Below are 71,376 nucleotides of genomic sequence, written 5' to 3'. Positions count from 1 at the left end.
AATATCATAAAAATAACATCTACGGATACTAGGCACTATGCCCTAACAATCTTATGACTATTACATGACCAATCTCATCCAATCCCTACCATCCCCTTCAGCCTACAGCGGGGGAATTACTCACACATGGATGGTCGATGGAGAGGCGTCGGTGGTGATGATGGCGATGATCTCCTCCAATTCCCCGTCCCGGCGGAGTGCCAGAACGGAGACTTCTGGCTCCTGAGACGGAGTTTCGCGATGTGGCGGCGTTCTGGAGGGTTTCTGGCGACTTCGACTTCTCCCCGTGCGTTTTTAGGTCGAGGCCGATAAGTAGTCCGAAGGAGGGCGTCGGAGGCCGGCCGAGGGGGCCACACGCTAGGGCCGCGCGCCTCCCTCCTGGGCCGCGCCGCCCTAGGGTGTGGGGCCCTCGGGCCTCCACCTGACTTGCCCTTCTGGCTCCGTGAGTTTTCTGGGAAAATAGGGCCTTCTGTCAAAATCCCGAGGTTTTTCCTGAAAGTTAGATTTCTGCACAAAAACGAGACACCAGAACAGTTCTGCTGAAAACAGCGTTAGTCCGTGTTAGTTGCATCCAAAGTACACAAATTAGAGGCAAAACAATAGCAAAAGTGTTCGAGAAAGTAGATACGTTTTGGACGTATCAACGGAAAGAACCCCAAAGTGCCAAGGACGGAACTGAGGCGAGCATGCCAAGCACGAGGAGCCTGTTTTAGCCCATACAAAGAGCGAACAAGGTTGCAGTAGTGACCAGGATGATCAGGATCAGCGAACGAGACTTGGATCAAAACTCACGATTCCTAAGCTAGGAGACACGCTGGTGTACGTTTAGAGCTCACGTATTTATCTCAATAGACTTGCCTGGAACTCGTACTTCCATCGGCTGATCAATCTCAAATTTAGAACACAAAGTCTATTGCTAGACGCCGATCGACGAACATGGCTGCCGGCAACGGCAACAACCACAACCAGACTGCAGAGGAGCAATGGTCCAGCCTCCCCAACGATCTTGTAAGCACGGTGTACGCCAGATTCGCCTCCCCGCGCGACCGCCTCCGCTTCGCCGCCGTGTGCACTTCATGGCGCGCCGTAGCCCTGACGTGCCCACCACGGCCTGTCCTCCCATGGCTGATGCTCGATCCGCGCGGTGGCGACAAGACGAAGCGAGTGTACAGCCCCGAAGATGGCATGGTCCTGCCTCGTATCCCAATCCCCATCGAGGCTGCTGACGGGCGTTTCGTCGGCGGTTATGAGGGCGGCTGGGTTGTCTCGTCCGACTTCCCGCTTGGGATCATCAACTTGTTTTCAGGTACTGAGGTGGTATATTCTTCTGAGCAAAGGAGAATCATCCGTACTCGTGCGCAGGAGAGCACCGGTAGCCTGCTAGTCATGCGGAAGGTCATCTTCTCGATCGGCGGCGCCAACATCAGGTGGTTGCATCATCGCTGCCATCACCGATAGGCATGGTCTTGCGCTCTCTAGGGCTGGCTGCCCGGAAGGCAGGTGGACCACGCGAGGATTTCATGCCGAGGAAAGGCTCACGGATATCGCTTTCTGCAACTGGGAGCTCTATGGCCTCATGCGATATAGAGATTGCCTCGTTAAGTTCGAGATTGGCCTGGATGAACACGGCGCACCGGTGCTCACAGCAGTCCACCGTCTTTTTTTTAGACTGAAGGCTCGAGCAGAGCCCGGCTTTAAATTAATGAAGCCACACCATACAACCGAAGGTTCAAGATACAACTCACACCGGTAATGCGAAAGATAACATGGTTCACGTTCCAGCACATCCATATGCCCCAACATATGGAGAACACACATATACAGACATGAACATAATCCAGATACACGATAAGATAATGACAGCTAAGAATGCTATGTCTGCATCCTGGAGGAAGTGTGGAGCTCGCGCAGTCTGTCAATGGTCAGCTCTACCGCCTCACGGTCCTGTCTCCTAGCCACTTGCTTCCACACCTGTAGATAAAGAGGCATTTTGTATATGCAATCAGCAGGCTGACTAGGGAAACGCCCCTCGATGGAAAATTTGTTTCTAATGTTCCACAGGGTCCAGCACAACGCCGCACAGCTAATCCAGTAGACACGTTTAGTTTGGCCTCTGCACGTTTGGAGCAGCCGATAGACGTCCGCCAAACACGTGGGGTTCCAAGTACAATGCAGTAATTCCCTCACCGCACTCCACAAGAATTTGGCTAGGACGCAAGTGAAGAAGATGTGGTTCGTGTCCTCCATCTCTCCACAAAGGGCACATCTCCCCGAAGATGGCCCCCTCCTCCTACGAATATTGTCGTTGGAGGAAAGGCGTTTACGCACAAGCTGCCAGAGGAAGATCCTGATCTTGAGAGGGACAGCGATCCTCCAAAGCACTCCGTAGTGTTTCCGTGGCGTGCCTTGGCATAACCTGAGGTATAGGGAGCGCACGGAGAACTCTCCCGATGGTTCGAGAGACCACCGGATCGCATCCTGCCCGGCCCTCAGACCCACCGTCTGGAGCTCCCTCCGGATGTCCATGAGCTCCCTGTGCTCAAGCCTGCCAAGTTCCCTCCGCAGGGGTATGTCCCAAAACCCGGTGGCCGCGGCTTGCGCCACCGAGGCCTCTGGGTCTGCCGTAATGGCGAAAAGGGCTGGGAATCTGTCCCGAAATGGTCTCGGTCCTAACCACCAATCGTGCCAGAACCGGGTCGACGTCCCACTCACCATCTGATGCTTTGTCCCCAAACAGAGCACTCGCTTGATTTTCTGTAGCGTGTTCTAGAATTGTGATCCTCTTGGGTGCGAGTCTACCCAGATATCTCTACCGTTCAGGTATTTGCCGCGAATGATATCCACCCACAAGCCCTGGGCGCCACTCAAGATTTTCCAAACCCATTTTGCCATGAGGCAAATGTTCATGAGTTTGGTATCCATAATGCCCAGTCCCCCCATGGACTTGGGCATACACACCGCGTCCCACCTGACCCAATGATATTTCTTCTTTGGGCCATTAGCTTCCCAAAAGAATTTCGCGCGATGTTTGCGAAGGACGTCATGGATGCCGTCCCCAAGCATGCACACCCCCATGGCGTGTAAGGGCAAGCTAGACAGGCAGGCGTTCACCAGAATGAGACGTGCCGCCGAGGACATGAATTTGCCCGTCCACGGGTCTGCCCGTTTAGCAACCTTTGCTGTTAGCGGACCCCAATCCGCGGCCGTAATGGCATGGTCGGAGATAGGAAGGCCAAGGTATGTGAAGGGGAAGGACCCTTGTTTGCAGTTAAGCATGTTGGCAATCCTCTGCTTCTCCAGGTCCGAGGTCCCCATGACCATGACCTCACTCTTATGGAAGTTAATGCGGAGCCCCGACCATTATGCGCAGTCCACCGTCTAGCCATTCCAAACAGCCCTGCAGCCTATTATGACGGTGATCCCGACCATTATGGCAGGTACATTGTTGAGCTACGCGGCAAGCTCGTGATGATCGTGAGGCAACATCACCGGTGGGTGCCCAAACCTTGCTTCACAGTGATAGAGCTAGTCCATGTCGATGATGGTCACAGATCAATGAACACTCACAAGTACATGTGGGCGAACATGGCGAGCTTAGGTAACCATGCCTTGTTCTTGGGGTGGACGTGCTCAAAGGCGGTGCATGTGCCGGAGGGCGGCCACATTGGTGTGAAGAGGAACCACATATACTACGCTCGCCATCGGTGCTTAAGGCGAGATGATCGGATCCCCCACGGCGCCAAGGTTTTCTCAAGGAAAGATGATGGTGGTGACCGTGTGTACTACAAAGAAGACAATAGTGTTTACGACGGTGGGCAGATAATCCCGTCGATAGAGTACTACGTCAAGGGTGGTATTTGTCCTCCCATATGGATTTTCCCTCCCGACATGTAGCTAATTAGGATTAGACTAGTGACTTATTACCTTTTTTGATCGTTTCGAAGTTGTACCTCTGGCCATCAATTAGTTCAAAGAAAATAAAATAGTGGATATTACTGGGGAAATCTAGATATAAAAGGAATATTTAGGGTGCATCGTGTGAAAATTATGCGATTTCTTCTTCTTTTTCTTGTTCTTCTTCTTTTGGACGGAGCTGCTCTCATGTAACAAACACCTTCCAGATGTCAGAAGTTGCATTCCGGGGTCGCCTTGCAGTCAGAGGACGCTGTCATAAGTGAGTCATCCAGTTTTGACATGACTGGGGAAGCCCACCGAGCACACAATGGTTTTACCAGAACCTTGTGCGCGGTTGTACGTGCTATCACAATAGTGATGTCGGGGTGTCGATGCAGTCTTAGATGTCGGACGCGGTCAATGCCGACATCTGTGTCGTGTTGTGGGACGCAGACAATGACGTTATTGTGCCTTGTAGTTGTGTGTCCATCATGTAGACAGTATTGCGACAGAGATATTGATGAAGAATATGGACCATATTAATGTAGACCATAAGAGAGCTCCACCGGCAGCCCCGATAGCGGCTCCGATAGCATTTTGGGAGCCAGCGTGGTTTTTGGGCTCACACCGGCGCGTCCCAAAAGGCACCGACACGGTTTCGAGCCCAATAGAACCGCCGGCAACCCCGTGCCGGCCCCTTCGCGAAGGGCGCGGATCTGGCACGCCGGCGCCTCGCGACACGTTGGTTTTCGCGGGTTCGGCCGCCTTGGCAGCGAGAGGAGGTGACGGTTCGCGTTGGAAATGATGGTGCATCATAAATGTGACGCCTCAGTTGGAGCGCGGCCGGCCGTCGATGAGACCACCGATCCACGAGTAGACGCCACCGTAAATGTGACGCCTCGGCTGCTGTGCGGGTAGTTGGCACCCCTATTTAGCCCTCCACCGCCACGACACTATCCTCTCATCTCCACCGATGCCGCGCTATCCTCTCTCCTCTCCACCACCACCGCCGTGCTATCCTCTCCTCTCCACCACAACAATGCCGTGGCGGCTCCATACGACATACTCGATGCACGCCGCCTGCGGAGCCTCAACCACCACCGCAGCCGCAGACCGACCCCGATGTCAACTACAACTCCGACGACTCTATCGACCCGCGGTTCGAGGAGTGGGACGAGGCGTACGTAGCAGACGCAAAAGCTGAGGCGGTGGAGGAGGAGGCGCAGTGGGGCGAGCAGCCGCAGGTCCCCGCTGACCTGGAGCACGCGACGGTCCTGGCGTCCTTGAACGCGCAGCGCTTCCGGAGGCTGAAGGAGGAACACCGTGAGTTCATCAACGACGCGAATTTCGAGCACGCCGTCGAGATCTCGCGCCAGCGGGCGGCCACGAAGGAGGCGGGACGCCTCCTCATGGCGGCGGACCGACAAAATCTCCTTGAGCTGAACGCTCAGTGCCAGGCCGAGGTGTTCGGTCGCGAGCAAGCGAGGCTCGCTCAGAACGAGGAGTCTCGCCGATGGCTGGCTTCGCTGAGGGGACAGCGCCGCTGGCAAGCTCATGCGCCTCCGGCGGCCATGCTAGCTCCACCGCCAGATGCGCGAAGCAAGGGCAGAGAGGTGGGCACGGATGCAAGCGGCAAAGAGGAAGAACGACGACGAGACATGCCCGTCGCCCGCCCCAACCGACGGCTAGTAGATTAGGGTTCTAAGTTTAATTTTTATTTAAATTTAAATTCGAGTAACTTTTGTATAAATTTCATATGAATTTTGTTTTTTAAATATCATTTACATTTGAATTTCTATTGGTGCTACGTATGGGGGTGCCGGTGTGGGAACAGCATCCCCAAATAAAAGATGTTGTATCAGCGCCCTTCATAGGGTAGTGCCTGCGCCCTGCCGGTAACTGTTTGGGGCGCGGCGGGTGAAGAGGCTGATAGGTAGCCTTGACCTCCAACAATGTGAGGGCAGTAGGTGGGACGATCTCTAGAGCCATGGACCAAGGGTGTGTTCGGTTTGGGGATAGGGTGGAACGGAATGGAACCGTTCCGCACCCAGAGCTCGTTCCTGCGTTCGGTTGCAAACTGAAATGGAATGAAGTGGTTCCTTCAAATAGAATATTCCCTCTAGATCCGGAATGAAGTGGTTCCTCCGATTCGGCCGGACGAGGTGGAACGGGTGACTGTCACACGCTGATTAATTAAGTTTAGCAATAATTAACCAAGTTTAGCAATAATTAATCAAGTTTAGCACTACTTAATCAAGTTTAGCAAATAATTAATCAAGTTTAGAATAATTAATCGGGTGATTATCTCACTCATTCCATTTCGTTCTCATCCCATTCCAAAACCGAACACAAGGATGGAACCGTTCCGTGACAATTTTTTTGTCCAAACCGAACACAGGGATGGAACGGTTCCGTGCCAGTGGAATGTGTAGAAGGCTAGGGTTTTAGGTGCAAGCGGAATACATTGATCGGTGCACCTTGGCACATATATATAGTACATGATGCGGGCCTCTACCTCAACTATACAAGAAAACTAGGAGGTGGGCCGGATACACAACGCACACATATACAATATATTCAACACCCCCCCGCAGTCGAAGCGTCGCCAGAGACACAGAGACTGGAACGAAACTCCTCAAAGGTAGAAGTCGGCAATCCCTTGGTCATCACATCGGCGAACTGTTGCGCAGTCGGAACATGAAGAACCCTAGTCTGTCCGAGAGCAACCTGGTCGCGGACGAAGTGAATGTCAAGCTCAATGTGCTTTGTCCGGCGATGATGAACGGGGTTGGCGGAGAGATATACGGCCGAGACGTTGTCACAATAGACAACCGTAGCGCGGGACACACCGTGATGCAACTCCTGAAGCAGCTGTCGAAGCCATGTGCACTCGGCAACGGCGTTGGCCACAGCTCGGTACTCAGCCTCCGCGCTAGAGCGCGAAGCGATGAGGCTGTCGTTTCGAGGACCAGGAAACTAGTGAGGGACCGAGGTAGACGTAGTAGCCGGATGTAGAGCGCCGAGTGTCGGGGCAGCCGGCCCGATCGGCATCCGAATAGGCGACCATCTCCATAGAGGGGACGGCGTGAGGGTGAGTCCCGGATGCGTCGTGCCACGGATATAGCGGAGAATCCGTTTGACGAGCGTCAATGGGAATCACGAGGAGCGTGCATATGGAGACACACCTGCTGAACAGCATCTTGCAAGTCTGGGCGTGTGAGCGTCGGAGTGCTGGAGAGCTCCAACAATAGAGCGATAGAACGGAGCATCAGACGCTGGAGAACCGTCGAGAGCAGAAACCTTGGCCTTCGTGTCTACAGGGGTGGCGACGGGATGACAATTGAGCATACCAGCGCGCTCAAGTAACTCATAGGCATACTTCTGCTGATGAAGGAAAAAACCATCAGGGCGCCGAGTGACCTCAATGCCAAGGAAGTAATGAAGAGCGCCCAGGTCCTTGATGGCAAACTCATCACGTAGCCGGAGAGTGAGCTGCTGAAGGAGAGCGGCGGAGGAGGCCGTGAGTATGATGTCATCGACGTACAGGAGCAAGTAGGCAGTCATGTCACCGTGGTGATAGACAAACAGCGAGGCATCCGAGCGAGTAACACAGAATCCCATAGTCTGCAGAAAGCTGGCGATCCGCTGGTACCAGGCGCGAGGGGCTTGCTTGAGGCCGTAGAGCGACCTAGAGAGCAAGCACACATGTCCAGGATGAGAAGCATCAACAAAGCCAGTAGGTTGCTCACAATAGACCTGCTCAGTAAGGTGTCCATGAAGAAACGCATTAGAGACATCCATCTGGTGAACTGGCCATCCGCGAGAGACCGCAAGCTGCAGAACAGTGCGAATCGTGCCCGGTTTAACAACCGGTGCAAAGGTCTCGGTGAAGTCGACGCCGGCACGCTGACGGAAACCGCGAACCACCCAACGAGCCTTGTAGCGCTCAAGGGTACCATCGGAGTGAGTCTTGTGCCGAAAGACCCACTTGCCACTGATGACATTGGCGCGAGGTGGCCGAGGAACCAGTGTCCTGGTGCGGTTCCGCTGTAAGGCGGCGTACTCCTCCAGCATCGCAGCGAACCAGTGAGGATCCCGAAGAGCGGCACGTACGGATACGGGGATCGGAGACGGCGCGGATGTAGAGGCCTCAAGGAGATACTCGTCGCTAGAGTATCTCAGGCTCGGGCGGTGGGTACCGGTCCGAGACCGCGTCGTAGGGGCGACGGTGGGAACCGTCGCGGCAGGGCTCCGGCCACACCGGGGGCCGAAGGCGGCGACGCCGAAGGCGGGCAGCGGCCGCGCCGAGGGCCGAGGTGGCGGGCGACGCCGTGGGCGGTGCAGCAGGCGACGGGGCGGACTCCGAGTCGGAGTCGGACGGCGAGCAGCCAGGCGGCGAGGGGGCGCGACCAGGGAGGGTCGCAGCACGTCCCGAGGCGCATGCAGCGCCAAAGCCAGGGGGCGGCCCAAGGCTGGACCGTCCAGGACCGTCCGTGGTGGACGGCGAAGCGAGTACCGGCGGCGAGGAAGAGGCGGCGGGTACCTGCTGAAAAGGAAACTGCATCTCGTCAAAGTAAACGTGTCGCGACGTGAAGACGCGATGGGAGACGGGATCATAGCAGCGATATCCTTTTGTGTTGGGCGGGTAGCCAATGAAGACACAGGCTAACGAGCGGGGTGCAAGCTTATGAGGCGCAGTAGCGGCGATGCTAGGATAGCAGAGACAGCCGAAGATGCGAAGCTCGTCATAAGAAGGCGGTGCACCGAAGAGGAGATGATGAGGAGCGAAGTTACCGCGGGTGCAACATGGGCGGATATTAAGAAGGAGAGTGGCTGTGGAGAGTGCGTCGGGCCAGAAACGCGGAGGCATGTAGGCGTGAAAGAGGAGGGTGCGAACGCAGTCATTGAGAGTGCGGAGGACACGTTCGGCGCGACCATTCTGTTGCGAAGTGTATGGGCATGTGAGGCGAAAGGTGGTGCCATGAGTGGTGAGGAGAGTGCGAACATCGAGGTTGTCAAACTCCTTCCCGTTGTCTGTTTGCAACGCAAGAATGGGACGACCAAACTGCGTGGCGACATAGGAGTAAAACGCGGCAAGAGTGGCGAGAGTATCGGACTTGCGGCGCAACGGAAAGGTCCACACATAATGAGAGAAATCATCAAGGATGACAAGATAATAAGTATAGCCCGTATTACTTGCAACAGGAGAGGTCCAAACATCACTATGAATTAACTCAAAAGGGTAGGAGGCGACATGAGAAGAAGCCTGAAACGAAAGCCTAGTATGTTTGCCGAGACGACACGCATGACAAGAATGATCAGCGATCTTATTACACGTGAAAGAAAAACTCCTAAGAATGTGGCGAAGGGTGGCGGGGTTGGGATGACCCAAGCGAGCATGCCAAAGGTCCACACCGGTGGCGAGGGCGACAGGGGCGGCGGATGTGGAAGGCGAGGAGTGCACGGGGTAGAGGTCGCCGGGACTGTCACATCGGAGGAGCACCATCCGGGTTCGGGAATCCTTGACAGAGAAACCAAACAAGTCAAACTCAACGATCACGGGATTATCACGGGTAAATTGTTTAACAGAGACAAGATTTTTGATGAGGTTAGGAGACACTAAGACATTAGACAGTGAGAGGGGAGTAGATGAAGACGGAAGAGATGCATGGCCTATATGGGTGATAGGAAGAGAGGAACCATTGCCGACGGTAATGCGAGTAGAAGTGGTGACGGGGCGGGAGGTATGAAGAGTACCGGGGTGGGCAGCCATATGAGCAGAGGCGCCCGTGTCCATGTGCCAGTCGCCACCGCCAGCGTAGGCGGTCGGAGTCGGAGCGGCGTGCAGCGCGGCGAGGAGGGCCGGATCCCAAGGCGCAGGCGGCATCGGGGGCAGCGGTGGCAGCCCGCCTGGCTGCGACGGCTGTCCTACCCATCCATAGGGCGGCATGTACGGCTGCGGCGCGACGAAGTACGCCTGGTGGGAGGGTGGCCGCGGGCCAAGGACGCCGGGGGCAGGCGCGCGGGGGACCGGCATGGTGTAGGCATGCACGACGCCGGTCCAGGGGTTCTGCCCGGCGTACCAAGGAGCCGGCTGGAAGACCTGCTGCGGACGGGCAGCGCCGCCCGTGGGCGGTTGCTGCGCTGAGGCTGCTGCTGCTGCTGGCGGCCGCCGCGACGACCCCCACGGCGGCGATTGTTGTTGTTGGCGGGTGGGGCCGGCTGCGGTGGAGGCGGCACCGGCTGGTAGGCCGGCGGGTGAGGAAAGCCGGGCGGCGGAGGGCGAGCAGCGGGGCGCAGGGCCGGCGCGGGTGCTGCCGGTGACGAGGGCGGTGTGCGTCGCACGGGACCGCACCATCCGCAGCCGACGCTCCTCAAGCTTGAGGTACGCCACGACCTTGGGAAAGGTGGGGTCCGGGAGCAGGGTGAGGTTGGAGGCGGCGTTGCCGTAGTCCTCGTGCGAGCCGGCGGTGAAGGTGGTGATGAGGAGCTCGTCGCCGATGGGCTCGCCGAGATCGCGAAGCTCGTCCGCAATCTTCTTGAGGCGCATGCGATAGTCGTCGATGGAGGAGTCGAGCTGGTGGCACCCGTAGAACTCGCCATGGAGGAGGACCTTGCGCTGGAGCTTGTTGTCGGTGAAGAGACCGTTGAGCTTGAGCCAGACGGCGCGGGCGTCGTCCTCGTCGGCCACCACCGTGTGGAAGAGGTCGGTGGAGATGGTGAGGTAGAACCAGCGAATGATGGTGGCGTCGATGATCATCCACTCCTCGTCGTTGACCATGAGCTTGGAGTCCACGGAGCCATCGACATGGCTGTGAAGGAGGAACTCGCGAAAAACGAGAGAGAAGTACCGCTTCCAAGGAGAGTAGGACGCGGAGGTCTGGCTGAGGGTTACCGGGACGCGATCGGCGATGTTGAGGTCGCGGATGAGAGCCATGTCCGGGCCGGCAAAGGGGTTGCCGCCGGAGGAGAGGGAGGAGCCCGGGGACCGCATGGCGGCGTCGGGGGGAGAGGGGCGCGCGGTGGGGCGGGTAGGCAGCGGCGGCGGCTCGGAGAAGAGAGCGGCGGCGGCGGCGGCTGGAGGAGGAAGCGGCGGCGGCGGCGGCGCAGGGGGAGCGCGGTGGCGGCGGCGGCTAGGTTAGGATGCGTGGATGGAATCTGATACCATGTAGAAGGCTAGGGTTTTAGGTGCAAGCGGAATACATTGATCGGTGCACCTTGGCACATATATATAGTACATGATGCGGGCCTCTACCTCAACTATACAAGAAAACTAGGAGGTGGGCCGGATACACAACGCACACATATACAATATATTCAACAGAATGGAATGGAAACCGAACACACCCCAAGTCAGCAGTAGGGATGAGTGCGGACTGCGGACACAACTGAACAAGCATTGCTGATTTCGCGTTCCGTCGTACACCTCGTAGGTATCGGAGCCGCAAGGCTGGGACCATCGATGACGATGACCAGGCTAAGCGTCGGGACTTGGCTGGGACAATCCCTGCGATATGGGCAAGTCAGTAGCGGAAGTTGGGCCCTGCAAAGGCGAGTACGTACCTCGTCCAACAAATCAGACCGTCGTTGATCTCGTTCTGCTTCCGGGAACCGCTGCTCGATGCAAGCCAGACGCTCTTCTGGCTGGTGCTTCATCTCGCATAGACCCTTTTCCAGTCCGGCAACACCCAATGCACGTTGGGCATCATCTCTCTCCGAATGAATTTTAGTAAATTAATGAAAGGCTATATGCATGCATCAATGATCAATCCATGCAGAGGGCTACAGGTGTCCCTATTTTGAAAGAAAAAAATAGTGAAATGCATCCGTCGTCCTCCAACTTGTTGGCCATGTCCAAGACCGTCGTTGAATTCAGAAGATGCACTGATACGGTCACTAATCAAGCTCTCTATGTCCACATACGGTCCAAACCTACAGTGACCACGTATTTCGCTGACGTGTTGATGTATCTGGACCATATGAGGTTCGTCTTCAGCTATGTTGGAGTGTCCCGTGTCTGCTCCTCCCATAGTAGGCACGGCGTCTTCTCTCCGGCTTGGTTTGAAGGCAAGCTGGTCTTGGCGAGTGTGCCATCTGCTTGTATCAGTGGTGGTTTGTGTGGGCTTGGCCCCGTGGTGTCTTGTTGTATGGTTTTCGCCCGGTTTTCTCCTAAAAACTGTGCACTTTCTGCTTAATTAATGGATGAGGCAAAGCTTTTGCCTCCGTTTCAAAAAAAAAAAAAAATGCAGCCCGTCCAAGGCTCTCCCAAGAATAAAAAGAAATCCACGTGTGGTTGGGAACCAGGAACAAGTGCGCCGGAACGTTGAGCCGGCGGAATCAGAGGGCGAGGAGCCACCGCCCTTGCTCATCCCCTCACGCCACCCTTGCACGTAGGTGCTGGGACGGCCACTAACTCCGTGCTCGCGGCCGAGCGGCGCCGCCCTTGCTCATCCACTCACGCCCGTCGTTCTTTACTAGGCGTTGTGTCGAGCACATTGTGTGCGCCGACCAGCTCGCACCAGTCAAGGGGGGTGAAGGCGACAAGCCCGACGTTGTGCGACATGTAGCCGCCATCGTCGGTGTTGTACGTTCCCGTCGGCACGACATCGTCTCTCCGGGCAAAGCATATCAGGGGCAGGGAGACAGAGAGTTGGCCACCGTGTGCTCAGCGACATGAACCAACACTTTATTACCTGGACACTGCGCGACGGCCGCGCAAGGACTGGCGGAAGCGGCGGCGTCCTTGCTCGGCGACGCGGCAGCGCACCGCAACGCACGGGCGTCGTGGTTATCGGGTGGGTACCGCAGCTGTGGGACGCTGAGCTCGTATACAAGTACCTGCCAGGGGCTGGGCTCCTGATGCGGCCGTGGGATAAGCGCGGTGATGTCAAGAGCTGGTGGCTGCCTTCCGTGGGGCATCGACATCACCGATGGCCAGGAGTTTGTCAATGTCGGATCATGTCATGCTGGTGGGCAACACTCGACTTAGGAATTTCTAACAGTGGGGAACGACGCCATCGTTGCCACGTCGTCAAAAGACGGGTGGTGAATCCTACTTTGGACCGTATATGGACATACCAAGCGAGATTAGGGACTGTTTGGGCAAACTTTTTTTTTTTAGTTCGAGGACTGTTTTAGGCTAGAACAACAAGTTCAAGGACGGTAGATGCATTTCACTCAAAAAAATGATGTCACTAGATTGTTGAAAAAGGAACAAGAAAGACGTACTATTCCATGAAAAAACTAATAAGAGCATGTCTAACAGACCCCTTATTTGCTCGTCCCGTATCGAGCGAGTACATGCCCTGTATCAAAAAAATTGTCACGCACGAACCACTCCGTCTAACAGACCCCTTATTTCACCCCGTATTTTTAAAAATTGGAAAACCCGGGAGAATTCATAGATAGTTCTTCGCATTGATCATAGATAGGGATATACAAAATTGCGTGATCCTACTGGATCGCGACTTCTACAATGCCACCTAGTCATCGAGGATGACGATTTTGGCAGTGGCGGTGGCCTCCCGAGCCTTCATCTCCTCGACAGCGGCGATGGCCTGCCGCCTCCGCCCGAGCCTTGTCGGCGGCCTCCTTCTTGGACGCGGCCACCGCCTCCAAGAAGAGGGGGGTCCTCCCCCTCATCCGCCTCCTCTTCCTCGTCGCCGGCTCGCGGCGCTCCGCCACTGGAGCTACCCTCCCATGCGGCCTTCCACGCGCGCTCATGCTCCCACGCACTCCGCCACTTGTCGAAATCGCCACCGCCTCCAAGAAGAGGGGGGTCCTCCCCCTCATCCGCCTCCTCTTCCTCGTCGCCGGCTCGCGGCTCTCCGCCACTGGAGCTACCCTCCCATGCGGCCTTCCACGCGCGCTCATGCTCCCACGCGCTCCGCCACTTGTCGAAATCGCCACCGCTCATCGGTTTCAGTGGCGGGTCGACCTTGTGGTAGCGGCCGCCCTCCGCGAAGTCCCGGAGCGTCGGCGGCACCCAGTCGGAGCCGGCGTACTTGCACGCCGCACGCCGACTCCCGGCGGTGGAGAACTTGTAGTGGCAAGGCCACGCCTCCTCCGTCGTGGTCGGCACGCGGGATCGCTTCGATCCGGCGGCGGGCGAGACGCTACTCCTCCGTTGTGCGCTCATGGCCGGCGACGGTGCAAATGCGGCTGCGTGCGTGTGTGAATTGCTCGCCGGAGTGGGTGCGGGGAGGCGGCGGCGCACGGTGGGGCTAGGGTTGCGAGTGAGGGGTTGGACCCCCACTCGCACCTTCACCCGGTATTTGTAGGGGGCGGCGGGGTGGGTTTGATGAGCCCCGTATTCTGCCGATACGGGCCGGCCCGAATAACCTGCTAGACGGCCCATTTCACCCTCACCCCCTATCCCGCCGGAATTATACGGGTTGCGCGCGTTTTGAGGGGCCTGCTAGACATGCTCTAAGCAATGCCAATGTAATGACTTAATACGTCTATAGCACACATCTTACAAACTCCAGAATATTTCTCCTCAATATGATAATCATGCACTCTAGAAATCCCTACCAATATATTTATTAGACTGCAGCTTTGGAGCTCTTTTACAATATAACTTATACGTTCATAATATGGACAACGGCATATATAATTTCCTACATTTCATCTAAGGGTCAAAATGAAGCCAAGTTGGCACGAAATTTCCTTCTGTTCTATTTCTCTCAAATATGAAGAAACTTAGCTTATCGAGATTTTTTTTCGTGTCTCGCAAAGATAACAACAAAATAATATTGTACTTGTGAAATGTGATTTTAACGTAATGAGTTGTATTCTACATGGTGGAAGTTAGAATTGTATAACCAAATAATGCATCTTAATTTTGCACTGTGCAATAGAATCATGCATTGATTAAGTTTTATGTACCAAATGAGTTCCAAGGAGGTAAAAAAGCTTAGTATAAATAAATAACCGCCTATGATATTGTATCTGGTTAATGATGGGATTGCTCGGTATATATCTAACTACGTGCAAAGGTGCAACACGAAAGACAAGTTCTTTTAAGGGATCTGGGTGACTATAAAAACATAAATAACTTGGATTGGTGTTCATCTGTTGGTTGTGATTTGTTTGCTACTGTGGATGAATACACTTCTAAAAGAACAAAAGATGTTCCAGTATGTGTTCACTTTTATTTCCATGTAAGTTTAGTTGGAAATTTATGAAATTGTTGTGTCACTTGACTTCTCTCTGTCTTCTGCATGTGTGTGTGTATTCGAATGTAGATAACTACTATATTATTTGGGAACAAACATCTTTTTTGTAAGAATTTTGAGGTATGCTGAGAATTAATGTGGAGCTGACACGTTTGCACTTTATATTTTAGATTTCTGCTGGGTTTGAAATGTGTGCACTTTGGGTGCTTCCTACAAATTTTAAGAGGCGCTTGGATTCTGTGTGGTACCCCTTCATGTGCGTTTGATTTTTTTTCTGTGTGCGTGTAGCAGCCTAGCCAGTGCGGTCAAAGCGGCGCCCATGGTTCCACGATCACCGCTTAATTGCATCTGGTTCATTCTCTCGCCCCCATCTCTCCCATCTGTTCTCTTTCTAGGCACCGTCGACGCCATCGTCCACCAGGGCCGACGCTTGGCAAGCCAGCAGATGGCGGCGAGTAGGACCTCCGTCGACGGGACAAGCCAGCAGCGCAGTGGAGAAGCCCCGCGTACATATCTCCATTGCGAGCAGATGGCGGCGCGGAGGCCTCAGAGCGCCCTTCTCTCCCACCCGAAACATTGCCGGAGCCTACACGGCCGTCCTCGTGTATCCCACTATGCCATGTCTCTTGCCCCATTCCCAAGCCTCCTGCCCTGGTCTCCTCCCCGTCCCGATTTCCCCAGATGTGGAGGTTGACTAGCTGTGGGGAACACCGAGAGCCCTCGCCGACGTTTTCGATGCTGATGTGGAGGTTCGTGCGCGGAGTCTTCGCCGGCGGCCGTCTTCCACGGGAACGGGCCGATGCGCCGCCAGCCCGTGACGCGGAGGGATGGAGGCCGAGGAGTGCCACAGTCTGCGTGCCGGAGGGTTTCGCGAGGCCGGCCATTGGCCTCCATGGCCATGAGCTGATGGTTTAGCTCCATCTTCATGGACCTCCTCCTCCCTCGAGCGGCCCTTCACGGGCCTCCTACTCCCTCGAGCGGCCGCCCAACCCCACCTTTTTCAGTCCCAATTCTCCCCGCCGCGAGGCTGTCGTGGACTGAGTCGGCTGCTCCCGGACGCCGGGGACAGAATCCCCTGCCGCGGCTTCCCCGCCGTAATTACCTCACATGGATGGCAGCCCTGGACGGCAGCAGTCCCGCTGCCTACTCACTTTGCTTCTCCACATATCTGCTTTTATTTTCTCCTCCGATCTCCTCGGTGTAGACTGTAGACTGTAGATCAGGCCCTGATTCATGCCCTCCGTTCATCTTCTTTGTCTTGCATCTTCATCAATATTTTCTTCGCGTGGCCATCTTGAGGGTAAGCCCTTCTGCGTGAATTCTGTTTTTCTACATTCAGCTTATGATCGGTGTGTTGTTTGGCCCCTGTTGAATTGTCTCCTTTAGGTTGGCGTCCTCCGCTATCGAGCCGGACAGCCCTGGAGACGGAGTATTGTAGGACGGTTAGGCCTCTTGTCGTTGGACGACAAAGGTGGTGCAGATCCCCTGCTCCGGGGTGGGCTGCTTTTTTCCGCGCCACCTTCGCGCTTACTTGAGGTGAGGTGATTTTTTTTTCCTTGATGGCCTTCCTGTTGGGGCTTCATGATACTTTGTTCAGAGCTTTGATAAAATTGCTTGAGAAAATCTGTCCTACGAAAATGGCACATGAGAAGCAGCTCTGCTTCATAGATGAACATTACTCATGCGTGTACATTCGACATTGATAACAAGTGTTACCTTGGATGCATTCACTGTTAGCCTCAGAACATGTTTATGTCTAACTGGCACAACCTTTTGAAATATGACAGGCTTTATGGCTTATGGACTTCAGGATGATAAACACATGAAAATCTCAGACATGATTCTGCACTGCAGGTATACTGTTTTTAAAATTTTAATAGCTACTGTCATATTTGTACTCCTAAAATTAATTCTTGAGCAATGTATTTCCAGGCTGCATATTGTGTCGGTGGGCATTCAGGAAACTGGCAAGTTATTCAGAACTCAATTCTTGGATGTTACTTGCGTCGTCCTACTCTGGTATGGCAACCACCTACATAGCAGTTTATATCAGCAAAACGAACACAATGAAATTTAATAAGCATAAGTTGCTAACAAGCTAATGGTCATACGGTGGTTTTGTACGCTATTTACGCCCATCAACAGAATCGGCATCATCGAGCTCCATACATCCACATGCTCTAAGTCAGCCAGAGCCCATTGCCCAGTTTAGTCTTTCCCCTGGATCATTTTCAGATCCACCTTTAAGTTATACAACCAATCGTAACGTTTCAACTGCAAAATGACCACATTATCTCACTGTAAGAAATATCTGCATTTTTAAATATGAAGTGATCACATTATTATTAATCTATAAAGCCTCTCCAGGTAAAGTTATACACACCTAAGGGACCATATCATCAACTAGATCAAGACAAGACTGAATTCGTTGGAGCTAACGGTATGGTCAGGAAGCATACCATCTTTCTTCCCAATGTTCTCCACTACTATGCATGGATGCTGCACTGGAGTTGCCTGATATGTATTGAGATGTTACGCAGGAGCATGCTTGAAGCCCAGTGAGAAGAAATGAGAAAATTTCTCAGGAGGGAGAACATGCTTGAATGTTGCCGTGTAAGTCTTCTTTCAGATACAATGTACACATGGATTTGGGTGAGTACACAGTGCGTCTTTCTTTCTCAAATTGTGCTTGCTTGAACGTTGTTTGCTGGTTTCGGCAGCTTTTGTCCATGGCTTCCATGCGTGTGTGCACATGAATTGGGGTGAGTACACACTACACCTTTCTTTCCCAAATTGTGGTAGCTTGGACATTGTTTGCTGGCTTCGGCTGCTATCGCCCATGGCTTCCATGCGTGCAACCGTACCAGTCGCTCTGTCCGGTGGTGTAATCGGAGACAGTGCGCACAACAAGTCAACAACTAGCTAAACTGATATGCTAATTAAAGTAATATGGTTCTGCTAACTTTTCTATGTGCTAATGTAATTAATCTTCCAAAGGGAAGTATGAAAGAAACAAAAGAATAAACTATAAAGAGGAAAGGCATATGATCCAGATCCTTCTAAGGCGTGAACATGACAGTTGCTGGTTCTACCGCCACATTGCCTAGCTAGCCATGAACAACTACTAATTCCAATTATTGTTCATGCCCGAAGTTGAAGTTCAAGATGCACCTCTATTTATGTCCGACCAATTCCAGGGTGAGGGATTTTCCTACCAGTTCAATATGTCCAAAGTGAAGAAAGAAAAGAGAAGTGAGAAATGCGCAAACGTACACTTTCAATTGCCATGGTCTGCTGAATTGATTAATTTGTTGAAAGGTAAGGTTCTTCAGATGAATTGTTCCCAAATGTAATTGCATTATGTATTCTTCTCACAATATTTTAGGTTCAACTTGCAAAATATTATTCAGCATGATTGTAAGAAATTTATATGTTGGAAAGATGCTCATGAAAAGATATTCGAATTAACTGTTGGGAAATTTCAATTGCAGGTTTATAAAAAATAGAGATTAATCATAACAAATACTTTTTAATCCAAGAGTACCTAGGAAGTGTAATTATGCCATGTGATATATCACAATTTTTTTAATATTTTTTTTAGCCAGAATATTAGCGAATCAGAATTGCCTGTAGTGGAGTAGTATGAATTAACAATATAGTAGCGACCAGGTTTCCCGACATGTTCACTGAATTGCATGTTTTGTAATTTCAGGTCAACCAATGCAAATTATTGTTATGGACCTTCTTGCTATCGTTTTAGTGGCTCTTAATATTGGTGATGTAAGACGACCTCCTTGCACACTTCAAAGTTCATTTTTGCTTATGCCAAGTCGGTCAGACTAACTAAAGGGTGATTTTTCTTTGTTCTACTGTGGTAATACATCCGAGCGGAATGTATAACTCTGAACTTTTACAGCCAAGTGATTTCTTTTTTTCACCTTCAAAATGGCAGTGTAGTTCTAGATGTAGTAAAAAAATATTGTTGGAACACTTTTGCTCAATTCACCTCTTACAGATTGATGCCATTTTGAAAGATTGTTCAATGGCAATTGCCCAAACCATTTGTATGTAGAAAATGCAACTCTCTGTTCTTCCTTTATTGTAACTAGCTAGCTAGATCAATTTATTATATCTCTGTTCTTCTTTTACTGATAACTAACTAGATCAGTAAATTATATTCACATATATCTCCCAAATTAACACTGCATGCTTATCTTCCAAATGTGTTAACAATGAAGTAAATCAGTTCAAGTAAGTAAGGAAGAGGAGAGGTACAAAAGGAGAGAATGAAGATAGATATGTCAAAACCTTTTGTTTTTGTTCTTGGATCCAGATCCTTTTCTTTTCTTCATGTCTTTTTCCTTATGAATTGTAGATCCAGTTCTTGTTAATTTACATTTTGTTCCATGCCGCCTCCTCCCACCAGCTATAGAGAAGTCCACCCTATACGGAGAGTACGTAGCATACAGAGCTATAGAGAAAACAAATGCTACTGCAATTTCTTGGGCTAGCTTGCCTCCTGAAACCTGAATTGCTTTGAGATATGATTGAAGGATTTGGCTTTCCCAATGGTCTTTGGTTGGTTATTCAGTACTCTTAGATTTATTAGTTATGTTTCCTCAACACAAACATTAGATTACTATAGTGAACTGTGACATACTCACAGTTCAGGTAAGAAATTGATATTTATTTTGTATCTGTTAATACACGTGTTGTAGCTATTTGAGTTTGAGTGGTTTGGATAGATGGAACGGTTGGTTTTCATTGTTGTAGTAGATATTTGAGTTTGAGTGTATGCAGTCCTGCTGATAGGCAAGCAGCTGCCCGTTGCTGCGCCAGCCACACCATATTGGTTCCTCTTCATCAGGGTCGCTCCATTAAGGGGTGAGTGTACTCATTTTTAGATCAGAGAATGGGAGAAGGACCAAACATAGTGTACCAATATGTTGATAACTTATTTGTCTAAGGTTAATAGATTTCTTATAACTCTTTGTTGGTTTCTTAGTCTTTATCATCTAGCAATAATTTCCATGTCACTGGTCATGGCCTTTTAAGTTTATAACTGTCGGTGGTGACGTTCAGCCTATTTTGGGAGCTGAACCCGAATAAGATGTGGCCAGAAAGTGGATCTACCACAACGGTAAAAAAAAAAGCTCAGCCAAACGTGTCAATAAATGTCCATCTCACCAGACACAAGGCCACACACAGCATACAACAAGCCATCGATCACCCATCACTCAATACCAACCTTTCACCGCAACCATCTACAGACCACTAATAGTGTATTAGTGTATGTATAAATGTCACACAAAAATAAACCAATAAATACACCATGCCTTTAAATAGCAAGAACAAACATAATTCCCAAAAGAAAAAGACTAAAATACACATTCATTTAGCACTACCAGAAATCGCCATCACTCGGCCACACTTGGCGCGGCGTGCCGCCGCGCCCTTCTTTGCTAGTTATATATATGTGCAAACAATTTGAAGTTTGATGAATTATCAGCGGAAGATGGTAATCCACGAATTAAGTACATGACCACTAAACATCTAAAACGTGTGGAAAATATATTGAAGACATTACCATATGATAGAATCACTACCGAAGATTCCCTATTTTCCATGTTCGATATATTCATGGAAAAGGAGCCGCGGAACAAAGCAAAAGGTTTTCCGTGTGGGTACATACGATAAAAGGTATAAGGCATTGGTCGGCACGACAATACGTATTTGCGGTGTTTTTTTGACAAGCGTACGTCATACACCTTTGCCATGTGTATTTCAACAAGTACACAGCATGTGAAATTACTATACGGTGTGGTGCGGGCTAACAGTGCTCGATACTATACCGTGTTCCACAAGAAAACACACGACAAAGTTTTAAAAGTATGTCATGTTCCCTCTAGTGAGAAAGACACCTCACTGCCACGTGACCCAATACTTTGCCTTGTTTTTCCCTCATCGTGCACATGACAACGGCCTTTTCGCTGCCGTGTGTTGTCATGCTCGGTGCGGTGAAGACCCATCTCTTTTTCTTGTGCTTTTGGCTCATCACAAATCAGATCCTTCTCCCAGTTGGACAATGCAGCCTGCTGCGGGTCGGACATCATCTCTGTATATAGCTCAGCAAGAGGAGGGTAGACGTCGTCCCAAGTCAAATCAGGACGCAGTTCATCCTTGGTGGTAGTGGAAATCATGGTGGAGGTGGTGGAAGGGTGGTCTTATGGATCTCATACCATAATGTTACGAACCCACTTCGTAATTCACTCAACAAAAAATGAGTACAAGGATCTAGTAGGTAATACGAGATGCAAGTGAGAGCTGGAGGATGGGGAAAGAAAGAGAAAGCCAGGGTAGAAAGGAGAGAAGCAAAGGGGAGAAAGACGAGAGCCGTTGTTTCGTTTGTGATCCAACTCGATAGCGTTTCCGAAGCATCTCGATGCGTATATGTACCTGCTCTTGCTCTCGGCTGGTAGGTGGGCCGAACCCATCGCTACTAGCCCACAAAGACAACAATCTAATTATAGGTCTGCGGGACGAGGGTCATAAAACATACCTCATATTCTAGAAAACAGTTCAAACAAGAGAGATGGGAGGTTCAAAGGTGGCTTATTGTCCATTTTGTTTGCCTCCTTGCCCTAAATCCATTATGATCAAATGACGTCAACCCATACAAATGGATATATTGAATGATCAAAAAGTGTGTTTCAAAGAAACATGTTCAGATGCAATGACCATTCACATGTTTCATTTGAAAAGTGCACATGGTATGTCACGTTAGACACAAAACCAAAACACAACTAGAAGCTGAGATCCGTAGTTGAAGGTCGAGAAGATTCGATATAGGTGATTGGTGTTGTACCTGATAGAGTTTAGTGGATCCATCTCTACTTCACTATGGGGCAGAGCCTCATGATTGATTTCAGCGACCATGTCACCTTTCCCAAGGATGTATTTTTGAAACAAAAAAAAACGAAAATATGAAAGTGGGCTTGATGCCTTGTGAAAAAGTGATATGTCATTTTATTATAATACTATATATAAAGGCTGCAGCGGTTTGTCTCAGCCCTTTGGTTACTGTTCATGCACATGGATAGTATCATATGAAAATGGCTACATGAACACTACTTAAAAAAACTAAACCATCTCTTGACTCTTCTATCCTAGGAAAATACTACTCCCTCTGTTCCACGAAGGTTCTCTGAGATTTATCAAATTTGGATGTATCTATATTTAGAAAAATATAGTTATTCTAGAGATATTTGTCGCATGTACCTCTGCCATCTTTCATCCTGCTAGTCAACGGTCAATGCGTTTGTCTGAAGATATTTGGATGGCAGAAGTTCATAGAGCACAACTCACCTGGTAGTTAAACAAGCAGTCTAGCTGAATCAAGAGGTTATCTGAAAAGAACATCTTGCAATAGAGAATGCTCAAATCTGGAATTGGAGGATAAATGTACATGATTTTTTAAAAGATAAATTTCCAGTCCCTAACTTTTATATTTGTTTCGTGTTTCACTCTTGTATTTATCATTTTCTTCAAATTATTTTTCTTCAGAGTTCCATCCGTTGGCTGCCTCTTGACCTCCAACGACACGGCGAAGACCCATATCTCTTTGCCGTGTGCTTTTGGCTCAGCACAAATCGGATACTTCTCCTAGTTGGACAACGCAGGCCGTTGCGCGTCGGACATCATCTCTCTATATAGCTCAGCAAGAGGAGGGTAGACGTCGTCCCAAGTCGAATCAGGACCCAGTTCATCCTTGGTGGTAGTGGAAATCATGGTGGAGGTGGTGGAAGGGTGGTCTTATGGATCTCATACCATAATGTTATGAACCCACTTTGTAATTAGCTGAACAAAAAAAGATTACAAGGATCTAGTAGCTAATACGAGATACAAGTGAGAGCCGGAGGATGGCGAAACAAAGAGAAAGCCAGGGTAGAAAGGAGAGAAGCAAAGGGAAAGAAAGATGAGAGCTGTTGTTTCGTTTGTGATCAACTGGATAGTGTTTTCGAAGCCTCTTGATGCGTATATGTACATGCGCTTTCTCTCGGCTGGTAGGTTGGGCCGAACCCATCGCTGCTAGCCCACGAAGACAACAACCTAATTATCGGTCCGCGGGGCGAGGGTCATGACACATACCTCATATTCTAGAAAACAGTTCAAACAAGAGAGAGGAGAGGTTCGAAGGTGGCTTATTTTCCGTTCCGTTTGCCTCTTTGCCCTAAATCCATTATGATCAGACGACGTTAACCCATACCAATGGATATATTAAATGATCAAAAAGCGTGTTTCAAAGAAACATGTTCATATTTAATGACCATTCACATGTTTCATTTGAAAAATGCACAGGGTATGTCCGTTGGACACAAAACCTAAACACAACTAGAAGCTGAGATCCATAGTTGAAGATCTAGCAGATCCGATCCAGGTGATTGGTGTTGTACCTGATACGGTTTAGTGGATCCATCTCTACTTTACTCTACTTTACTATGGGGCAGAGCCTCATGATCGATTTCAGCAACCATGTCTCCTTTTCCAAGGATTTTTTTTTTGAAACAAATAAAAAACAAAAATATGAAAGTGGGCTTGATGCCTTGTGAAAAAAGTGATATGTCATTTTTTTATAATTAATACTATATATAAAGGTTGCACCGGTTTGCTACCTTCTCATCACTTTGGTTACTCTTAATGCACATGGACAGTATCATATGAAACACTGCTCGTTCTACAAAATCCTCTAGGCGACTCTCATGGCGATCTCCCCATCCACCACCCCTAACCACATCTTATCCGATGTTCATCCTCCATGGATCATCACGAAGACTCATCCTCCCTGGCTCTCCGACTAGATCTCAAATGGTGATCATTTCAAATCTCAGGTCCGTTACAAGTTTGGACGTGCCAATTTCTCCCTCAACAACAATGTGGGATTTATCTGCATGTTTGGGTGATCCATTTGATGCTTTTCGTGTATCACATCTCCGAGATCGGGATTTCTCCTTTCCAGTGTGTTCCAAGGCTGTCGGATTTAGGATTTTCCACCTGAGATCGTATATGTGTGAAGATTTTATCTGCTATTTTCACCTATGGAGCAGCGGTGGTCAGAATTGGAAAAGAGAAGAACATATCTGGTATAATGACCAAGATCATTAGTGGACTTTGGTACAATATAAATCTGCAAGACTACCAGCGCCCTTCGGCATTCAGGTAATTATCATAGATCACATACTCCTTCTTATCATGGTGTGGAGCTGAATTATACTCCCATTATCAATATAGTTCCGCATCCGGTACATCCCATACTATGGAGGAATTTCATCATTATCGAAGTCCAACGTTCTTGCCAACGATAGTAATTCAAACATGTCATGTATACAATGTTCTCCTCCATCTCAAACCCGGACTATTTCATTGACAACACTCAGCTGGTCTCTACTAATGGGCCATCAAGGCCAAACAACAATCTATGTATCAAACCTGGAAACGTCACCGGATGCATAGCATATAATCACCAGATCCAGGATTGCCAAAACCAGATCAGATGTCACGGTTTTTACAGATATGGACACATCCTCCGAGCATGTTTATCCAAGTATAACAAACCCCCAATCTATACGATCAAACAAACATCTGCCCCAGACACACGGGATCCATCATATAAACCTATGATAAACCCTACTGATTCGCCTTCCCCGCAGCTTCAATCTGCCCCACCCCACGTATCCGAGACACCTCCTTCTCCCTCGCATACGGCGAACTACCCAGTAGATCCTACCCCCCATGTTCCTGCTGGCATGCAGGTGATCCCTCCAGGACCCGTACACACCCGACGTAGCTGTGGGGCCCTGGATTAGCGCCCATATGTGCAAGCCATTGAAGATTATCTTCTCAAAATCCTCCTTGTCATCGTAATCCTCAATCAAAACAGCCCAGCCACGAAAGGTCCATGGCCCTTGGTGAACAACTTTTTTTCCAATCTCCAAGGCAGTGCATCTGGAAGATGAACATATTTCCCCCCCGCCTCCTAGGTTGGATCCCTGGAGAGGTTCCAGATCGCCTTCATCTTGCCAAACAAAGCCTCCGAACTAAACGAGCGAGTAGTGTGCACTTTACCGATCACCAACCATCAACCGCTATCACAACATCATCCAACTCATCTTCCTGGAGCTCAAGGTGAGCCAACATGTCGTCTAGCTCCGGCTCCTTCCCCGCCGTCGCTGGCGACGAGGCTGTAGCCAGTGGATCCGCCATCACCGAGAAAACCTAGACGCACTGTCGAGGGAGTAAAGGAACGGGGCAGCGCAGGGGAACACAGGTAGGCGGAATGTGGATGGTGGGTGGGTATTGCGAGGAATAGGTGGAAACCACGTTGATCTCACGGTGGCGGGAGAGAGTTGCCACCGGAGCACTAAACCCTAACGAGAGGGGAAAATAAAAGCGATGGAACACCAATCTACCACTACTTACGATGATTTATTTCCTATAACTTCTCCCATGATTTAGGAGAGATGCGTTAGTGCCATGCACTTGCTTCCATATGAAGAGAGAGTGCTTTAAGATGGTGTTAAGAAAATGGAGAAAATGAGTACTTCAAGATTGTTTTGATCTAGTTTGTTTCTAACGGTACCTGCCAAAGTGACATCAGCAGAAACGTCAATCATGTGCTGACCAATTTTTTCACGCATTATAAAATAAATCTCAAACATAACTGAAAGACAAATATTTTTAAAAAAAACTGATGTGATGTCAGCAGTTTCACTTTTTGCCAGAATTTTTCAAAATTTTATCCATGTATCAGTTTAGTTTCATAAAAGTTTTACTTGTATTTCAATTATTAGATTTATATTAGATAAATGCCAGAATCCTCACCAATCTCGAAGCAAAGAGTGGATGGTAGATGTGGCACTAGTAGGTACCGTTGCCTTTAAAATCGCCAGGGGTTCAAGAAAAAGTGCTTCTTAGGAACAATGAATAGTTTCCATACACTACTAGGAATAACTTTACCGCCGGGCACACAGATTTGGCTATCCCCGTCGCTTTTGCACTCGCCGGCGGTAACCTCGCCGGTGGTAATGGGCTACCCCCGGCGTTTTTGTATTCGCCAGCGGTAAGATGAAAGTACCCCTGGCACTTTGGGCTATCCCATTGCTATTCGCCGGCGGTATCACGTTTTGCAAATAAAAAAAAGCAGGCGGAGCAGCGCATCTGTAGCGCCAGGCTGTGTAAGTTACAAAAACGTCCAGACTGTGTACAAGTTACAAAAACGTCCAGACATAAAACTAATACAACCAGGAACTACAACTTTACATGAAGGACCCTGAAAAGAAAAAAAAAAGCGATCAAGTCCTAGATCCCGATCTGGATGGAGGGAAGGGGGAGCCCTAGCCGGCGCCGGTGCCGGCCATGGGCGGCGCCACACCGCCGATGTGGGCTGGGCTCGTCCTGCTCGCCTTCTTCGACGCATCGGGGGTATCGGCGCCGCTGCCGAGGTTCACGGAGGCGCCCGAGTACCGCAACGGGGACGGCTGCCCGGCCGCCGTCGCGGGCGCCAGGGTCTGCGACCCAGGCCTGGTCCACATCGCCATGACGCTCGACGCCGACACCCCCTCCGCCTCCACCGCCCCGGGTGTCCCCGAGCTCCGGACCGCGCTCGCCGCCTCCTTCTCCTCCCTACGCTTCGAGATCTACCCGTTCCGCCCGCCGGCTCTGGGAGACGCGCCTGCCGGCCGTCGCCGTCGTGGGTTTCATCCGAGGCGGGGAGGTGGGAGGAGAGGAAGTGGAGGAAGGACGGAGGGAGGGCGGAGGGTGCTGCAAGGGTGTGGGAGGAGAAGAAGTTGGGGACTTGGGGTTTGGGATGCGGGAGGAGATGGAGTGGGTGTGGGGATAGCCGGATAGGTGGGAGGTGGAGGGGCCGGGGTGGGTATTGGGCCAAATACCCGCGGTGTTTTCAGTCCACACTCGCCGGGCATTATTGGAAGGTCCATCTGGGTGCTCTCGGCCCAACTTACCCCCGGCGGTTTCAGTTCTGACTCGCCGGCGGTAAGGGTCCTATCCCTGGCAACCCCAGACCAACTCGCCGGCGGTAACTTACCGCTGGCATCTTCAAACCGAACGTGCCGGCGGTAAAAAATGCGGCTATAACCTAATTCCTAGTAGTGATATAACGTCAAATGAAATAAAGATGTTTCTATCAACATTGGTTATTTTAAGGATTGTGTTTAATTCCAATGAATATTTATTTCTGCTGATTCCGTGGGCCAACTAGACTGTTTCCGTGATAACTTGTAAATTTTTTTTTTTGATCTACCTGAGGTAGTGACAATGGCTTCGGGAAGATGTCAGAAAGTTGGTCTTTGAAAGAGATAAACTTGATTTAAAGTAGTCTTCGCGCAACACGTTCCCTCACAAAATGATAGTCAACTTCGATTTGTTTCATTCGGACATGGAATAAGATATGTAGCACCAATATTGTTACATCAAAAAACTGAAAGCTAAGCTTGAGAGATTCCTCACTCAATAATCAAGGAAATTGTGCAAATGATTTGAGTCTTGCAGATGTACAAGGCCAAGACTGAATCATGTGTGTGACATAGAGGATAGCCCTACCAGATATTGCACTTGAACAAGGGCAATGTCCATGGCATGTGTCATGCTGCAGCAACTTGTCGGACACCATGTAACGGAGATGGAAAGTCATTTCTAACAGAGCCGGTTTCTACCAGGCATCCATCCACCGTCTATTTCCTTTAGACCCCTTCTCTATATCTAGTGTCTATTATCTCCATATGACATATCTCTAGAATCTAAATAAAATTTTAGTAAAAACTCATATTTTTCTATATAAACCCAGATTCGCGGTAATTTAAATGAAAATCAAATAAATTAACTCAAATATGTCTGGAATATATGTATAATGTGGTTGAAATAACAAGATTTGAGTACTATATCTAATATATATCATAGACCATATCGCAGTAAAATAGACACCAAACTGAAGATAAATTTGCACGAACCGCGAGGAAACCACCAGATTGAGACCGGTAGGAACCGATTGCGTTAGAAAATCGTTGTTCATAATTGAGGTCCTCCTCGGAGTCCTTGCATAATATAATTGTCTACTGCTGATGGCATGACTAAACTCTCCATAATCATGGATTTCCTAATTTTCTGCATAGTCTCAAGTTTTCTCTCAAAATTAAATAATTCTAGGATTTCATGGACATATTTTTTCTCAAAGCAAGAATTCTAATCAAATGTGTATGCAACATCCAGTTGTGGCGGCAGCCATGGTGGTCAGCGGTCCTCAGCCAGGCCCTCATAGTAAGTGTTGACCATAATGAGAACCTCATAGTAAGTGTTGACCATAGTAAGTTTTTTTTTTTGAACAAGGAGTGCCCCGAAGGGGCAGGAAGCTTCTCATTAAATCCAAACGGTGGAGGTACAAAATATTACAAAGGACCTCATAAGATCTAAAAATATACATAGGTCCCTAGCATTTGCAGAAAAGATCTCGCTAAAAGATGATGAAAAGCAATCAGGTCCTTCTCTTTCCCCGCCGTCGAGCCAGAGGTCTGCTACGCCGCCGTCATGCGAAAAGGCGGGGACGGAACCACTTGCCTCCATGCAGCCGTAGTATGCGACTGCAAACCTCAGGAAGGGCCTCGCAAAGGAGGTTGAATCGCCGGAATCCGTCGCCGGCACTTGGATAGGCCATGGAGTGGCCTTGGGTCTGCTCAAGAAAATAGCTTCCCACAGATTCGGCAGAAATTGGTCGCAGAAAACAGCATCGTCAACGCCATCTTCATCTTCCTCCTCGCCGCCACGGCCGGCCAGGTCGATGTTGATGACGTGTAGGACGCTGCTTTGCGGCCAAGAGTGCTTATTGCGGAGGACCTCGGCAAGAGGAGCAAACAAGATCATCCCCCACCTGAGGGGCTTGAGCTCGCCGCTCCTCGGCCGCTCGTCGGTGTCGCACCAAAACACCGGGAGGGTGAGGCCCCTGCTTCTCTCTGGCCTCCACCTGCCCGTAATCCTCCTTCTCCACTCCTCGCCACCACGGCCGGCCGGCGAGAGAAGGACAGAAAGGGCAAAGGCAAAAACCAGAGGAAAGAAGCAGACCTTGGGCTTATAGATGGAGATCTGTGGGGAAGAAGGCTGCGCCGCCGTCTCCGACCGTCGGAGCACCTCGCCGCGCCGCCACCACCACCAAACGCACCAGATCTTGCCCAGAGAAGACGGTGCTCCACTCCAAAACCACGACAAGTCGCCAGAAAACCTACAACTACACCTACTATCTACTCCGGCGCGTCGCCCTCCCCATCTCCGGCCGGCCGAGCCGCCGGAGAAGGGTTGGGGTCGGCCCGGTCGGGAGGAATTTGGGAGCAGAGAAGGAGGAGCGGAGAGAGACGGGCGGAGGGGAAAGAGCTGTCCGTCTGCCTTCAGTGACGAAGCATTTGGTCGATCACTTGGCAGGCGTCATTGCGCCGAACTCAAGGACAGTGAATGGTTTCAGCTGTACGGCAGTCGGTGAGACGACCTCTAGAGCCGTGGACCAAGTCGTTGTTGCAGTTGGAATGAGTGCGGGCACAACTGCAGAGGCATCGCTGATTTTGCGTTCCGTCGTACACCTTGTAGGTGTCGGAGCCGCAAGGCCGGGACCATCGATGACGATGACCAGGCTAGCGTCGGGACTTGCCTGGGACAATCCCGGCAATGTGGGCGAGCCAGAAGTGAAAAATGTGATGTAACTGGACTGTTCAAAAAGGAACAAGAAAGACGTAGAGGCTAGAATACTATTCCATGGAAAAAAACCATTGCCGATGTAATGATTTTAGGAAATACGTCTAGCACACATATTACAACCTCCCGAATAATCTTTCCTCAATAAGATAACCATGCACTCTAGAAATTCCAACCAAGATATTTATTAGACTGCAAACTTTAGAGCTCTTTTACAATATAACTTATGGTTCATAATAGAGACAATGGCATATATAATTACCTACATTCCATCTAAGCGGCAAAATTAACCCAAGTTGGCACAAAGTTTTCTGCTTTTCTATTTCTCTCTTATCCGAAGAAATTTCGCTTATTAAGAGATTTTTTCGTGTCTCACAAATATGTTTTTTTTACTTAATGAGTTGTATTTTCCATGGTGGAAGTTAGAATTGTACAATAAGATAATGCATCTTAATTTTGCACTATGCAATAGAAAAATGCATTGATTAAGCTTTATGTACCAAATGAGTTCTAAGGAGGTAAAAAAATTATAGTATAAATAAATAACCGCCTTTGGTCATGATTACTCAGTGATGAAATGGATGAGGAGAAATTTGTATCTAGTTGACTATGAGATTGTTCCGTATATATCTAGCTTTTTGTAAAAGTGCAACACTAAATACATGTTTTTTTAACGATCTACTTGACTATAAAAACATAAATAACTTGGATTGGTATTCATTGGTTACTTGTTGGTGTAGAGGCATACATTCCTAAAAGATTAGAAGACGAGGTTCCAGGATGTATCACATTCTCCATGTAAGTTCAATTGGAAATTTGTACATTTTCTCCATTCACTAGTAGAAAACCTCTCATCCATCTAAGCCTTTAGTACCGGTTCCCTTACGAACCGGTACTAAAGGGGCATTAATACCGGTTCCGTGCGTGGGACATCAATACCGGTTCGTTATGGACCTTTAATACCGGTTCGGCCCGATTTCCAGGCGGTGGTGGGGCCAGGGTTGCACCTTTAGTACCGGTTCGTGTAAGGAACCGGTACTAAAGGGTCTGTGCCCTATATGAGCGCGCGGCAGCGCCCGAGCTCCCTGCATATCTGATACGTCTCCAACGTATCGATAATTTCTTATGTTCCATGTCACATTATTGATGTTATCTACATGTTTTATGCACACTTTATGTCATATTCGTGCATTTTCTGGAATTAACCTATTAACAAGATGCCGAAGTGCCAGTTCCTGTTTTCTGCTGTTTTTGGTTTCAGAAATCCTAGTAACGAAATATTCTCGGAATTGGACGAAATCAACGCCCAGGTTTCTATTTTGCCCGGAAGCATCCAGAACACCCGAGAGTCGCCAGAGTGGACCCACAGGGGGCCCAGACCATAGGTCGGCGCGGCCCAGGCCCTGGCCGCGCCGCCCTATAGTGTCGTCGCCCCTTCAGCCCTCCTGCGCCGCCTCTTCGCCTATTTAAAGCCTCCGTCGCGAAAACCCTGACACGTTCGACGAAACCCACAGAAACCTTCCAGAGCCGCCGCCATCGCGAAGCCAAGATCTGGGGGACAGGAGTCTCTGTTCCGGCACGCCGCCGGGACGGGGAAGTGCCCCCAGAAGGCTTCTCCATCAACACCACCGCCATCTTCATCAACGCTGCTGTCTCCCATGAGGAGGGAGTAGTTCTCCATCGAGGCTCGGGGCTGTACCGGTAGCTATGTGGTTCATCTCTCTCATATGTGCTTCAATACAATAATCTCATGAGCCGCCTTACATGATTGAGATTCATATGATGATGCTTGTAATCTAGATGTCATTATGCTAGTCAAGTGAATTTTACTTATGTGATCTCCGGAGACTCCTTGTCCCACGTGTGTAAAGGTGACAGTGTGTGCACCGTGTGGGTCTCTTAGGCTATATTTCACAGAATACTTATTCACTGTTATGAATGGCATAGTGAAGTGCTTATTTATATCTCTTTATGATTGCAATGTATTTTGTATCACAATTTATCTATGTGCTACTCTAGTGATGTTATTAAAGTAGTTTTATTCCTCCTGCACGGTGTAATGGTGACACTGTGTGCATCCGTGTTAGTACTTGGTTTATGCTATGATTATGATCTCTTGTAGATTATGAAGTTAACTATTGCTATGATAGTATTGATGTGTATTATTCCTCCTACATAGCATGAAGGTGACAGTGTGCATGCTATGTTAGTACTTGGTTTAGTCGAATTGATCTTTCATGCACTCTAAGGTTATTTAAATATGAACATTGAATTGTGGAGCTTGTTAACTCCGGCATTGAGTGTTCGTGTAATCCTACGCAATGTGTTCATCATCCAACAAGAGTGTAGAGTATGCATTTATCTATTCTGTTATGTGATCAATGTTGAGAGTGTCCACTAGTGAAAGTCTAATCCCTAGGCCTTGTTCCTAAATACTGCTATCGCTGCTTGTTTCTTGTTTCTTTACCGCGTTACTAAGTTGCAATACTACCACCATCAACTACACGCCAGCAAGCTATTTTCTGGCACCGTTGCTACTGCTCATACTTATTCATACCACCCGTATTTCACTATCACTTCGCCGAACTAGTACACCTATTAGGTGTGTTGGGGACACAAGAGACTTCTTGCTTTGTGGTTGCAGGGTTGCATGAGAGGGATATCTTTGACCTCTTCCTCCCTGAGTTCGATAAATCTTGGGTGATCCACTTAAGGGAAACTTGCTGCTGTTCTACAAACCTCTGCTCTTGGAGGCCCAACACTGTCTACAGGAAAAGGAGGGGGCGTAGACATCAATATCTCATTCTCACTTCTCCTCTCACATTTCCAAATATTTTGCACCTCTCACACTCCAATAATCTTTATTTTTCTCCACCATTTTAACAAGATTAACGGCATACATCTATCCAAGGGTTAGCAATATCATCCTTCCTTCCGGCGTTCCTAATTTAGCTCAGTTCTTTGGTAGTTTTAACTCGTACTATTTTTGTAGTGCAAGCAAGGTGTTCGATGAAATGCCTAAGTTAGTGATTTTATTTTTTTATATGCAATTTGAGCTGAAATTATGGTATGTTTTGTAGGTTTTAATTAGTATCATCCCCGTCCTTACCGCTGTCGATCGCCAGCGTCGTCCCCTAGCCGGCACGGTACCACCTCGGTGAGCCCCTCTTCTTTTTTATAAAAAACAATTAGTTTTATGTGATGAACTTGAATATTAATTAAGTTGGTCACTCATATATCCATGATGTTGTGTATTTAATGATTTTTGATATACATATAAAATGCAGATGAGTCGACAATGGATGTACGGTGACCGGTGCCATCCCGAGTTCATTACTGGCATGCATTATTTTCTCAACGTGGCTGAGGCAAACAGGCGGTCGAATGGTTTCATGTATTGTCCATGTAGTTCCTGTAAGAATATGAAGGATTACTCTACCTCGAAGACCCTTCACGTCCACCTGCTGGAGAACGGTTTCATGTCCAGCTATAATTGTTGGACCAAGCACGGAGAAAGAGGGGTTATATTGGAAGACAACGAAGAAGAAGAGGATAGTGACAACTATCCCTTATTCAACGAAGACGGTGGTAGTAGAATGGGGAAGACGAAGCTGAAGAAGAGCCCATTTTCGATGAGCCGATTTTTGATGACCCGGATGACGATTTGGGTCGGGCCATTCTTGATGTGAAGATGAACTGCGGAAATGAAAAGGAGAGGTTGAAGTTGGAGAAAATGTTAGAGGATCACAACAAACTGTTGTACCCAAATTGCGAAAATGGTCGAGAAAAATTTGGGTACCACGCTGGAATTGCTGCAGATGGAAGGCGAGAGAATGGTACTTGACAAGGGATTTGAAAGGTTGCTGAAAATAATAAAGAAGATGCTTCCGGGGAGAACGTGTTGCCCTCTAGCACGTACGAAGCAAAGACGGTTGTCTGCCCTCTAGGATTAAAGGTGCGAGAAGATACATGCATGCATCAATGACTGCATCCTCTACCGCGGAGTACGAGAATTTGAATGCATGCCCGGTATGTAGTGCATTGAGGTATAAGATCGAAGCGAGATGACCCTGGCGATGTTGAGGGTGAGTCCACCCCCGGGAAGAGGGTTCTGCGAAGGTGATGTGGTATGCTCCTATAATACCACGGTTGAAACGTTTGTTCCAGAACAAAGAGCATGCCAAGTTGTTGCGATGGCACAAAGAGGACCGTAAGAAAGATGTGATGATGAGACACCCCGCTGACGGGTCGCAGTGGAGAAAAATCGACAGAGAGTTCAAGTCATTTTCAGATGACGCAAGGAACTTAAGATTTGGTCTAAGTACAGATGGCTTTAATCCTTTCGGGGAGCAGAGCTCCAGTCATAGCACCTGGCCAGTGACTCTATGTATCTATAACCTTCCTCCTTGGTTGTGCATGAAGCAGAAGTTCATTATGATGCCAGTGCTCATCCAGGGCCCGAAGCAACCCGGCAACGACATTGATGTGTACCTAAGGCCATTGGTTGAAGAACTTTTAGAGTTGTGGCGTGACGAAGGTGTACCTGTGTGGGATGAGCACGAACAAAAGGAATTTAACCTACGAGCGTTGTTATTTGTAACCATCAATGATTGGCCTGCTCTTGGTAACATTTCAGGGTAGTCAAACAAGGGATACAATGCATGCACACACTGTTTAGGTGAGACTCGCGGTAATTATTTGGGAAACAAGAATGTGTACAGGGCATCATCGATTTCTTCCAAAACAACATCACGTAAGAAAGAGAGGAAAGCATTTCGGAGGTGAGGCGGATAACCGAACGAAGCCTACCCGCCCTCTTTGGGGACGTTATATATGATATGGTCAAGGATTTAAAAGTGATCTTTGGAAAGGGTCCCGGCGGACAATCTGTTCCGCATGATGTTGACGGACACGTACCCATGTGGAAGAAGAAGTCGATATTTTGGGAGCTACCCTACTGGAAATTCTTAGAGGTTCACTCTGCAATCGACGTGATGCACATGACGAAAAATCTTTATGTGAACCTGCTAAACTTCTTGGGCGTGTATGGGAAGACAAAAGATACACCGGATGCACGGCAGGACCAGTAAAGTATCCACGAAGGAAACAACCTGAATCCAGAGAAGTATCAAGGTCCTGCCAGCTACGCTCTTACCAAAGAGGAGAAGGAGATCTTTTTTGAAGTCCTGAGTAGCATCAAGGTCCCGTCTGGCTTCTCGTCGAATATAAAGGGAATAATAAACATGTCGGAGAAAAAGTTTCAAAACCTAAAGTCTCATGACTGCCACGTGATTATGACACAATTACTTCCGGTTGCATTGAGGGGGCTTCTGCCGGAAAATGTTCGAGTACCCATTGTGAAGCTATGTGCGTTCCTCAATGCAATTTCTCAGAAGGTGATCAATCCACTTACTCTACAAAATTTACAGAAGGATGTGGTCCAATGTCTAGTCAGCTTCGAGTTGGTGTTCCCACCATCCTTCTTCAATATCATGACACATCTCCTAGTTCACCTGGTCGAAGAGATTGGCGTTCTCGGTCCTGTATTTCTACACAACATGTTCCCCTTTGAGAGATTCATGGGAGTCTTAAAGAAGTACGTTCATAACCGTGCTAGGCCAGAAGGAAGCATCTCCAAGGGCTATGGAACAGAGGAGGTCATTGAGTTTTGTGTTGACTTTATTCCTGATCTTAAGCCGATCGGTGTTCCTGAATTGCGCTATGAGGGGAGACTGCGTGGAAAAGGCACGCTAGGAAAGAAATCAGCAACGTGTATGGACGGACATTCTTTCACTCAAGCACACTACACAGTTCTACATAATTCCATCTTGGTGGCTCCGTACAAAGAGGAACACAAGGAGATCTTACGCTCTAAATACCCGGAGCAACGTGAAGATTGGATTGATGGAGAACACATGAAGACTTTCGGCGGTTGGTTGCAAACACGTCTCATGAATGTCACCGATGACGAGCAGCTGTACTTGTTGGCCAAGCAACCATCTTCTACTCTATCGACTTTTCAAGGGTACGAGATTAATGGGAACACATTTTACACTTTCGCCCAAGACAAAAAGAGCACCAACCAAAACAGTGGTGTCCGCTTTGATGCAGAAGATGGCAATGGGAACAAGGTCACATATTATGGGTACATAGAGGAGATATGGGAACTTGACTATGGACCTAATTTCAAGGTCCCTTTGTTCCGGTGCAAATGGTTCAACCTGAAAGACGGGGTACAGGTAGTACGGAATGACTACAGTGGATTTCAAGAATCTAGGGTACGACACCGAACCATTCGTCCTAGCCAGTGAAGTGGCTCAGGTTTTTTATGTGAAGGATATGTCTAGCAAACCGAAAAAAAGAAAAGAAAGGCAAGAGGACACATCATACGATGAGCCAAAGCGGCACATAGTTCTTTCAGGAAAAAGAAACATCGTGGGAGTAGAGGACAAGACAGACATGTCAGAAGATTATAATAAGTTTGACGATATTCCACCCTTCAAGGTAAAAATTGACCCAAGCATCATCTTAAACAATGAAGATTGTCCATGGTTGCGTCGCAGTAAGAAGAAAGGGAAACGGGCGAAGAAAACTCAGAAGACTAGCTAGCTTCATATAGGGATCATAACTTGTGTATCTCAATATGGAAATCACTTTTGTGTAATGATGTTACTGTATGTAAGATATTAACAATGGAGATGGTTGGCTTGTTTTACTAGTTAATTAGCTTTCACCCGCCGATGTTCGAGTACCGCGACCCCGATGCCAGCGACGATGATGACGGCGACTACGACGACTACAGTGGCGACTACTACAGGGCTAGGCACGAGTATGACTGAATGACTCCAACAGTAGAATTTGGCCATGTATCTTTAATTTTCAGTTAAGCTATGTACTTTTAATTCGAGTTCACTCGTAATAAAATTTTATTCCCGCCCTTTCTTTCCCGCCTTTTTTCTCCCACGCGCGGCGTCGTGGCGGGAAAGTTTCCCGCGCGACGTCGTACGTGGCGGGAAACTTTCCCGCGCGGACGGCGTCGTGGCGGAAGTAAAGAAAACAAATAGAAAAGAAATATAAAAGAAAAGGAAAGAAAAGAAATAGAAAATAAAAAGAAAAGCAATATAAAATAATAAAAAGAAAAGAAATAGAAAAGAAAAGAAAAAGAAACAGAAAAGTAAAAAAGAAACAGAAAAGTAAAAAAGAAACGGAAAAGAAAAAAAGAAATAGAAAAAAAGGAAAGAAATGAAATGAAATAGAAAAGAAAAAGAAAAAGAAAAGCAATAGAAAACAATAAAAAGAAAAAATAGAAAATAAAAGAAAAAGAAACAGAAAAGTAAAAAGAAACAGAAAAGAAAAAAAAATAGAAAAGAAAAGGAAAGAAAAGAAATAGAAAAGAAATAGAAAAGAAATAGAAAAGCAATAGAAAATAATAAAAAGAAAAGAAATAGAAAATAAAAGAAAAAGAAACAGAAAAGTAAAAATGAAACAGAAAAGTAAAAAAGAAACAGAAAAGTAAAAAAGAAACAGAAAAGATAAAAAGAAAAAGAAAAACTAAAAAAAAGATTTGGTACCGGTTGGTGCCACCAACCGTACGAAAGGTCTTTCGTACCGGTTGGTGGCACCAACCGGTACCAAAGGCCCTCTCCCCGTGTTATCACTTAGGCTCGTGGCAAAACTTTGCCAAATTCAACTCCTCCGCGCGCAGACAGGCCCGAGCTCGCCGTCGCCGCGTCGTCGCCCGCAGCTACTGCCGTAGCCGCCGCCGTCGCCATCGCCGAAGCTCCACGCGCGCCGCCGTCGTCGTTGCCCGCAGCAGCGGGCCACCGTCGCACGCGACAACAGCCGGGTCGCCGTCGTCGCCGCGTCGCCCGCCGCTCTCCACCTCTCCCCGCACCGGCAACCGAGGTGAGCACCCCCTCCTCTCCCTCCCTCGCCTCGCCTCCCTCGCGTCGCCTCCCTGGCCGCCACGCGCCTCGCCGGGAGGAGCCCGCGCGCGAGTCGACTGCCGCGCCGCGGTCGCCGCCGGCCTCCCCTCACGCACGCCCGCAGCGTGCTCGACGAAATGCCGCACCGCCGCCTCTCTTACAGGTCGGTGCGGCCCGGCGCGGCGTTCGTCGTGGTCGACCTCGCCCGCCTTCGCTCCGTGCGGGTCACCGGGGACCGCCCGCCACCGCGTGGGTGGACTCCGGCGCGACGCTCGGGGAGCTCTCTACCACGCCGCCGGGAGGGCCAGCGGCCGTCTCGCGTTCCCGGCGGGCCTGTGCCCGACGGTGGGCGTTGGCGGGCACCTCAGCGGAGGCGGCTTCGGCATGCTCCTTCGCAAGCACGGCCTCGCCGCCGACCACGTCGTGGATACCGTGCTGGTAGATGCCAAGGGGCGGCTCCTGGACAGGACCTCCATGGGGCGCGACATCTTCTGGGCCATCCGTGGCGGCGGCGGTGGAGGGAGCTTTGGCATCGTGCTGTCGTGGAAGGTGAAGCTCGTGCCCGTGCCGCCGACGGTTACGGTGTTCACCGTTGCCAAGTCTGTCGAGGAGGGCGCCGTAGACATCCTTGCCAAGTGGACAGGTGGCCAGCTTCCAGTCCCTGTACCTGGGCACCTGCGACGTGGGCTGGCTGGGACGATGACGACGGTGTTGGCGGGGCGGCAGAGTTGGTTGCGGAGGCGCTGCATGACTGACGAGAATGAAGCGCACATGCGCGCGCTCGCGTGTTTGTTGCCGGCGTGTTCATTATGATGCAGGCGCTACGAGTGTACGAGTGTCGCGGTAGGCGGTGATGATGGCGTCGCGGCGCGTGATGGCGTCGCGGTAGGCGGTGTTCTCGTTCTTAGTTTGCTACATTTTTAGCGGGAATCTGACGTTATCTTAAGCCCCTTAATTAATTTCAAGTCATTGTTCAAGATTTCTATGGTTTCGGCACTCTATGTTCAAGATTTGCTACATTAATTAGGCGGTGTTCCGGCACTCTATGGTTTCGCTATTAATCGGTATACATAGAGAGAAGAGCGAGAGGAGGAGCGCCGAGTGTTAGGGTTAGGGTCCGTAGCGGTGCCGAGTCCGTGGCGGTGCCGCTGCGACATAGAGAGAAGAGCGAGAGGAGGAGCGCCGAGTGTTATGGTTAGGGTCTGTAGCGGTGCCGAGTCCGTGGCGGTGCCGCCGCGACATAGAGAGAAGAGCGAGAGGAGGAGCGCCGAGTGTTAGGGTTAGGGTGCCGTAAGCGGTCTTGGGAGTTCGTGGCGGTGCCGCCGCGACATAGAGAGAAGAGCGAGAGGAGGAGGGGGAACACCGTGTCCGTGGCCGTGGCGGCCCGTTAGGGTTTTTTTGCTTTCTTCATTTCAATTGTTATCCATCTAGCAATCTGTTATATGATCATGACATGATGAATGAAATACAATTGCTTTCTTCATTTTGCAGTGACATTGAGGTATGGAGGACGGCACCTTCGTCCGAGATGAGGAGGGGGAAGAAGCGGTGCAGAAATTGATCTATGAGAGTGCCCGTGGTCCGGAACCCAACGATGGAGATGACAACGAGTACCAAGACTTTCAGAATGATTTTGGCGAGGGACTTGAGTCTGAACAAGTTAGAAAAGACAATGAAGTGTCCATCACAAACTCCGGCGAGGTGTATATCTATGTATCAATTAGTCTGTGTTCATCCCTAGATGCATTCATTTATTTGTATTGCACTTATTAACGAATAATTTTTTCTTTTAGCCTTCTGGATCATCGAGCAAGTCTGTTAGAACAAAACGAGGCCCGACGCGGGTGCTAAAGGGCGAGGGCAGGTTAGCCCTCACGGCATTCAAGGATAATGGTGAACCAGTGCATCCCAAGGAGTTTTGCCGCAAATTTACAAGTCAATCCGGAGTTATTGTTAGGGACCATGTACCGATCAGCATTCAAGAGTGGCATAAGCCGAAGAACCCGGAGAGTGGTGCTAGTTATGTCAACGACACGATGAAAAATTTTCACGGAGAAGACAGATTGCGAGCTACATATGTTATTCAGGACCGCGTCCGTTAAGGTGGCGGTCGGCTATGTGTACCCAAGTGAAGATGGAGCAATGCACCATCATATGCCCATTCCACCTGGCTGTGTTCGTGTCGGGGTGGATGAAGTTGTTCCGGGTTTTGAAACAGTGGAGCTTGATATTCCTAGAGGTGAAGATGAGAGGACACTGGCCGATGTCAAGCACGGTTTCGCCCTATGGCCGAAGAAGTACGTCGTCCTTTTGCAAAGGCCACCGACTCCTACACATGAGCAGCAAATGCCATCGACTCCTCCTGGGGCAGTCCTGGTGAGCAGCCAAGTCCACACCTACCTGAGAGGGACCCCAGCGTGAGTCCACCATCTCGAGATCCTCCGCGACGTAAGACAGCGTCCGTTAAGCGGAACGGTACGCCGCCTAGGAAGAAAGCTAGAAAGGAGAAACAACTGCCACCTACTGAGAAGTTACCTTGGGAAAAAACTCCAGAGGAAAACGCGGAGGCCGTTCAGGCCGAGTTGACACCGAAAGTGCCAGAGATACCTTTCGAGAAGACACTAGATCCGGTGAAAGTTGTGCGTACCGTTGACAATCTATATGACCCTGTACCATCGCCGCCATCTGACTATGCGCGTTCTATTGAAAGGTCGTATGACAAAATGATCGAGGCGACAAAACCCGTTCAATCGGGTATCGGGGAGATAAAAGGGATACACAGTGTCTACCAGCTCGGACAACAACCCGTTCAATCGGTCGCCCCTCTCAAGGTGTTTGACGGGAAGACCGTTCAAAGTTCTCGACAAGACGCAACTGATTACGCCTTCGCTGAACGAGCATATCAGTTTGTTCAAGGGAAAGATTTGGTCGAGAATCTCAGGAAGGTACCAACATGTATGCGTAACTTGCATTCGTGGTACCTTAAGGCCTCAAAGGAAGGGATCGAGACTATCATGGTGCGAGTTAGGGAAGAGCACTACTTCCAGGAGTACTGTGTGAACGTTGACTTCGCCGAACTCTTTCAGTTATACAATCTCCGGGCCCTCGACAAATCAATCATCAGTTGCTATTGTCTGTAAGTGATTTATTTATTTAATTTGAGAAGTCTTTAGCTCAGCTCGTTCATTGTCTGCAGATTATAATCTTTTGTGCGCTATATTATGCAGATCGAAGATGCTCGAATGCAAAAGGGACGATATCACAGACATTGGGTTCATTGACCCGCACACAATGCATGTTAAAACCATAGAGAATCCCCTCTATAACAAGGATACACCGCAGACTTTGCTAAGGTTTTTGAAGCGACAACGTGACAAAAACCTAATAATTTGGCCTTACAACTTCGAGTGAGTCTTACTGTCTTATAACACATTATATTTTGCTCACCGTATGTCAAAATTTTAACTAATGACTTATATATATGACACTACATATTGAAACGTGCGTAGGTTTCACTTTATTCTTCTCGTCATCAATTTGGAAATTGGAGAAGTTGAAGTCTTTGACTCACTAAGCAAAAAATCGGAACTATACGTGTCTTGTTTTTTAATGCTCAGAAGGTAATTTTAATTCTTATCGGTTTGTTTCGTTAATTTCCTGCTTTGAACTAATTGATGACTCTTTTATGCATTTTCTTTTGTCGAGCAGCGTATGGCAAACTTTCATCAAGGAAGATACGTCCCGTGAATGGACACCGAAGCTGCGATGGCGTGCGAAAGTAAGTAGTACTACCTAGGTCCACACACCTTTTAATTATCATACTTGACTATTGTTTGATTGAATTATATTCTTGTAAAGAAATGCCCGCAACAACCTCCGGGGACCGATCTCTGTGGATTCTTCGTTTGCGAGTACATCCGCAGAATTGTCAGCGAGAGAACGAATAATGAAAGAAATAAAGAGGTACAAAAACAATCTTCACAAATTTGTTTTGTTATCATAAGTTGTGCTGAGTTTCAGTAATAGTTGTTTCATGTATTCATTTGTATCTTATTCTTTTATACTACCTCCGTCCCAAGGAATAAGGCGCACGCGTATTCCAAGACGAACTTTGACCATAAAAATTGAGCAACAAAATCTTGGTTATATTATATGTAATTAGTATCGTTGGATTCGTATTGAAAAACACTTTCTAGTGATGTTAATTTTATACAAACAATTTTTATATATTTGAAGTAATACTTAGTCAAACGAAAATCGCGTAAAACGAGGATGCCTTATTCCTTGAATCGGAGGTAGTAGTTGGCAAGAAAGCGGAACAAGCTCTCAATCGATGACCGCTTCATAGCAATAGGCGAGGAATTGGCGGGATTTTTCCTTCGGGACGTCATACCACCACTCGCAGAGTACCACTATGAATGAAGATGTACATGTTACATATATAGTTGACTCGAAGAGTACCACTATGCTACATGTAATAGACATATATAGAGTACGCCTCGGAGAGTACCACTATGCATGAAGATCGATCTTTATGCATAGTGCTACTTAATTTGCGATCTTATGCAATAACATGTGTGTTATATTATATGCACCAACTTGCTATGCATCATCTTGATCTTCATGTACTACCTAAACCCAAACGCGTTTCTGGTGCATCGACGCGATATGAAACAAACCGATATCCCTAAACCCCTCCAAAAACCCTAAAAAACCAATTCTCTGCCGCGGCAGAGATTTGGGCAAATTCCCTGCCGCGGGTGGGAACCTTTGGTACCGGTTCGTATTACCAACCGGTACCAAAGCTCCTTGGCCCTGAGCTCTCCTGGTGGCCCACGTGGAGGGCCATTTATACCGGTTCGTAAGCAACCGGTACGAAGGGGGGGGGGGGGGCTTTAGTGCCGGATAATTAATACCGGTTGCTCAACCGGTACTAATGCCCCTCTGGAACCGGTACCGATGAGAGATTTTCTACTAGTGATTGCTCTACTTCTCTATGTCCTATGCATTGTTTTGTGTATTTGCATGTAAATTATATGTGCAAACAATGTGAAGTTTGACGGATTATTAGCAAAAGATGGTAATTCAAGAATTATGTACATCACTAGTAAACATCTAAAACGTGTGGAAAATATTTTGAAGAAATTGCCATATGATAGACTCACTACTGGAGATTCCCTCGTTGCCGTGTTCGATATATTTATGGCAAAGGAGTCACAGAATAACATAGGAAAGGGTTTTCTGTGTATAGAAACATGGCAAAAGTTACACGATATAGGCTGGCACAGTGGCACGACAAAGCGACTTTGCCGTATGTTTTTCGATAAGTACACGACAAACACCTTTGCCGTGTGTATTTTGACAGGTACACAACATCGAAAATATTAAATATGAAAACCAGTGAATAAATATGAATGTTCAACCGCCATTGTTGCATTTTTTTTTTTGCTTTTTGGATCGGCAAGCCACGTGTTCGAGTAAACATTAGACAGAAGATGGGGAGCGGATGGGGATGGGCGCGGCGTACTTTCCAGGGCGGTGCGGTGCTGTGCCGCTGTGTACGTCATTGGCGCTAGGCTAGGTAGCCTCGTTTATTTATTCCGAAAAAAGAAATAAGGCTCTTGCTTGAACTGGACCCACGTGACGCGGCGACGCGTCGTACGCTCAACAAGCGGCTGGGTGCATGCGCCATATGTCACCTACTCTGCCTCCATGGACAAGCGGCTGCCTCCATGCGCCATCGAGCTTTGCCGCGCCTAGTCGTCAATCGTCTGATGCCCATGCATGGGTCAGTCTCAGTCTCAGCCTCGTGATGCATGCATGCAGTGCTCAGACTTTATTTTCTTCTATCTCGGTCTAACGACATTTGTGCTCCATCAACTGAATTTCTCGCGAATCCGTATTGTTCTATGGAGCAAAAAACGAATCAGCAGGTTGGAACTTTTTTCTAAGTAATAGTAAAACGGAAAATCAACTAGGCTCCTTGGTGCATATGATCTCTACCAACAAATATTTTTTGAAATGTTAAAATATGTTGACATTTTTTTACATATACATCTCCACAATATTATATGTGTGTTCGTCAAGTTTCACGAAAAACAGATGTTTTTGTGATCTATGTAAAAAAAAAAAAAAAATTTATCTTGTGAAAGTCTTATTTTCAGCATCGGATTTTGTGTTTTACATGTGTTACACGACAAGTTGATTTTTCATGAAACGAGTTTGTGAGTGTGTAGCACATGAAGGTGTATATACGAAATTTTATTTCAAATTTTTAACATTTTAAAATATATCTAAGACGATTTCAAAATCAAGAGAGCATATACTTTCATGTTCCAAAGCATCACTCCCTAATTAAATGAAACGCTTTTTATAAAAGAAAAAAACAGTAGGTTCCATGACGGTACTTAGTACCGTAATATTGTTGATGGTCTTTACTACGTGACGATCACACACCGGATATATCTTATGCAGTTAATCGTGGTTGTTAGTTTTTCCATGCCCCTCGAGACACCTATTGGTCAGCTGTGAAGCGCATCTTGCTCTATGTCAGTTATGCTGCTTCTTATCAGTTGCACCTTCAGCCTACTCCTTTACGGTCGCTCTCTTCCTTTTCTGCAATGTATTGGGTTGGTAGTTCAGATATGGGATATGCAGTGTTCCATAGACCTAACTTGATCACCTGCAATGCTCACAAACAAGCGACATTATCTCATGGCGGTACTGAAGCTGAGTATTAAGCCGTTGTGAGTGCCGCGGCTGAGCTCATTTGGCTGCATTCTTTGTTTATGAAGCTTGGGATCTCTCAAGGCCAACCTCCAATTCTTGATGTGATAACACCGATGCCACATATCTTTCATCTATTCCGGTATTTCCACTAGTAGAAAACCTCTCATCCATCTAAGCCATAAATACCGGTTCCCTTACGAACCGGTACTAAAGGGTGTATTAGTACCGGTTGCACTGCTCAGACCTTTAGTACCGGTTCGTAAGGACCTTTAATACCGGTTCGTGACACGAACCGGTACTAAAGGGTTCGCGTCAGCTGAAAAACCTTTAGTACCGGTTCTGCTCCCCCACGCAGCTCCACCCCCCCCCCCCCCCCCCCGTGGATCGCCTTTTTTGACACTGTAAAATAGAAAAGAAAATGATAGAAAATTGAAAAAATAAAATGTTTTCAGATTCTTCTATGTTATGCAACCTACTATTAGGAAAAATTAACAAATTTGAATTTTCACTTTTTTTGCAAAAAAGTTCTGAAAAATGGTAAAACCGCAATAACTTTTGCATACGACGTCGAAAAAATACGTATAATATCAAAAAAATCCTGGGAAAAAGTTACATCCGATTTCACCAGGGTTTACCCGATTAGCCAATTTTTAGATTCTCAGAATTCCAAATGAAAATATGAAAGCAGGAAGATTTTATTTTTTTCCAGAAATTTAAAATTTTATATATTTTTATTTTTTTAATTAAAATATTAATTGTAAGATTTTTTGAGTCCTAACATATTACTATTACTTTTATCAAATTATAAGATTTTCAATTTTTCAAGTTTTAGGTTTTGCAAAAAATATTAATTTTTTCAAAAATAATTAAAAATAATAAAAATTAAAAAAGTTAATTTTATTTATTTATTCAACATTATTATTACATCAATACTTTTATTTATTAAAAGAATTATTTGGAATTCAAACGATAAAAAGTGTGACATCGACCAACATGTTAATAGGATTGATATGATACTATTATCACATACATGCGCGCGAAGCACTTGGAAGTGGAACGGGATGGAACTTGGAAGTTAAGCGTGCTAGTGCGGGAGTAGTGTGAGGATGGGTGACCGACCGGGAAGTTTGACTACGGGTAAGTAATTTGACTAGAGATTAAGTGTAGTTAGAGACTAACGGAAATACTAGTAATTCTGAAAAAAATAAAAAAAAGAGGCCGTGAAAAAAAGGGTGTGAAAAATAATTAGAAAAAATGGAAAAAAAAAATTTAAACGAAATAGGCTTTAATACCGGTTCGTGTTACGAACCGGTACCAAAGGTCTCCAGCCCCACGGGTTCCTCCGTGCCCACGTGGAGGCACCTTTAGTACCGGTTCGTAAGGAACCGGTACTAAAGGTGGGAGGCTTTTAGTACCGGATAATTAGTACCGGTTCCAAAACCGGTACTAAAGGCCCTTTGGAACCGGTACTAAAGGGGGGTTTTCTACTAGTGTTCGTGGCTGAACGGAACACACCGAAGTTGCTTATCATTGTATAAGGGAACACGTTGCACAAAATCTAATCTACATCAAGTTCATCTCTTAAATGGTCAACTTGCTAATATCTTCACGAAACCATTGTCACTAGCTCAGTTGGAGTGATGTAGACACCATCTTAACTTGCTAATTTTTGATGCCACGGTTAAAATTGAGGGAGGGTTTTAGACTATATATGTATAGCTTCGTAAATATATGCATGTATTATACACTTGATGTACCCATATATAAAGAGATATTCACACTCAATTAGGGTGTCGAGCCGTTCCCAGCATCAAGTTGCGCAACCGGGACCTGCGAACATGTATGCCATGCATTCTATTCCCATGTTGGGTAGTACCACATACGTCGGTGGACAAACTTGAAATACTATCCACCGACAGATAGAGTACTCGTGAGCTCACATTTTTTATACTGTATAAAAGAAAAATCGGGAGCCTGGTGTACATGCATACAAATACTATATCCCACCGCTCGATCCTGAACACTGGATTTCTGCGTCCAACTAAACATGGACGTAAAGAGCATCCCCACTCGTTGGCGCTCCCCACGCCCAAATCCGGCGAAATTTTCGTCCGGATTGGATGAAGTTTTGGCGTGGGGAGCGCCGAAGTTCCAGCCGTCCCCCCGGCAGGAAACCCCCAACCTCGACCATTTGACATATTTCAAACAAATTCAACATAAAATTTAACAAGTTCGGCAAACAAGAGGACGAAAATTGCTGAAACAAATTCGGCGATAACAGTACAATGTTTAACAAGTGCTGAAACAAATGAAGCACACAAATTTCACAATTTTTCAAACAAATTAAGGCAGACTAGTTGGCGTCGGCGTTGGCGTTGCCTCGGAGCCTCCATATGTGCTCCACCAGATCATCTTGCAGCAGCTGGTGCATTGTAGAGTCTCGAATCTCCTGGCGCATAGCAATGAAGGCGGCCCATGATGGAGGCACCTGGTGATTAGGCTGTGCAAGAGGACCCTCTCTCTCATATGGTGCTTCTTGCTCAGCCAGAGGAACCGGATGCTTTCGCTCATCTTCAATAATCATCTGCTCCTCCTCTTCGTCCGAGTCCATGGCCGGCGAGGCAAATGGACGAACACCTGACGGGCGTGGTCGAGGCAACCCGAGCCGCGAGCGACGACGAGCAAGCAGGCCGGAAAACAGGCCGGCGGAAGAGCAGCCAGATAGGCCGTCGTCCAAACACGGCGGAATATAGGCAGGTGGGGAAGGAGTGGCGGCGCAATCTGGGCAACAAGCCGGCGGGGTGGTGCCGGCGGCGAGAGAGATACGAGGGGTGGGGGAGAATTTGAGCGACGTGGCGGTGGGGTTCGTGCGTCGAGTCACCGACAGATCGGGCCCTTCCCCGCTTTTCACTCGTCCGGAGTCCCCGAGAGCTCCCCGGGGGGCCGGGGGGGGCGTGGGATCGCCGGATGAATTTAGGCCCAAATCCGGACGAAAACGAGGAACCGGGGGCGCGACTGGGCCGAATTTCGCCGTCCGGATGGAAAAAACGCTCGCCGGGGGCCTCCTCGGGGACGAGTGGAGATGCTCTAAGGCAGAGATAGGATCCCTTGTTCCTATCTCACCGCTCACTTGCTCACTGCTCTCGAATTCATCACCATCGATCGTGTGATCCGGTCAGGCTCCTACGTGTCAACCAGAAGTGTCTATATAAAAACCAAGGTCGTAGCTGAGCAGCCCAGTTAGACACACGGAGCGCATAGCTAGCAGAGATGGCTCCCACTCCTCTGCTCGCTGCGGCAGCACTGATGGCGGTGGCGGTGGCGAGCTGGTCACTTGCTGCGGCGGAGCAAGATGGTGCCGGCAACCTGAGGCAGCCGCCGGTGGCGCAGGGCCTGTCGTTCGACTTCTACAGACGGAGCTGTCCGAGAGCGGAGTCCATCGTGCAGGAATACGTCAAGGACGCCGTCAGCAAGGACGTCGGCATCGCCGCGGGGCTCCTCCGCCTCCACTTCCACGACTGCTTCGTGCAGGGCTGCGACGCGTCGGTGCTCCTCGACGGGTCAGCAACCGGTCCCGGCGAGCAGCAGGCGCCGCCGAACCTCACGCTGCGCCCGTCCGCCTTCGCCGCCATCAACGCCATCCGCGACCGGCTCGAGCGGGAGTGCCGGGGCGCCGTGGTCTCCTGCTCCGACATCCTCGCGCTCGCCGCGCGCGACTCCGTGGTCTCCACCGGCGGGCCCTCCTACCGCGTGCCGCTGGGCCGCCGCGACAGCCCGCGCTTCGCCACCGTACAAGACGTGCTCTCCGGCCTCCCCGCGCCCACCGCCACCGTGCCGTCCCTCCTCGCCGTGCTCCGCAGCATCAACCTCGACGCCACCGACCTCGTCGCGCTCTCCGGCGGCCACACCGTGGGGCTGGGCCACTGCACCTCCTTCGACGACCGCCTCTTCCCGCGCCCCGACCCGACCATGAACCCCGACTTCCTCGGCAAGCTCAAGCAGACGTGCCCGGCCAAGGGCACCGACCGCCGCACCGCGCTGGACGTCCGCACACCCAACGCGTTCGACAACAAGTACTACGTCAACCTGCTCAACCGCCAGGGCCTCTTCACCTCCGACCAGGACCTCTACACCAACGCCGCCACCCGGCCCCTCGTCGAGCGCTTCGCGCGCAGCCAGCAGGACTTCTTCAACCAGTTCGGCGTGTCCATGGTGAAGATGGGGCAGATCAAGGTGCTCACCGGCAACCAGGGCCAGGTCCGCAGGAACTGCTCCGCCCGCAACCCCGGCACCGTCGCCGGCGACCTCTCGTGGTCGTCCCTCGCGCAGACCGTCGGCGAGGCCGCCGCAGAGAGCCTCGGGTTCTAGACCACGTGCTCGCCTGCCTTGAGTGTAGCTGCTTGGCAGTGATAATTAGCAAGGACTAGTGTGTACAACTAGCTGTTAATTATGTCCAAATAAAAAGTAACCAAGGCAAGGCATGATGATGTTAGGCTGTCAGCGTGGCTGTACATCTTTGTTTTAATCCAGCCGTGTGTTTACAAAACACGACAGCCAGTTAGTTTAATCTATATATCGATGCTTATCTTGTCTCTAATCAGTGAAAACTTTTTTTTTAATTCATAGAGCTCTATTGATTAACTGACAGGATTATAATCACTTCGAGGAGTATCAACGAAAAAACTAGGGTCATAGTTAATCCACATGCATCTCCTCCTATCAATATTAGCTTGTTTTGCACATAGATGGGCAGCCATGTTTGCTTCATGCCCAGCAAAAAAACATTGCTAACACTAGTCAAAGCTCTACTAATCTCCCTAATTTTTTTGCAAATAGACCTAATTTCTGAGCGGTTATCATCATCCACATTACATAGGTTCACAACCAATTGAGAGTCACTTTCTATGATCACTTGGTTATAGCCTTTCTCCGCCACGAGTCTAATTCCCTCTCGGATAGCCAACGCCTCCATAGTCCTCGAAATAGGCTTTCGCCCCGCTTTATAAATAAAGCAACCATGTCCATACAAGGTTCAGATACAACACAGCCAGAACATATCAAGCATCAACGATCTGCTGGGGCAACAGCACAACATGCCCAAAGGAAAGAGAAAAGCGATACAACACCCCACAGCGGAGGGCCACTCAGAGGCTGGACGACGTAGAAATGCGACGGGCTGCCGCAAGAAGATCCTCCAACATGCCGTCCAGGCGCTCCCTGTCCCGCTTCCTACATAGCGGGTACCACTGCTGCAACAAAGCCAAGAAAGAGTAGATAGAGTCAGAAGTGCGTCGAGGTAAGATACGCTCTATGACCATCTTATTGCGCACAGTCCACAGGGTCCAGGTCAAGGCCGCGAACAATAACCAGAAGAGGCGCCTCCTCCTACCGGTGTTGTTCGCATGGACCTCAATGAACTCACCGAGGGCTGAAGCCTGTCACTCAGGCCCCAGCGCCTCCTGGAGGAAGCTCCAAAGGAAACGGGCCGCAGGGCAAGAGAACATGATGTGCGTCGTCATCTCCGGGACCGCACATAATGGACAAAGCCCGTTGCCCGGCCCGTGCCTCTTCGCAACCTCCACCCCCCCGGGAAGGCGATCCCTAAGCAATTGCCACAAGAAAATCTTCGTCTTAAGCGGGATAGGCACTTTAAAAAGAGGGGACGTCTAGGGTAGCGGAGGCCCCCTAAACAGGGCCCTATAGGCTGTTCTCACGGAGAACGAGCCGAATGGCGTTAAGCGCCATGAGGGCGAGTCTAATCCTCCCGGCACAGCGTTCGGGAGGAGGTTCCGCAACGAAGCCAGACTCAGGGCCTCTCCCTGGGTCAGACCGCGACGGAACAGGATATCCCAGCCCCCCTGGGCAGCATCCGCAACAAGAATAGAGGGGTCTGCGCAAATGGCAAAGAGATCCGGGAAGTCAAGGCGAATGGGACGGTCGCCAAGCCACGGGTCAAGCCAGAACATGGTCCCTCTACCATCGCCTATGGAGAGGGATAGTCCCGCTCTGATCTCATGCTTAATGTCCTGGAGGGCTCTCCAAAACTGAGATCCCTCCTGTCGGTCACAAGCAAGGAGTGGCCGGCCCCTTAGGTATTTCGCCTTAATCAACTTAAGCCACAGTCCCCCGTCATCAGATAGGATCCTCCAAACCCATCTCAGCATGAGGGCCACATTCATGTGGCCAGAGGAGATAATCCCTATGCCCCCAAGATCCTTGGGGGCTCACACATTGGCCCATTTGACCATGTGGTATTTTTGTCGGCCTGTCCTGTCTTGCCAAAAGAAGCGTGAAAGCTCTTTGTCAAAGGCAGCATGTACCCCTTCAGGAAGGATGTACAGGCCCATGATATACATGGGGAGACTAGACAGGCACGAATCGATGAGGACCGTCTTGCTACCCTTGGAGGTGAACCTCCCGCACCACGGTTCAGCCTTCGCTCTAACTCGCCCCACCAAGGGGGTGAGGTCTCTAATAAGGATCCTAGAATCCCCAACAGGTACTCCCAGGTAGTTCACAGGGAAAGTTGACAACCTGAAGTTTAGGTTGTTAGCGATCCGCTATTGGGCTTCTGGAGGGTACCCCAAGACCACTACCTCACTTTTGTCAAAGTTAATTTTGAGGCCCGACATGGCCTCAAAACAGAGGAGTAGGAACTTGGTGTTCTGAATATCCAGGTCCGAACCCTCGAACAGAATCATGGTATCGTCCGCATATTGGAGTTGGGTCACCCCTCCACCAGGGATTAGGTGCCCGACCACTCCAGTAATATGGCCCGAGATCCTAGCCCTCTCCAGGATCTCGGCCAGGGAGTCAACCGCAGTGTTGAAGAGGATAGGGGACAGGGGGTCGCCATGTCGCACTCCACATGCTGGCCTAAAGTAGGGACCCACTTCCCCATTAATGTTAATGGCCGTGCTGCCAGTCATCACTGTCTGCATAATCCAACCAATCATCCGGTCATCAACGCCCCTCCTCTGAAGGACCTGTCAGAGGAAGGACCAATCCAAGCGGTCGTACGCCTTTTGGAAGTCTAGTTTTAAGAAGACACCCCTCTGGTGTCGACTCCTGACCTCATGCACAATCTCATTAAGTGCTAGGATTCCATCGTGATTAAGGAAGATGAACATCTCGTTGGCTAACCTGGCACCAACAGATACACGTTTCCACGGTATAACACCGGAGAAACCAACTTATCCATTGGGCAAAATAGCACTCGACGTGCAGTTCGGAACAATAGAAAATTTCAGGAAAGAAAAGCTCGAATTTGAGGTCATAGATTGGCCGTCGCAATATCACGCCATCTTGGGACGACCCGCGTATGCCAGGTTCATGGCAGTGCCACACTATACATATCTATTGTGGAGGATCCTTGGACCCAAGGGCCCGATAACGGTTAAGGGAAGTTTTGCCCTGTCAGATAAGTGCGACAGAGATTTTCACAAACTCTCCGAGTCATTCGGAATGCAAGCTGAGTACGAGGCCACCAAGTTTACCACCAACCACAATGTGTTGCCAGATGGAGGTAGATCCTTGCAAGAGCAAGCTTTCGACACCTCCAAGGACTCCAAGGAAGTACAGATCCACCCGACGGATCCCAAGAAAACGACATCCATCATGGCCAACATGGATAGCGCATAGGAAAGCGCACTCATCGAGTTCCTCCGTGAGCGCTGGGAAATCTTCGCATGGTGTCCAGCTGATATGCCAGGAGTACCCAAGGAACTTGCCGAGCACGCACTTAATTTGGATCCAAGAGCCAGACCAATACGACAACCTTTGCGACATTTCTCTGAGCCAAACCGCAAGGTAATGTTGTCAGAAATTCATTGACTCGAAGAAGCGGGGTTCATCAAGGAAATAAAAACTGAGGCCACCTGGGTTGCTAATCCAGTGTTGGTCCTGAAGAAAAACACTGAAGTCCTTCGCATGTGTGTCGATTTCACGTGTCTCAACAAACACTGCCCAAAGGATCACTTCCCCCTCCCGCGGATCGATCAAATTATCGACTTCACGGCAGGCTGTGAACGTCTTTCATTCCTGGATGCATATTCTGGTTACAATCAGATCCGACTAAAAGAAGAGGATGAAGTCAAAACAGCTTTCATAACCCCCTATGGCATGTTTTGCTACAGAACAATGCCCTTCGAGTTAAAAAAACGCAGGAGCAACATATCAGAGGATGATGCAGAAATGCCTCACCACGTAGATTGGAAAGAACGTCCAAGTATACATCGATAATGTGGTCATCACGACAAAACAAGGGTTATCCCTAGTCGACGATTTGCGAGAAACATTCGACAACCTCGACAAGTTCCGCATCAAGCTGAACCCGACGAAATGTTCCTTTGGTGTTCCCGCGGAAGAACTCCTCAGATACTTGGTGTCAGCTAAAGGGATTGAAGCAAACCCAGAAAAAATACAGGCTATTCTGACGATGAAGAAACCGACCAAGCTTAAGGAGATACAACAGCTAACGGGGCGAATCGCAGCTCTAAGCAGATTTGTCGCCAGGTTGGGAGAAAAAGCGTTGCCCTTTTACACGTTTATGAAGCAAGGAGAAAAATTCGAGTGGAATGAAGAAGCAGACAAGGCTTTTGAGCACTTAAAACATACTATTTCGACACCACCAGTGTTGGTGGCGCCACGAGAAAAAGAACCTCTGTTGCTGTATATTGCGGCCACACCACAGGTGGTCAGCACAGTTCTCGTGGTAGAACGGGAAGAAGAAGGAAAAATCCATGGAGTTCAACGCCCAGTATATTTCCTTAGCGAAGTTTTGTCTCCATCCAAGCAACGCTACCCGCATTATCAGAAGCTAGCATATGGAGTTTTCATGTCAGCAAGGAAGCTAAGGCATTACTTCTCGGCGCACCCGATAGTAGTGGTTAATGAGGCGCCCCTCCCGAACATTTTGAACAATCCAGAAGCTACAGAACGTGTCTCCCTTTCGGGAATAGAACTTTCCCCTCGGGACATCACATATGAAAAAAGAAAAGCAATCAAGTCGCAAATTTTGCCGGACTTTGTCGCAGAGCGGATGGAACTCCAGAACACAGGGCCGCTGGACTTGTCGAGTACTTGGCACATAAATTTCGATGGGTCCAAGAGAACAGAAGGAGCAGGAGCAAGCGTGATATTTGTTTCCCCGCAAGGTGACAAGATGAAGTACATACTGCGGATGACCTTCCCCAACGCGTCAAATAACAAAGCAGAATATGAAACTCTCCTCCATGGGATGAAGATGGCAAAAGCGTGCGGGGCAACGCGCCTGAAAAATTTCGGTGACTCTCAGTTGGTAGCACAACAGGTGATGAACAAGTGCGATGCAATCAACGATAGCATGATAGCATACAGGGACGCCTATAATGAACTCGAGAAATTTTTTGATGGGTGTGAGGTAAATCACGTGAGTAGACTCAGCAATGATGAAGCCGATGTTCTGGCAAACATCGGGTCACAGTGTTTACCCATACCACCAGGAGTGTTTTGGGAAGAAATTAGCGAGAGATCAACCAAGCCGAAAAAGTCTGTAGTACAGAAGCAGTCGAAGAAAAAAGATAAGCCCAAGAAAGCCTCGGGGGCTGCAGCAGCCCCAGAACCATCAACTTCGGATGAAGAGGAAGAGCCAGAAGAGGTGATGATGATACAAATCCCATGGATGCAAACGTATCTAGCATATATTACAAAGAAAGAGTTATCAGGCGATCTAAAGCATTCACAGTGGTCAAAGGAGAACTATATAAACGTAGTATATCGGGTGTCCTGCAGAGATGTATTACACCCGAAGAAGGGCGCCTCATACTCAAAGATATACATGAAGGGATATGCGGCCACCACGCGAGCAGTCGAGCAATTGCAGCCAAAGCTTTTCGAGCTGGTTTTTACTGGTTATTAGCCATAGAAGACGCAAAGGGCATCGTGCGTACCTGTGAAGCCTGCCAGAGATTCGCGTCCAAACCTCATTCTCCAGCAGCCGAACTAATGCCAATACCTCTGGCATGGCCTTTCGCCCAATGGGGACTCGATATGGTGGGAAAGTTGCATAAGTCTTGGCCAGGAGGACACGTCTATTTGCTCGTAGCAGTCGACAGGTTTACCAAGTGGATTGAAGCAAAGCCAGTAACAACAGCAGATGCAACAGCAGCACTAAATTTCATCAAGGGCATAGTTTTTCGGTTTGGTGTCCCTAACAGCATAGTAACGGATAACGGTAGCAATTTCACCTCCCGAGAGTTCAAGGATTATTGCGAAGGAGTGGGCATTAAACTGTAACTTGCGTCGGTGGCACATCCACAAACCAATGGTCAAGTCAAAAAAGCAAACGGCCTAATCTGCAATGGCATCAAGAAGCGTTTGTTAGCACCACTCGAAAAAGCAAGACACGCTTGGGTCGACGAGTTACCCTCCGTGTTATGGGGCCTGCGAACAACACCGAACGCAGCAACTCAGGAGACTCCTTTCTTTCTAGTTCATGGTGCCGAAGCTGTACTCCCAATAGAAATAGAACATAACTCTCCTCGAGTTGTGGAGTATGAAGAAGCAGCATCGCAAAGAGCACTCGAAGACGACGTTGATGCAGTCGATGAGGCAAGAGATGTCATGTTGTCCAGAGTAAGCGCATATCAGCAGAACCTCAAGAATTACCACAGCCGTCGGCTGCGACCCAGATCTTTTGAAGTGGGAGATTTAGTTCTTCGACTCAAGCAAGATGGCCATGAAAAATTGGAATCTCCATGGCTGGGGCCATACATTATCACAGAAGTTATCCCAGGAGGAGCATATCGATTAAAAGATTAGAATATAGGCAAAGACGAAGGGAACCCGTGGAATGTCGCACAGTTGCGGCGCTTCTACGCGTAAAAGGAAGCAGTCAGGACTCGGCAAATACCATGTAAATTGTACTTGAATAGCTCGCAAGTTTTCAGACGCACTCTTTTCCTTTCAGGGTACCGAGTGGGACTAAAAGGTTTTTAATGAGGCGGGCTTGCTTTGCTGAAATATAGCATGGTTGGAATAAAAATAGTGATGTAAAAAATTCTTGTCATGTTCTTCGCAAATCATGCTTGGGGGCTCCACCCACAAAAATCAACATAGTTAATTCGACAATGATCACATATTCACCTTGGCTTGGCACACGCCTCGTGAATAAAAGCAACCAACAATCCTCGCCACACCGACGCTCGTGGGCTGGGTTGAAAGTCAAATCAAAAGAACCGATCCTTCCGAATAAAGTTTGCTTTGACCTTATAAGCGTCTCGCAAAATTATAAATATAGTACGAAAATATAGTACATCTTCATTTACACAACCATCCGATGATCAAGAAATAAAGTATACAACAAGTACAATATATCTACAGAGATGTGTTTTGGCTCAAACTTCATGCACAATACAATATAGCTATACAAAGTTACACAAGAATTCTACATCCATCTATCCACATTTTGGCGAGTGGAGCAATCGTGCTGGGCACCCCTATAAAAGTCAGAGTCCATACTAAGCAGTTTCTCAATTATTTGTTCGGCAGGACCATGAACCGCTTCAATGTGACGGTCAAGGTTTATTCTCCTTTTTGAGCCCCTCGAAAGAACACCCCTCACAATGTCGTCAATATCAATCTTCGAGTGATGAATTTTTACCCAGATAAGGGCAAACTTCGCCCCGGAAATCATCTGCGCCTTCACAAGGTTATGAATAGCTTGTACATCTTTGAACTTCTTTATCAAATCATTGAATTCGTCGGGCTGAGGGTTGCGAGGAAACATGGTCTTATAAACAAGGCTAAGGGTGTCACAGCACAAGTCAATGAACGCTCGAGTTTGAGAAGCATGATCTTGGAACTGGACAATACATCTACATCGCGTCTTGTCTGCCTAGAAATCAACATTAGCTTTAGCGGCAAGTCGCGTGAGACTATCAACCCGTAAGTTTACCCTCTGTATATCCAAAAAGGAACCTATGGCAAAAGAACAAGTTAGTAAGTGGCTGAGTAAGGAAAGATAATTTGGTTTGAAGAGGAAACAGCAGCGCACCAGCCATGTCCTGACTTGCATCAGTCATGAGGTCGAGCATGTAGTTTTCGCGTTCGGCAGAACGAATAGCCTTGGCAGCAGCGGTTTTTTCCGATTTAAGGGACTCCTGTGCTTGAAGAAGAGCAGTTTGTTTGCGATCCGATGATTTTCGCGCTTGATCCAGGGCAGTCCCAGCCTGTTTCTTCAACAACTGTAGCTGTTGTCGCATATCCTCCATCTCCCGTTTCATCGAGTCAGGTATTGAAGACGCGTTCGAGGAGATATTTTCAAGAATTTTTGCGGGTTGCGGTGCAGCAGGAGACACGCCGGAACATCCAGTCTCGGTATAGTTGTCAAAAACTAACTGAAAAATATAAATATACTCGACATCAATTACTCCGCAAGTTGAACTTTTTCATTCATCATCATGATATATTACAAAAAGGAGTTCAAAAGATGCAGCTCATTGATGTTGTGCAGAGTATGCAGTTGGGAAACCCCAAGAGGAAGGTATGATGAGCACAGCAGCAAGTTTTTCCTCAGTAAGAAACCAAGGTTTATCGACCAGTAGGTGAAAGAAATCACTTCTGAAGGTGTTGCTAGCTGACTTTGGCAGGGCGCACTACCGGTGTCAGCAACAACGTGGAACCTGCACACAACACAACCAAATTACTTTGCCCAACTTACAGTGAGGTTGCCAATCTCACTGGTTTTGCTGAAAACAAAGGATTAGACGTATAGTGTGGAAAGAGATGTTTGTTTGCAGTGGAAATAAAGAGAACAGTGCTTTGCAGTAGATGTTTTATCAGTGTAAAAGAAAGGACCGGGGTCCACAGTTCACTAGAGGTGTCTCTCCATAAAGATAAATAACATGCTGGGTAAACAAATTACAGCTGGGCAATTGACAGAATAAAGACCATACATGACAAGATGATTACTATGAGATTCATTTGGGCATTACAACAAGATTCATAGACCGTAATCCAACTGCATCTATGACTAATAATCCACCCTAAGGATATCATCTGAACAACTTTGGGTATTAAGTTGCAAGCAACAGATTATTGCATTAAGTAAAGTGTGTAAAGTAAACAATAGAATTATCCTTGGATAAAGCATTGTTGTTTTCTCCCTAGTAGCAACATCACATCTACAACCTTAGGAGTTACTGTCACTCTCCCAGATTACTAGAGGCATGAACCCACTATCGAGCATAAATACTCCCTCTTTGAGTCACAAGCACATACTTGGCCAAAGCATCTACTAGCAACGGAGAGCATGCAAGATCACAAATAACATATAAACATGTCTATAATCAACTGAACCATAGTATTCAATATTCATCAGATCCCAGCAAACACAACATGTAGCATTACATAAAGATGATCTTGATCATGATAGGCATCTCACAAGATCTAAACATGAAGCATATGGAGGAGAAGACAACCATCTAGCTACTGCTATGGACCCGTAGTCCAGAGATGAACTACTCACGCATCACTTCGGAGGCGGGCATGGTGATGAAGAGGCCTCCAGTGATGATCTCCCTCTCCGGCAGGGTGCCGGGATGAGCTTCAGAACCCTCCCGAACTAGGGTCGACGATGGCGGGGGCTACGAAACTTTTCGTGGATGGAGGCTTGGGTGTTTAGGTTTTTCCCGAGGTTATCAATTTATAGGCGAAAGGGCGAGGTCGGTGGACGCCCGAGGGGCCCACACCATACCTTGGCGCGGCCAGGGGGTGGGCCGTGCCTAGGGGTGGTGTGGCTACCTCCTGGCTCTTCTCCATCTCCCCTTTGGACTCTGTTTTCATGACAGCAAAATATGAACTTCGGCTTTTGTTTTGTCCAATTCCGAGAATATTTCCAGAATAACTTTTCTGAAATACAAAAAGAGCAGAAAACAGGAACTGGCACTGTGGCATCTTGTTAATAGGTTAGTTCCAGAAAATGCATAAAAATGCCACGAAGTGTAAACAAAACATATAGAAATTGGTGTAAAACAAGCATGTAGCATCAAAAATTATAGATACGATTGCAACGTATCAGCATCCCCAAGCTTAACTCCTGCTCGTCCTCGAGTAGGTAAGTGATACAAAAATAATTTTTGAGGTGAGATGCAGCCAACACAATCTTGATCAAATTATTGTAAAAGCGTTGTGAGCTGAGATCAAAGTACTCTAAACATAGGCATGATAGATATAATTCTAACAATAGAACTTAGCAACTATGTTACAACATGAGAAGTAACTCAAACAAAAGATCATGAATAATAGTGCACTGAAAGCAACTGTTTGTTTTTTAGCATAGAGAAAACATAGCAAAGTGGTATTCAGCTTGTCCTTCATGGAATAGCAAAACATAAATGCATAGGACACCTTTAAAGTTCAAAAGGGTGACTAGATACAAATAGTTTGAGAACAAGCAATAACATAATCATGAATTAATCAATAATAAATTTTGGGACTATGCACATTATACTCAGAATGACAACTATGCTCTCTTCATTGGTGCATAAAGTTAGAAGATGAAGACTCAACATAAAAGTAAAAGAAAGGCCCTGCGCAGAGGGAAGCAAAGATTACTCATGTGCTAGATCTTTTTATTTTGAATAAAACAGAGGTGTTGAAAATGTATTTTGAGAGGTATGTATGTCTATGTCAACGACTGGTATCAAATGGTTTATCATCCTTTCATATAGTGACTTCAAGAGCGGCTCCCATATAGTTCTCCATTTGCACACCATTATTTAGGATCTCTCCAGTTCATAGTGTGCGGACCTTTATTTGTTTATCTTGCTCTTTTTGCAATATTAAGGACTAGCACATTATTCATGCTAGTCAAGGTGTGAAGTCATGAAAAGACAATAAAGCATTCAATACTTCCTCATGAGCTAAAACAGGTACACAAAACATGTAATAATTTTTGAAGGTTTTAAAGGTAGCACACAAGCAATTTACTTTGGAGTGGCGGTGAAATACCACATATAGGTAGGTATGGTGGACACAATTGGTAAACTTTGGTTTTTGGGAGTTGGATGCACGAGTAGAGCTCATACTCAGTACAGGTGAAGGCTAGCAAAAGACTGGGAGCGACCAACTAAGAGAGCAATAATGGCCATAATCATGCATAGCGACAAAACATTATTAATCAAAGCATAAAGTGATATTACAAGTCAAAAACTGAATGATCATAGAGGCTTGAGGTGACTGGTTTGTAGTCATAACATGGTGTAAGCATGTGCCAAGTCAACCCAATTAAAGCATCAAAGGAGAATACCATAATATTATGATTTTGTATGATGGAAACAACACATGATTCTTTCAATGGCACATTAAGCACTCTCAGCTATTTGAGACAAGTCATGCTACAACAATAACTACTAAGCATATAATTAAAATAACATCTAACATGACATGCTAAAGTCTAAGCCACAGTCTAAACAAGCTTCCTTTTGCACCACTATAAGCATGAAATATTTTACTTGTCTCCAACACCAATCAATTTATTTGAAACAACTCTCATAGGTAATAATCAATAAAGACCAGAGAGATAATCATACCTAACTAAAGAAAACTAACAAGCTCTGAACAAAATACGAGTGGAAAACAAGAGCTAAACGCAGTACTAGCAAAAGAGAACACTCGCTGGACAATAAGAGTGAAAACTAGAGTGTTCTATGCAATGAAAACGGAGTGTGTCATTCTCCAAAAAAAGTATGCTGGGATCCAACCATATACTACAGCAAACAAAACAAAAGAAAACTAAAAACAAAAATAAAGACGCTCCAAGAACAACACCTAGCATATAAAGCAATAAAAATATAGTGTCTTGAAAGATGACCTGATATTTTTGTTGATGAAGAAGGGAATGCCTTGGGCATCCCCAAGTTTTGACGCTTGTACCTCTTGGATATTTCTTGGGGTGACATGGGCATCCCCAAGCTTGAGCTTTTGTCCATCTTTCATCTCATCACATCATTCTTCTCTCCCTACACATGAAAACTTGCTTCATACAAAACTTCACACAATTTTTGTTAGCAGCATTAGAGCAATCAAAATAACAAATCCACTTTGGTTCAGTTCTAACATAAGTCAAACATCCATTAAAACATTAGCTACTGTAGCAACTTCTTTTAAAAGCTCTTTCTCTCAAAAGAACTCAAAAAGAAAAAGATTAAGAGGCAAATGCAAATAGTGGCAGAAATCTGTCAAAACAGAACAACAGGTAAAGATCATTTTTTTCGAAAATCCTCTGTTGCTCAAATCGAAAAGTGCGAAACTAATGAAAGTTAGATAATAACCCGGGGCATATGCTCAAACATTTTCAGATCAATCCGACGTTGTGGCTGAGAATAATAATTTTTTTGGTGGCAGCACAGAATCTGTTTCGGGACAGCAACTTCCCCAAATCTTACCTTCTTCCTATTAGAGGCTATCCTTGGCACAAAAATGAAATAAAAAGGATAAGGAGAGGTTATTACAGAGGTAAAAACTTCCAAGACTCAATAAAAGAAAAATTATAGAAATAAAACATGGGTTATCTCCCAAGAGTGCTTTTCTTTAACGCCTTTCAGCTAGGCGCAGAAAGCTTGAATCAAGTATTTTCAAGTGAAGAAACATCAACATCATAATTTGTCCTAATAATAGAATCAAAAGGTAACTTTTTTCTCTTTCTAGGGAAGTTTTCCATACCTTTCTTGAGTGGGAATTGATATTTAATAATCCCATCTCTCATATCAATAGCAGCACCAACAGTTCTAAGAAAAGGTCTTCCCAAAACAATAGGACAAGAAGCATTGCATTCAATATCCAAAACAACAAAATCAACGGGGACAAGGTTATTATTAACCATAATAAAAACATTATTAACTCTCCCCAAAGGTTTCTTCTTAGCAATATCAGCAAAATGAACATCCAAATAACTTTATTCCAAAGGTGGCAAATCAAGCATATCTTAAATTTTTCTAGGCATAACAGAGATGCTCGCACCAAGATCACATAAATCATTGCAATCAAAGTAATTCACTTTTATCTTAATGATGGGCTCCCAACCATCTTCTAACTTCCTAGGAATAGAAGCTTCATGTTTTAACTTTTCTTCTCTAATTTGCATGAGAGCATTTGTAATATGTTTTGTAAAAGCCATATTTATAGCACTAGCATTAGGACTTCTAGCAAGCTTTTGTAGGAACATAATTACTTCAGAGATATTGCAACCATCAAAATCAAAGTCATTATTATCAAAGGTAAAAGGACTATTGTCTCCCATACTTTGAAAAATTTCAGCACTCTTATCAGAAACAGTTTCAGTGGCTCTAGGCAATTTTGTAGAAGGAGTGGGGACTTTTCCTACACCAATTATTTTACCATTAGTAGTAGGAGGTTTGCTAACATTTGAGACTTCAGTACTACTAGTAGTGGTAATGGTACAAACTTTAGTCATACTATTATTTCTAGCAATGTCATCCTCTCTTTCCCACCTAGGATGCAATTCAGCCAATATCTTAACATTGTCATCAATTCTAACTTGAATGGCATTCAAAGTCTTGCTTTCTTTAACATCATGAGGCATAACCTTTAGTTTAAGAAGTTCAACATCAAGAGCAAGCCTATCAACTTTAGAAGCAAGAACATCAATTTTACCAAACTTTTCCTCAACAGATTTATTAAAAGCAGTTTGTTTAGTAATAAAGTCCTTAAGCATGACTTCAAGATCAGAGGGTGCACTTCTATTGTTGTTGTAGGAATTACCATAAGAATTGCCATAACCATTATCATTATTAGAAGGATATGGCCTATAATTGTTACTACCAAAATTATTCCTATAAGCATTGTTGTTAAAATTATTGCTTTTAATGAAGTTCACATCAACATGCTCTTCTTGAGCAACCAAAGAGGCTAAAGGAATATTATTTGGATCAACATGAGTTCTACCATTAACAAGCATAGACATAATGGTATCAATCTTATTACTCAAGGAAGAGGTTTCTTCAACAGAATTTTCCTTCTTACCTTGTGGAGCCCTCTCAGTGTGCCATTCAAAATAATTTATCATCATATCATAAAGGAGCTTTGTTGCAGCCCCCAAAGTGATGGACATAAAGGTACCTCCAGCAGCTGAATCTAGAAGGTTTCTTGAAGAAAAATTCAGTCCTGCATAAAAAGTTTGGATGATCATCCAAGTAGTCGGTCCATGAGTGGGACAGTTCTTTACCAAAGATTTCATTCTTTCCCAAGCTTGAGCAACATGTTCATTATCAAATTGTTTAAATTTCATTATGTCACTTCTCAAGGATATAATCTTAGCAGGAGGATAATATTTTCCAATGAAAGCCTCTTTGCATTTAACCCAAGAATCAATACTATTTCTAGGCAAAGATAGCAACCAATCTTTAGCTCTCCCTCTCAAAGAGAAAGGAAACAATTTCAGTTTAATAATGTCTCCATCTACATCCTTATACTTTTGCATCTCACAAAGTTCAACAAAATTATTAAGGTGAGAAGCAGCATCATCAGTACTAACACCAGAAAATTGCTCTCTCATAACAAGATTTAACAAAGCAGGTTTAATTTCATAGAAAGCTGCTTCAGGAGTAGGTGGAACAATAGGTGTACAAATGAAATCATTGTTGTTTGTGTTAGTAAACTCACACAACTTAGTGTTCTCAGGATTACTCATTTTAGCAAGATTAAAACAGAGCAAAAGAAATAAAAACTATAATAGAAACTATTTTTTTGTGTGTTTTTGATAAAAAGAAGCAGAAAAGACAAAGTAAAATAAACTAAGCAAAACAATAACAAATTAAGGAGATTGGAGATGAGAGACTCCCCTTGCAGAAATCCTGTTTCTCCCCGGCAACGGCGCCAGAAAAGAGCTTGATGTTGTGCAGAGTATGCAGTTGGAAAACCCCAAGAGGAAGGTATGATGAGTACAATAGCAAGTTTTTTCTCAGTAAGAAACCAAGGTTTATCGACCAGTAGGAGAAAGAAATCACTTCTGAAGGTGTTGCTAGCTGACTTTGGCAGGGCGCACTACCGGTGTCAGCAACAATGTGGAACCTGCACATAACACAACCAAATTACTTTGCCCCAACTTACAGTGAGGTTGTCAATCTCACTGGTTTTGCTGAAAACAAAGGATTAGACGTATAGTGTGGAAAGAGCTATTTGTTTGCAGTGAAAATAAAGAGAACAATGCTTTGACTCTGGGAAGACAGAGGAAGCTCCGAAGTAGGAGGAAGAGGAGGAGGAAGAAGAAGAGGAGGAACCCAAGAAGAAAAACGCTCCTCGTCCCGCCAAACGTCCCCGCGGCAAATCCTCCGGACCTGACGTCGGAACCAGCGGTGAAGCCTCAGCCAAAAAGGCCAAGACCGCTCCATCCTCCGGGGCACGGCGCTATGACTCCAAGAAGGCGGAATGCGACTGCATCAAGATGCTCGCGACCGCCGGAAAAGGAACCCGTCCAACACTTCCCGGAGCCACGTGAGTTTCCGGAATGTAATCCTCTTTATATTGTAAGGCTAAACTTGTTATTTATTTCTTCGTTACTTGGTTCAGGAGCCAGAAGGTCGTCACTTCATGGGTTACAACCCAGAAGCCGATCACCACTTTCATGAAGACTTCTCTGGCCGTCAGCCCCAACACCCCCATAATTCCACCCAGCACCTCTACCGCAGCTCCTCGGACATCTCCGGCTAAACCTCAGCCATCCACCAGCCCTGCCGCCGGAAAACAAGCTTAAGAGGAAGTAATTCCTGTTAGCAGCGGGCAGAAGGATGGAAGCTGCTCCGGAACCAAGCGGGCAGCCGCTGAGGGAGCTAAGGACAAAGAAGAGGCGGAGGTAACCTCTGTAGATAAGGCTGAAGCTCGGGCTAATGATGCCATCGTATTTCCGGAGAACTTTGGCGATCCCTCTGATATCTATGCCACACCCAAGGCTTACGCTACCAAGTTTTTTCATAAGCTCACCGAGGAGGAAAAGTGGGAGCTCGAGCAGGATCTACTGAATGCCATGCTGCAAAATGCATGGGGCAAACCTGATGCTCAATCTTCCGAGATTGAGCAATACAAGAAAGATACCTGCGAGTTTCTCGACAACCTTCTCTGCAAGCGCAAGGTAAACCATTCACGCAGCAGCCCCCAAGTATCTAGGCGGAAACCAATTCTAGTTTGCACCTTGATACTTTGAGTAAACTAACCTGAGGAATTTCAATTTAAAGTGTCATAGTAGCCCCCAAGCATCATGTCGGAAACATTTCCGGCAATGATACTTCGAAAATATCTACACTTGTTTTTTTATTGTTATTGGAACTTATCCTTTCTTGATTTTACTGCTGTTGCAGGAGCAACAAGCCTTGCGCTACGAGCTTCACAAGAACATCTCCCTCCAACGCTGTGTGGCCCTCATGCAGTCGGATCGCTTGGAGGAAGCAAATGAAAAGATTGCAGAGCTGGAGAAAAAGCTTGAGGAAGCCCAAGGTATATCTCCGACCACTCCTTTTCTTTGTCAATCTTCCGACTTGTGGCGCTTATAGAATTTTCTTTGAATAGGTGCCTCTAACTCCCTGGCCACCACCTCTTCAGAGCTTGAGAGCTTACGCTCCACCCACAAGGACCTTGAAGCAAAATTGAAGGTGGCGGAGGAAAAGCAAAAGTTTGCTGAAGACCAACTGGCCGAGAAGAGCTCGGAATTCATCAGGAAGAAAGCCAATCTAGAGGAGAGGCACAAGAAGGATCTTGATGTGTGCAAGAAACTCCAGTCCGAGGTTCAAACGCTCCGGACGTATATGCGCCAGGCGGAACTGGGTTGGGACTTGCTCAATACTGATGTCTTTGGTAAGCACTCGGATCCATAATCTATGCCTTTCTCGGTAACTCTGGTTTGCATTTTATCCTGAACATTTTTCCTTAACAGACCAGCTTGGATAAGATGAATCTCGGTGCGAGCTATTTCCGCGCGACGACCTGATCAAGCTAGCCGGAGATGATTGCAAAGATCTAATCTCCGCGTCCCGCAAGATCTGCTACAACTTGGCGATCAAGGACAGCCGAACCTGCGACGTCCGTGAGCTCAACCAGAAGATGGACGTGCTACCAGAGTTGTTGTTGATCTCCAAGCCTCTTCAGCTCGCGGCGCTGCTCAAATGGCCCTTGCTATGTGTCTGGCCCATGCTCCAAATTTGAACATCGACGAAGTTACCACGGGCATTCCGAAGGATGCAAATCCGGATAAACTTCTAGATGCTTGCAGTGGCTATGATACCCGGATCACTCGGCGCATATGCCAGGATGAGTTCTACGACAAATTCGTTCTTCCTGTTGACGAGCCCCTTGAAGCGGAACTTCAAAAGAAGCGCGAAGTAGAAGCTAGACCTGCCGGATCCGAGGACGGAAGCCACTTCACATGGACCAGTTCTAAGGAGGCGGAGAAGAACAAAGCCAAGAGCGGCGACAAAGGTTCTTCATCTCCGGCGAAAGATGCAGAGAAATGTAAAACTTGTTCCTGCGGGAAGAAACATGAACAATGCATCATTCGGCCCCTTCGAGGGTTTGTAATATAAATATCTAGACTTAATGTGAAGTAGCTAGGCCAAAAAACTACGCAAGCAAAGCTGTGGGCGGAAACACTTATCCTGCTACCGTTTTTATATATATGAGTGGTCTTTTGTTTTAAAAGCAAGTGCTGGTTTCTGTATTTTACGGCTTACTTACTTGACCTTCCACGAGCCGAAAGACCTTTGGCCGGAAAAGCTCGCCGACGGCGATGAAGCCCAATGGCAATCCGTCAATAACCGCGGAAACAAACCCCCAGCCTGAGGTGCCGGAAGTCGCTACCAGGAATCCATAAGTTCGCAATAGAAAACTCATTCACCAGAAAACTTAAGCTTACATCCTACTGGACGATTTTGAAAATCACAACATTATACACGCCTAGGCGGAAACATCCAGCTCTACGGTTTTTGTCAAAAAACATACATGATCCAAAAATGAACAAGTAAAGGATGTAAAAGACTCAAAGAGTGAACCATATGCTTTATTTCATTGATCATGTATTATAACTATTACAAAGTATGTAATGCGGAATTTGCTAAGTGTGGAAAGGACGTAGCTGTGCTATATTCCAAGGACGGTCTGTTTTATCGTATACGTCACCCGGATCCTCCCTCTTGCGTTTTCGATGCCAATTGGCCGGTCTATCCTTTAACTCACGGATATCGACGAGATAGTAGGATCCGTTGTGCAGCACTTTGCTCACGACGAAAGGTCCTTCCCATGGAGATTGCAACTTATGCTCTTTCACTTGCCGAAGGCGGAGAACTAGGTCGCCTTCCTTAAACGAGCGATTCTGAACTCGACAGCTATGATAGCGTCGGAGTTTCTGCGGGTAGATGGTGGAGCACTGGTCAGCTAAATTCCGAGCTTCTTCGAGCAGGTCCACAGATAGCTGTCTATCCTCAGCTGCATTGTTCTCATTGTAGGCAGAAACTCGCGGAGAATCATGGATGATGCCAGAGGGTAACACTGCTTCAGATCCGTATACTAGGAAGAAATGCGTAAAACCAGTTGACCTGTTAGGGGTTGTTCATAAACTGCATAAAACAGAATCTAACTCCTCAGCCCAAGCTCCGGATGCACGCTGCAGCGGTTCTTCAAGGCGAGGTTTAAGTCTAGCTAGTATAAGGCCATTGGCTCGCTCGACCTGCCCATTAGATTGTGGATGTGACACGGATGCAAGGTCTAGCCGGATCCCCATATCATTGCAGTACTCCTTTAGTTCTCCCTGCGCAAAGTTTGTGCAATTATCTGTGATGATGCTATGTGGGATGTCGTATCTCACCAAGAGGCTGCAGATGAATTTCAGTGCCGTAGCACCATCGGCTTTTCTCACTAGCTTGGCCTCGATCCACTTACTGAATTTGTCAATAGCGACCAGGAGGTACTCAAAACCGCCAGGAGATGATTTTCTCAATTTTCCGACCATATCAAGCCCCCAGACCTCGAACGGCCAAGTGATAGGGATGGTCTTCAGCTTCTGAGCCGGAGCATTTGGTTGCGTAGCATAGTACTGGCAACCGCGGCAGGTTTTGACAATTTTCTCAGCATCTTCTTTAGCTGTTAGCCAGTAAAATCCTTGCCGGAAAGCTTTCACAACGAGGGATCTGGGAGCGGCGTGATGCCCGCAGTCGCCAAGGTGGATCTCTCTAAGAATTGCAATGCCATCTTTGTTTGAGACGCACTTCAGAAAAATTCCGTTTGCGCTTCTCTTGTAGAGTTGTCTATCAACTATTGTGTAGGATCTTGCTCGTCTGACGATCTATCACGCGAGGACTTCCTCCTCCGGTAGCTTCTGATCGATTAGGTAGTCGTAAGGCTTGGTCTAGGCCGGAGTGATAACCATCACCTCTTTAGCCGGAGATATTGCCATGTCTGGGTTTTCCGGGTTAGCGCCCTTCACAGAGGGTGTCCTCAAGTGCTCAAGGAAAATTCCAGGCGGAATGGGTTTCCTGTCGGATCCGAGCTTGGATAGCATATCTGCCACTGTATTATCGTCTCTTCTGACGTACTTGACTTCGTATCCGAGGAAGCACTTGGCAATCTCATCAACTTCGTCTCTGTAAGCCGCCATGACGGAGTTTCTGGTGTTCCAGGTTCCGGCTACTTGTTGTGCCACCTGGTCGGAATCTCCACATCATATGATGTGCTTGATTCCAATTTCCTTGGCGATTCGCAGTCCGTGTAGTAGAGCCTCATATTCCACCATGTTATTGGTAGCTTTGAAGTGAATCTGCAGAACGTACCACAGTTCTTCTCCGGTAGGCGACTTCAGGGTAACTCGAGCACCCGTGCCTTGATGTTGCTTAGATCCATCAAAGTGCATGACCCAAGCTTCTGGTTCCGGCACAGGCGTGCCTTCCGGTGCTTCAGTCCAGTCGACGAAAAAGTCTGCCAAAACCTGTGACTTGATTGCATTCCTGGCTTTGTAGTTGATGTCGAAGGCGTAAAGTTCTATTCCCCACTTCGCTACGCACCCTATTGCGTCGGAGTTGTTGATGATGGTTGACAGTGGAGCTGTGCTCACAACGGTCATAGGATGCTCCTGGAAGTAGTGTCTCAGCTTCCGGCTACCTAGGAATACTCCGTAGGCCAGCTTCTGAAAGTGAGGGTATCTCTGTTTGGATTCTATCAGGACCTCGCTAATGTAATAGACAGGCCTTTGGACTCCGTACACATGTCCTTCTTCCTTTCGCTCCACCACGATGACGACACTGATGACCTTGTTGGATGCTGCCAGGTAGAGGAGCATGGGTTCCGACTCTTCCGGAGCTGCCAAGATAGGTGGGGAGGAGAGTATATTCTTCAGCCCCTGAAGTGCTTCATCTGCTGCATCGTCCCAGATAAAATTGTCTGTTTTCTTCAGTAACTTATACAAAGGTAATGCCTTCTCGCCAAGACGACTAACAAATCTACTGATTGCTGCGACACAGCCAGTTAATCGTTGTACGTCTTTGAGACAAGTTGGCATTTTAATGTTGAGAATGGCCTTGATCTTCTCCGGGTTAACCTCAATGCCTCTATGAGATACAATGAAGCCAAGGAGTTTTTCGGCTGGTACACAAAAGACGCATTTTAGCGGATTCAACATCATCTTGTACTTCCGGAGATTTTCAAAGGTTTCCTTAAAATCGCTGATCAAGTCGGATCCTTTCCGGGTCATGACCGCGATGTCATCGACGTAGGCGTGTACGTTCCGGCCAATCTGGTCCTTCAAGCACCGCTGGATCATACATTGATAGGTGGCACCTGCATTTTTCAAACCAAAGGGCATGGTGACATAGCAGTAAGTGCCAAAAGGTGTGATGAACAAGGTCGCCTTTTGGTCGGACTTCTTCATCCGGATCTGATGATACCCGGAATATGCGTCAAGAAAACATAGAAGTTCCGCCCCTGCCGTCGAATCAATGACTTGGTCAATGCGCGGCAAAGGGAACGGATCCTTTGGACAATGCTTATTCAAGCCGGAGTAATCGATGCACATTCCTAGTATTTCAGAATTCTTTTTGGGTACAATGACTGGATTTACGATCCAATCTGTGTGGATAACTTCTATTACAAAACCTGCCTCTAATAAATTTGCTAACTCCATTCCTATGGCGTGGTGCTTCTTATCTCCAAAGCGTTGCATAGCTTGCTTCACCGGTTTTGCACCCGGATTTATGTTGAGGTAGTGCTCGGTAAGTTCCCTTGGTACGCCGGACATGTCAGAAGGTTGCCATGCGAAGATATCCATGTTAGCTCGCAGGAACTCGACGAGCGCGTCTTCCTATTTGGGGTCTAGGCCAGCTCCGACAGACACTTGCTTGGTAGAGTCGCCTTCCTTGAGGTCGACCTTCTTGGTGTCTATCGCGGACTTGAACGAGGTCTTCTGGTCGGAAATCTGCTTCTTGGTGGTGTGCATCTCAGCCGGATCCACCGCGGCTCTGTAGCCCTGCAATTCCACCCCAGAGATAACGGATTTTGCGAAGGCTGCTTCGCCCTCCTCGCAGTCCTATGCTTTCTTGTAGTCTTCAGTTACGGTGATCATACCGTTAGGACCCGGAATCTTCAGCTTGTTGTAGATGTAACATGCCCTAGCATGGAACTTGTGATAGGTGGGCCTGCCAAAGATTACATGATAGGAGCTTTTGAAGGGCACAACCTCGAATGTGATCATCTCTTCACGGTAATTATTAACGTTGGCGAAGGCAACGGGAAGTTTGATGCTGCCCAGGGAGTTTGCCTTTTTACCCGAAACCACACCATGGAACTCCGTGGTGCTATGTTTGAGCTGTTCCCTTGGTAAGGTTCATCTTCTCCAGAGTCTCCAGGTACATGATGTTCAGGCTTGCTCCGCCGTCCATGAGGCACTTGGAGAAGTCATACCCGTCGATGCGGGGACTAACAACCAAAGCGTAGCACTCCTTAGGGATGGCGGCCGGATGGTCGGCTCTGTCAAAAGTGCAAGGTTTTTCCGACCACTTGACGTACTGCGATACAGCCGGAATCATGGCATTCAGGGTCTGGATGGCGGATTTCTTTGCCCGAACTGTTGGAGTTCCGAGGAAGGTGTGATATGCACCAGCGCTTTTCTTCACAAATGGGTTAGCGGTGTTGGCTGCGGAACCATCTTTTGGTTCCGGCGAAGCCCTGTCCACATCCATTGCTTCGGAGCTATCCTCGTCCTTCTCCTTGTTCTTGCCCTTGCCTCCTTTTCCGCGTGGGCGGTGCTTCCTAGCACACTTGTATCCTGCTTCTGGATCCATCTTGAGGTCGTTGACCCATTTGCAGTTGCGATTGGTGTGTGAGGATTTGCCTGTAGCCGGATCAATGTAGGCTAAACAGGGCATATCCCTGTACTCTTCATATGTTTGGGGAGCGCGGGATCCGGTAACTGTGACTTCGTCAGCACGTTGCTGGCCCCTGCCGACTCCGCCACCACGACCGCGGCCTCTTCCACCTCCTTGACCACCGCGTTGAAACGTCATGGCAACCATGTCGGATCCACCACTTTTCTGGTCTTTGGAGGGATTCTTCCGCTTGTTATTGCCGTTGCGGTTCTTCATCTGGTGCTGCAGGGGTAGGGCTATGGCCGCAAGTTCTCCGCCTGCGTCGTCATCGGCGGGGGTGTGAGTGCTGGCGATGGAAATCATCTTGTCCAGGGTCAACTTTTGGTCATTGTAGAGGCACTTTAATTTGTGCCGGAGCAAACCTCCCCTCTGCAGACCACCCATGAAGGCTAGCATAGATGTGCGATTGTCTACGTTCTCGCACTCGTTTCTTATATCTAACCACCGTGTAAGGTATTCTCGAGAGGTTTCATTTTTCTTCTGGACACAGGCTTGTAGATCACTGGA

The 71,376-nt window shown here is 47.6% G+C and overlaps 3 protein-coding genes, 2 long non-coding RNA genes and 1 pseudogene across 8 annotated transcripts; 5 read left to right on the top strand and 1 right to left on the bottom strand.

Moving 5' to 3' along the window:
* The first annotated feature begins 3,073 nt into the window (after nucleotides 1-3,073).
* Nucleotides 3,074-3,894, top strand: LOC127340503 (uncharacterized). The gene is made up of 2 exons (XM_051366246.1): nucleotides 3,074-3,237; nucleotides 3,438-3,894. Exons 1-2 carry the CDS (start codon nucleotides 3,074-3,076, stop codon nucleotides 3,892-3,894), a joined length of 621 nt encoding a protein of 206 aa, XP_051222206.1.
* Nucleotides 3,895-15,437: 11,543 nt separating this feature from the next.
* LOC127346002 (uncharacterized) lies at nucleotides 15,438-19,161 on the top strand. Of its 4 annotated transcripts, none has more exons than XR_011756380.1 (6): nucleotides 15,438-16,371; nucleotides 16,458-16,607; nucleotides 16,859-16,925; nucleotides 17,004-17,277; nucleotides 17,439-17,516; nucleotides 17,612-19,161. It is a non-coding gene; the product is annotated as an uncharacterized lncRNA (long non-coding RNA). The 4 variants fall into 4 exon arrangements; XR_011756381.1 differs by having other exon boundaries at nucleotides 17,004-17,516; nucleotides 17,612-18,389; nucleotides 18,784-19,161; XR_011756379.1 differs by having other exon boundaries at nucleotides 17,004-17,516.
* Nucleotides 19,162-37,881: 18,720 nt separating this feature from the next.
* LOC139838300 (berberine bridge enzyme-like Cyn d 4) lies at nucleotides 37,882-38,557 on the top strand (annotated as a pseudogene).
* Nucleotides 38,558-41,265: 2,708 nt separating this feature from the next.
* On the top strand, nucleotides 41,266-42,581 carry LOC127338963 (uncharacterized). The gene is made up of 3 exons (XR_007874561.2): nucleotides 41,266-41,522; nucleotides 41,603-41,707; nucleotides 42,047-42,581. It is a non-coding gene; the product is annotated as an uncharacterized lncRNA (long non-coding RNA).
* A 5,023-nt stretch (nucleotides 42,582-47,604) lies between these two features.
* Nucleotides 47,605-49,065, top strand: LOC127346001 (cationic peroxidase SPC4-like). The gene has a single exon (XM_051372533.2). It carries the CDS (start codon nucleotides 47,744-47,746, stop codon nucleotides 48,839-48,841), a length of 1,098 nt encoding a protein of 365 aa, XP_051228493.1. The 5' UTR covers nucleotides 47,605-47,743; the 3' UTR covers nucleotides 48,842-49,065.
* A 552-nt stretch (nucleotides 49,066-49,617) lies between these two features.
* Nucleotides 49,618-51,402, bottom strand: LOC139838299 (uncharacterized mitochondrial protein AtMg01250-like). Its single transcript, XM_071827709.1, has 3 exons — nucleotides 51,056-51,402; nucleotides 50,794-50,956; nucleotides 49,618-49,722 (listed from the first exon to the last, which is right to left on the bottom strand). The coding sequence occupies exons 1-3, from the start codon at nucleotides 51,400-51,402 to the stop codon at nucleotides 49,618-49,620; spliced, it is 615 nt and encodes a 204-aa protein (XP_071683810.1).
* Between the last annotated feature and the right edge of the window lie 19,974 nt (nucleotides 51,403-71,376).

Source organism: Lolium perenne, chromosome 3 (assembly GCF_019359855.2).
Source record: "Lolium perenne isolate Kyuss_39 chromosome 3, Kyuss_2.0, whole genome shotgun sequence".
Lineage (NCBI taxonomy): Eukaryota > Viridiplantae > Streptophyta > Magnoliopsida > Poales > Poaceae > Lolium > Lolium perenne.
This window is presented reverse-complemented; position numbering and strand designations above follow the sequence as displayed.

Coding starts and splice junctions, on each gene's coding strand:
- LOC139838299 (XM_071827709.1), bottom strand. CDS start 51,402: ATGACTGGCAGCACGGCCATTAACATTAATGGGGAAGTGGGTCCCTAC. Junction 50,957..51,055: donor AGTGAGGTAGTGGTCTTGGG/GTACCCTCCAGA, acceptor TGGGGATTCTAG/GATCCTTATTAGAGACCTCA. Junction 49,723..50,793: donor TGTACATCCTTCCTGAAGGG/GTACATGCTGCC, acceptor GCTTTGTTGCAG/CAGTGGTACCCGCTATGTAG.
- LOC127340503 (XM_051366246.1), top strand. CDS start 3,074: ATGGCGTGTAAGGGCAAGCTAGACAGGCAGGCGTTCACCAGAATGAGA. Junction 3,238..3,437: donor TCGGAGATAGGAAGGCCAAG/GTATGTGAAGGG, acceptor CCATTATGGCAG/GTACATTGTTGAGCTACGCG.
- LOC127346001 (XM_051372533.2), top strand. CDS start 47,744: ATGGCTCCCACTCCTCTGCTCGCTGCGGCAGCACTGATGGCGGTGGCG.